The sequence below is a fragment of the Zonotrichia leucophrys genome, chromosome 5 (genome assembly GCF_028769735.1).
Source record: "Zonotrichia leucophrys gambelii isolate GWCS_2022_RI chromosome 5, RI_Zleu_2.0, whole genome shotgun sequence".
Classification (NCBI taxonomy): domain Eukaryota; kingdom Metazoa; phylum Chordata; class Aves; order Passeriformes; family Passerellidae; genus Zonotrichia; species Zonotrichia leucophrys.
The window spans coordinates 58,360,742-58,432,041 of record NC_088175.1 but is presented as its reverse complement, the minus strand read 5'-3'; the positions used below and the strand labels follow the sequence as shown (position 1 = coordinate 58,432,041).

General features: G+C 45.1%; 1 protein-coding gene across 1 annotated transcript; it reads left to right on the top strand.

The window, feature by feature from the left end:
• Positions 1-19,594: 19,594 nt before the first annotated feature.
• Positions 19,595-53,227, top strand: TMEM260 (transmembrane protein 260). Its single transcript, XM_064715867.1, has 16 exons — positions 19,595-19,779; positions 24,950-24,981; positions 25,761-25,909; positions 38,211-38,388; positions 40,302-40,415; positions 42,186-42,365; positions 44,684-44,724; positions 45,087-45,173; positions 45,544-45,661; positions 45,904-46,064; positions 47,570-47,741; positions 49,070-49,218; positions 50,069-50,245; positions 50,950-51,003; positions 51,390-51,480; positions 52,578-53,227. Exons 1-16 carry the CDS (start codon positions 19,623-19,625, stop codon positions 52,848-52,850), a joined length of 2,133 nt encoding a protein of 710 aa, XP_064571937.1. The 5' UTR covers positions 19,595-19,622; the 3' UTR covers positions 52,851-53,227.
• Positions 53,228-71,300: the final 18,073 nt, after the last annotated feature.

The following is a 71,300-nucleotide window of genomic DNA, read 5'->3' as shown; positions in this document are numbered from 1 at the left end:
GCTTGTGGAGTATTTCTTCCAAAGCAGGGCAGGAGCAAGTGCTGTGTAATTAGATATGCAGAGAGCGTAGCGTGTGTGGGTGATCCATTCATTTGGAGTCATTCACACACTTGCACTTCCATCGTTATTTAGAGATTAAAGCAGTTCAGCTCCTTAGTGCTCACATCTGCCCAACACCCCCGTGGACTGCAGGCACTGGGGTACCTCCTGAAGCCACAAAATATTAAACCCCATCCCAAAATGCTGCTCTGACACGAGTGTTCACAGTAACTCTGGGTTTCAGCTGCTCTGTGTCAGGAGAGGTTGGGTGGTGCCCAACACCCCTCCCCGGTGATTCACATGCCATCCCTCCCAGCTGCATGGGAAACAGGGCCAGGTTCTAAATAGGGGCTTAATCTGAGTTAAAATTAAATGGGCTTAATCTGGTCTTAATCTGAAATAATACCTCCGGTGTTCTGGATGTGTCGGCAGAGGGCTGGCAGGAGCAGGCACCGTCCTTCAGGAGCCCTGGGCACTGCTGCCAGCCTGGCACCCTGCTGCCTCCCAAAATGACCTCTGGGTTTCTGTGGCCACCAGCAGCAGTGGTCATCACACCCTCAACCTGATACCCTCTGTAGAACGGAGACTCCTGAGCACAAGACAGAAATCTGTTGGGTTTGTAGGATTGTGAACGCCCTCACAGGCCTGCCCTGGAGTCTGTGGAAGTCCTGAAGCAGTGCAGGTGCTGCTGATGTCTTTAATCTCATTTTTGAAGGAATAAATGTACTAGTTTTGATGAATTAATGGTATTTAGGTGTGCAAAGTTAGCATGAATTAGTGTCCACCTATTTCTGTTGTGGCACAGAGCTGTGGGCCCAGCTGTGTGGGTTTGCTGTCAGGGTCCCCTCAAGGCAGTGGTCACAGGGAAATGGAGCCCTGAGATAAAGGCTGTGGCTGAGCTGCTCATCCTGCTGGATGCAGGTGAAAGCATCTACCTGGGCCTGGGAGGAAAGGAAACTGCAAACAGGGCACAACAGGGAGGATGGGAAGGCCTCAGGGACGGGGTCACACTGACAGCCCAAGCAGAGCAGGACCTTGGTGAGGCCCAGCCCATCCCTGGATCAGACACCTGCACTTCAAACATGAGCAAAAATAGCAAAAGGTTGTTTCAGGAGCAGATGGGAGGCTCTCCCAGCACCAAAATCCATACATTCATAGGAGATCCTGAGCTGGAAGGGGACCACAGGGATCACTGAGAGCAGCTCCTGGCCCTGCACAGACACCCCAACAATCCCACCCTGTGCCTGGGAGCAGTGTCCAAACACTCCTGGAGCTCTGGCAGCCTTGGGGCTGTGCCCATTCCCTGGGCAGCCTGGGCAGTGCCCAGCACCCTCTGAGTGAAGAACCTTTCCTGAAATCCAACCTAAACCTCCCCTGACTCAGCTTGATGCTATTCCCATGGCCAAAACCCAGTGAAAGCAAAAGGGGAGCTTTTAATTTCCTTATTGGAGCCCTTATCCACCCCAAAGCCATCTCAGCACCCATCAGAGGCACCAGCAGCTCCTGCTAAAAACCTTTCCCAGCTCTTCCAGCATCCCCCAGCGTGGGTAGAGTATGTACCCAAAGCCTTGCAGGCCTTGCCAGAGGATTTGGGCACCTCCAGCTCAGAGGTTTCTGCTCCCTGGGTTTGCAAACTTAAAGCAAAATTGTTTTTCAGGATGTGTGCCCTGAATCCTGCTCCAGCCTGATGGATTTAGGTGAGCATTGGTCCGAGTGGCATCATCTGACATCAACTGGCACCTCTGGCAACAGCTCCTGGGCTGGGGGAGAAGTTTCTCAGCTTTGCTTTGCTTTTTGCCTGGCAATTGGCATGCAAACACCCTCTCCCCAGAAAATAATGTACATTGTCCTGAGGATTTATGTGTTGCCAGCTGCAATTTATGAGATTCTGCAAGCTCTGCTGGTAGCTTTGTATACTGGAGGTTTCATTTGAGAGTCATCAGCCACAGATTATGACTGCAAGGGGTGCCTGTCTTTAATCTCATTTTTGAAGGAATAAATGTTATTAGTTTTGATGAATTAATGGTATTTAGGTGTGCAAGGTTAGCATGAATTAATGTCCACCTATTTCTGTTGTGTGCCTGACTATTGTAAAAGGACTCTGGTAAGCAATCTTTACACAGTCTCTTTTTTTCCTTCCCCTTCATTCTTTTCTAATGCTCTTTTAGGAGCTTAAAAATAATGTTTGAGAATTCTTTTTTTTCCTCTTTCTTTTTAAGTAAAAAGAAATATTGAAGATTTTCCCCTGGGTAGAGCTGACATTAACTTAGCCACTGCTGAGTCACGGAAGGCTAACAAGCATTTGGGAGCCCAACCAAAAGGCTCTGATTTATGGATGCTGCAGGTGGAGGAATAATTCATGGCACAGCTCAGCTTTCTGGGGAGGGCTGGCATTGCTGAGGGTTGTGGATTTACTGGCTGATGGAAGAGCTCCAAGAGAGGCGTTGCAGGGAACCTGCCACCTCCACAGTGGGTCACAGGAGTGCAGGGCACTGGGATCTGCTGCCCCATGGAGCCAGGGGCCACAGTCCCCTTTATGAGCTGCTCACCTTCTGCTAAAACCAATTTGTTTTAATTTTACCTTAGAATTGTTGAGTCACAGAATGGTTTGGGATGGAAGGAACCCTAGAGACCATCCCAAACCCCTGCCATGGATAGGGATGCCTCCCACTATCCCAGGCTGATCCAAGCCCTGTCCAGCCTGGCCTTGGATGCTTCCAGGGATCCAGGGGCAGCCACAGCTTCTGTGGGCACCCTGTGCCAGGGCCTCACCACCTTCACCCTCAGGCAAGAATTTTTTCTGTATATCTAATCTAAATTTCCCCTTTTTCAGTTTAAACCCATTACATTCTTCTTAAACTCCCATATTTTCTTCTGATCAGAATGAACCAGTTCTTATAATTACAAAACCTCATTTTCTTCATTTCCCCTGGCTGATTCATGATCATTGTAACCTGGATTGTTTGTGCTCCATGCTGTCCATCATACCAAGGCAAGCGTGCTGCTTCTGCTTGTTTGAGATGATTCTCTAGAATAACATCACTTTTATGGTGGGGAACAAAAAAAATCAGTACAAAAATTGGATATTTCATGTTCCAAATGGTTTTGACAGGTCATGTTTTGAATTTCTCTGCATGGGCTGAGAAGGTTTAACTCTGAAATGGGTAGACAGTGTGTTGAAGGTCTTCACATCCTTCAAAAGTAAGGACAGAGGGATGTATCTGGCTCTTTCGTTGCCCACCCTGCAGAGAGCTTGGCATGGGCATTGCACAAGGTTATGGGGAAAGAACAGACTGGTCTAATAAGTTTGGCCTCTTAGAAGGAGGCTCAGCACAGAGGGTTTTGGTGGCAGCTTTGTACCTGTGAGTGCAAACAGCCCTTCTGAAAACAGGCAGCAATATTCACTTCCAAACCCTGAGGAATAATTCTACCAGAAAAAACAATTTTCTGGCATAAAATCAGCATAAAGTTGGGTTCCAAATCGATGTGCCATGAACACCCAGACCAGATATTTATTTATAGATCCCTGGCAATGCTCAAGGAAGGTTGGAGAGGCTTGGAGCAACCTGGTCTAGTGGAAGATGTCCCTGCCCATGGCAGGGGGTTGGAATGAGATGGGCTTTAAGGTCCCTTCCAACCCAAATAATTCTATAATTCAATGGTTGTCAACAACCGGGGCACTGAGAACACTGATCATTAAAAACCCAGAGATTTCTCTGCCTTCCCCTGGTCCCATCAAGTGGGGACTTGCTCTGTTAAAAGATAATAAGATCTAAGATCTGGCAGTGTTATCTGGATGGAAGGAACCTTTAATTGAGGATTTTTTTTCTTTTTTAATGAGGAGTCTCCAGGAGCAGGTGGGGAATGCCTGTACTGCTGGAAGGATCCAGGTTTTATCATGCTTGCCTTTATGAAATTCTGTGTTATCTGGTAACAGCTACAGAGCCTTCCCCAAAATTGGGTTTGTTACAGTGCATTTGCTGAAAAAAATTGCACACAAAAGATCTGAACCCCTTTACAAGGGAAGCACCTGTAGTATGTGATAGGCTTCTTTCTCCCATATAGGTATATTTAGGAATAACAAAAAGTCTGTGTAAAAATGCCTTGAGCTGTTCTTTAAGTTAATTATCACTTCTTTGGGTACTATGAATGGCTGTTCAATGACACTGTCAGCAAGTGGAATGAACCAAATTACTTTAATTATGGAGTAATTGCACAGAGTGATGGTAATTAAATCTTGATCAGTTTAAGTGAGTGAATTAATTGCTCCAGCTTGGAATGCACACGGCAGCAAGAGGAGTTGTTTTGTAGTTTAATTAACACCAACCACTAAATTCTTATCATATCTAAAATGCAGACAATTAATGAGTTTGATTCTGCTCTCACCTTAATAGGAACTAGGACAGAACACATGCTGAGAAAGGTAGCTGTGGTAGCAAAATGACAGAAAACTTAATATTCCTGTCAGTGGTGGAGATACATTAGCCATACTCTGCTTTGCCTTGCAGTGAAATGTGCAAATAGAAATATTTCCATATAATTAGCTCCTGGCCCCATTTTGCTTCAATACTTGCTGATCAGGAGACATTGCCAAATTTGTTCATGTTTTCAGCTTCAGCTGCCTGTGTTTCCAGGTGATTTTTGGCCTTTTCTCTTGGGTGCTGCTCCCAACCTGGATAAATTATCTGCTCTTCCCTTGTGCCACGTGCAAAGGTGCTGCCATGGTTTTGGGTGTGTGATGGTCACACAGACCCCTCCTTAATGCAATGCCCACCTTCTGCCTCACCTGACAGCCTCCCAAAAGTGACTCCTCTCATGGGAAAGTCACTGCTTCTCTTCTTTTCACTCCTGCCATAATAACATCTTCCTGACGGGTCAGGGGACATAGAGGTTGTGGTGTTGACAGGTTGACAAAAGGGAGGAAAGCTGCAAATGCAGCCCACGAGTGCTTGCCATGCATGGTGACACTGCCTAAGGGACACTTAGATGTAAAGAAGAAGGGAGTTCCCAGCAGATGATGTGTCTGTGGGTTCAGAGTATTAATTTTTAGCTTAATCATGCAGATCAGAGGAGAGGGGAAACTCCCTGGATTGATACCAAATGAGGAACTTGATAAAAGCACTTAAAGGTGCTTTTAAATAATAAAATATCTGTCCTGAACACCTTCCTGGGGCACTTTCATGCACACAGACAGACAGACAGACAGACAGCTCCATCTTTCACTAACAAGGAGTGATAATTTACTCTGCAGGGAAGCTGGTGGAGGTGTGACCCTGAGCTGGAGCTGCCATTCATGAGGTGACAGCCACCACCATCCCACCAGGATCCCACCATCCCATTGTGGAGGGCAGTGGCCACAGTGGGAATGCCACAGCTTCGAGGTTCTACAGGTGACAAGTGTTTAATTGGAATTTGCACCCCTGAAGCCTCTGAATTTGAGCAAACCCAGTAAATTTTCCAGCACAGAGAAGCACTCATTGGTGTGGCCAGGGACACTGCCCAGCTGGCAGTGCCAGAGCAGCTGCCTCTTCGTTAGCTCTGATTTCTGCCTCCTCTTTAATTGGTGCTCAGAGCCAGCCCTGCCATGGATCTGCAGTGCTGCTCTGCCCAAGGCCAGCTCTTGATCAAATTTTCCACATCTCGTCCCGACCTTGGTCACATTCCCTCACTCCTTCCACACCCCCACTCAGCTCCATGTCATGGACACAGGCACAGCTCCAGGAGATAATTCCCTGCTGAGTGATCTCTCCTCTGATTTGAATTGCTGTCAGTGGCAGAACACCATCTTTTGGAAGCAAAAGAAAGAACCTGCTGAATTAGAGGTATTTCTCCATCCATTTGCTAGATCTCATGGAGTTAATTTGAATGCATGGCTCCTGTGGCTGCCATGACAAAATCAGAGCCTTAGAGATGGCCAAGGAATTCCCATTTTCAGGGATTTTTGATCCCCTGAGGCATGCTCAGCTTCTGCTAAGGACTCAAGCCACGTAAAGGGTTTAGATAGAAGCTCCCTCCTCTTCTAACACCATCAGACTCACAAAATATTTATTCATTATTCATTCAAATATTTAAATTCATTTATTTCAAAGCATCTTCCAACTCTTTTCCCAAAATAACATGGTAACACAATATCTGGGCTCACTACCCAGCATGCCAGAATTTGTTTTTAATTTTTTTCTCTTCCTTCTTTGGTGACTTTGCTCATGGACTGGTGCACGATATTTGCCTGGGTTATTTCCTGAAGATATTTGAAGGCAAAAGGGTTTTTTCATTCTGAAATCTGAGCCTCTTGAGTGAAAGGCCCTGTTGTTTGATTTTTGTGGCGCTGGAGGCCTTCATCCCCTTTGGGACCTTTGTTCCACTTTGCCTTTCCCCACAAAGCACTACCTCCATTTTGGCACTGGAGAAGAGGCCACACTGTGATAATTTATTTGTGGGGAGTTTTGAATAAGTTAGAGATGGGATTTTGGAGTTGTTTTTAATCATGTGGTTTAATTTTTTTATTTTTTCACAGGTAGGAAGGGTGAGTTTGGTTTACATTGTTACAGTATGGTTCAGAAAGTTATCAGACTTTTAGTTATTAGATGTTTAAGGAGTTATTAACTAATAAAATATTGTTAACGAAGATATTTATGTTTTTAACTTAATCTTTAAATATTTAGTCTTATAGACTCATACTACAGTGTAAGTTTTCTTAATCATGTAATGACACACAAACCTACAGTACTACATTCTAATTTCCTTATTTACCTCTGTAACTACTTTTATTTTTCCCATATCTTAAACTCAAAAACTCTAAACTTTGATTAACTTAACTCTAAACTTTCCTTAACTCAATGTGTCTCTACTTTAAGCTATAAATCCACATTCTCATTTCTAACACTGAAGTTTAGAAGCTTTTCCCAAAGTCTCAAATCAAATCTTGTATTTAATTCGAAGCTTTAACTTACAACCGTAAAATTCTAAAAATTCCTTACATTTCAAATTCCAGCACCACAAAACCACTCCACACAGAGTCCTGTGCCTTTGGGCACCTGCCTGAAAGATCCATCCCAATGTTTGCCTAAAGAAAGACAGGGAAGGAGGAAATCGCTTGTTTTTGCTCTTGAGAGGGTCTGGACCCACTTGGACCTGGATTTCTTCCAGCTGCCCATCCCTATGGATTGTCTGCTACTCTCCCTATACCTCCTGCCTGGGTCTTGCATGGTGCCAACCGTCTCCAGTGCTACTGAGATAAGGATGACCAGGAGTGACTTGCAGTGATGGTGGACTCTTGGGAAGGATGAAAGTTTGACAAGAAAGTCTCACAGATATGTGTGCTTAGCAGAAAGATTTTTGAATGTGGAGTCTGATGAAGGAATCGAGATGGAAGCAAGTTTTGATATGGAGGAAAAGAATTGCTGAGCCAGTCTTACTGGATAACCAAGGAGGCAAAGGGTGTGTTAGTTAGAAGGGGTTTTTATGACTTAGAGCAAAGTATAAACCCACCCCAAACAAGATGCTTTTACCAAGCAGAAAGATAGCACAGGCAAAAAAGTCAGCAAATGCTGCAAGTAGAAAAAAGGTCTCAGAATTTTCCATTTTCACTGCAAGAAAATGGAAAAACAACTTCTAGCTTAAACTGTAATGTACTAACTTGTAGCGATTGGAGAATAGTAACATGAATATGGTAACTACAGTAGTTCTGATAGGCTATAGATAAAAGTTAAGGTATAGATTGGTTCTTAAGATGCTCAGCAAAGAAAAGTAAATAATGCATTGTAACCAAAACCAAAGAGTCTCCAAGCCAGCCTGCAGCTGGAGCTGACAGCTGTAGGCACAGCTCTGTTCACCCACAACCCTGGACTGCTGTAACTCTTGGATGGAATAAACTCCATTTTGAAGAGCCACCTGGAGTCCTCCAGCCCTCATTCAGGCTCTCAGTGGACAGGTTTGAGCAGCCCCCACTCGCTGTGCCCTCAGCAATCCATCCCTCCTGCAGGACCCTGGCTGTCAGGAAATTCTGCTAATCCCATGCAGCCATGGAGAGCTTTTCTCCCATTTGCTGGATGTACGAAATCCATATGTCATCAATCTCTTTCTGGTGGCTGGAGCCTGCTCATGAAGCTTAAATCTCTGGCATGTGGCTGGGAGCACGAGGGCCAAGTCCTGGTGCCTGCCAGCACAAGCTTCCCCCTCCCACTTCTCCTGCTGCCCTCTGCTCTCCCTCCCCTGGCAGCCAGCACCCCCTGCAGCCACTCTTGGATCCATTTTAGGGGAACCAAATGGTTCCTGCATAAAGCTGGTGGTGGAGCAGCCCAGATGTGCTGTTGGAGCAAGGAGGAGGCAGAGCTGGGCAGCTGGCTGCGTGCTTTCCCCCGGGAGGGCATCACCAGTGCTCCAAAATCTTCTTCCCAAACCACCTGCCAACCCTCAAGCTGCCAAAAAAGCAACAAATGAAGTGCAGCAGGGTCAGCTGCCTGGCCTCCACCAGCACTGGGGAGCTGAGGCTGCTTAAAAATGATGGCATTGCCAAATTTGGGGGGCAAAAATCAGCCTTTTGTCGATTCTGTCTTTGCTTCAGTGCCCGGCTCAGGCTTTCCAAATTCCTCTCCAGAGGCTGGGCAAAGGAAATGGGCAAATCTGGGGAACAACCCAGCCCTGCACAGTGGCTGGAGGGGGTCCTGCAGTTGGCAGGGAGGAGCTGGCAGAGGCTGGGCACTGTGGAGAGGTGGCAGACCCACTGGGGGGGACAGGGTGCCAGGAGCGCTGCCCCAGCACTGCCAAGCTGCCCCTGAGCCCCAGGCACAGAGCAGATGTGGGAGGATGGGGAATGCTGCCACAGAGAGGTGCACAAGAACAGGGAATGAGGCCCAGGAGCAGCTCAGGGTTGGGATGAGGGGAGAATTCACATGGGGTCAGAGCCCTTCTCCTTTTATCTTTGGGAGATTTGGGTAGCTTACTTTATTTTAGTCCCTTGCAATACATTTATATAAAGCTGCTTTGGGCTGAGTGCTTCTTAGTGCTGGTCTCTGCTCTATTTAAACATAAATGTTTTAAAGTGCACAGATAGGTTTTTAACAGGGGGAAAAATTGCATGTGAATTACATTTATTTCTTGTTTACCCATACGGCTCCAGCCGACACTTATCGACAGATTAACTTTCACTAAACTTTCCATGTAATATGTTTTAAAAACCCACTTCAAGTACAGATTCTATTAGTTCCTGACCTTATGTTTTAAGAGGAAGAAAGTGGCTTTACACCACATGAAATGTGTTAATGCATGGATAGAAGTCCTCTTATCCTCCTGCTTACATTAGGTCCAATCAGGAGAATGGATTATGTTTTTAATAATCTGACATTAGTATTAAAAGTAATATTTAAGGCATTAGGATCCATAACTGCTGTGGTGTGTTCAGAGCTTTCTCTTTGTGTGTGTGCACACAGGGCTGGGCTAAAACATATGTTTATGAAACAATGCATTAGCCCAAAACCTCCCCAAATATATGGGGAGAAATTGGGGCAGCAGATTACTGTTGACATCACTTTTTCAATTAGAGGCAGAGGGAAGATTTGATGGCCATTTTAAAACTGATTATGGACGGCAGGGATTAGAGGCTGTTAGGAACAGGAGGTCTTGCTCTCCCCTCAGCCTTGGCCTTCTGTGGACTTCAGGAGTGGGTGCTGCTTTATGGGGTGGAATAAGGCCAGAGGCACTGGTGGCATTGGTTTTATGTACAGGTTATCTGTACATGGGGCTGGGCCTCTCAGCCTGTCTTAGTCCCTTGGAAACATTTCATGGGACAGGGGAAGAAATTTGGAGTCTTTATCCCTAAACTGGATGTTTAAGGGGAAAGCCAATTCTTCCCAGCTGGTTTGGGTGGGTAAACATTGAGCCCTGCTAGGCTGGATCTCTCTGTCTTCACTTATGGTTGGAGGGACATTTAAGTCATCTCAAGCCCTGATGTCCCCTGCATCCTCTGGAAAAGACAAAAGGGAGCTGGAAAAGAAACAGGGAACACCAAGAGGAGAAAATGGCGTGGAGGAAGAGGAGATGTGGCCATCGCCATGCAGAGGAGTGGACTAGGATCTGCCATCCCAGCCAGATTTCTGCAGTGTTTAATTCCCTCCACCCAGAACCTCACCTCTAGGTGTAGTTTATCTAATTGCAGCTTTTAGCACTTCAGGCTCACTTCAGCTTTGTCTGCTCAATTAATCATCCTTCCAGAATCAGAAATCTTCTCCTCATGGGGCACTCACAGCCCACGGCCACACTACTGCCCACTCTCCTCTCTGCTAAGCTGTAGATTGCTCAATGGAATTACAGAGGGTTTTTCTGCACCCCTGCTGGTGCTCACAGTGAATTTTAGACCTGTCCTCTGTTTTAAGAATCCTCCTTGGGAAGTCTAACCTGAGCCTAATGCTCCCATCAGGGCTGGATGCAGATATAACTCTACGACTGCTGTTGGTAAGAATTGGAGATCAAAATGCTTCAGCTTTCACTCCTCAGCTGCTGGGAGAGCATCCTCCCTTATTTTCACACACACCTTTCTCTCCCACATCTCCTGGACAGCAGGAATTGCAGGGAGCCTCTGCCTTTTCCCCCCTTCTGATGGCAAACAAGGCTTTATCTTCCCAACATATGTGCAGTAACTGCTGTTTGGTGGCAGAAGGGAAATCCACAAGCTATCCAGCCACTGCACCTGCCTGCTTGGACCGAATTCCCTTACTTGTGTTTGTTGACTGGAGTTAAGCAGGTCCTGGGCTGGGAGACCAGCTGGGAAATGCAGTGATTACAGGCACAAACAAACGAGCGAGGGGCGGGCACGGGCAGCCGCTCCTGTGTGACCACCACCCAGGGAATTTGGCAACACACCATCCTGACTCTTTATTTTAATTCCAGTCGGGGGAAATTGGAGCCAGCCAAAGGAGGTGGGAGACAGGATGTCCCCCACCCTCCAATCTGGACTGGTGGCACGTTTTGTCTGGGGGAACGCAGCGGTTCGAGGCGGCCACCCTGGGCTCTGCAGACTGTCCTGCCTTCCTCCTGCTCTGCCACGGCCTTTTCTAACACTGAGGGGGTGTCTGAGCAGAGCCTCTTTGTCTCCAGCTTCCAGACACAGCAGCTGTTCCAGGGGGCCCTCCTGGCAGCCTCTCACAGGTGTGGTTTTGGCCAGCACAGGGGCATGAAGTGCCAGGTGAAAGGATGGGTTGTGCAGAGCTCGTGGTGTTCAGCTGGAAACTTCCTTCCCCAAAAGAGCTGCAGAGCTGGGGCATTTCTGGAGCTGACTTTGGAGCTGCATCAGTTTCCAACTGGAATAAACTGGTCATTTCTGGATAGGTAAGAGATGAGACCCCACAGATATCTCCATGCTTGGAGTGACTCCTTGAACTCAGCACCCAATGGATTTCATCCATTTGTAGAGAAATCAAATGAAATTTAAAGAAAATGAAATTTAAGGTTTTTCTTAGTTTTCCTGGTGTCTTTTCCAGTTGGTCAGCTACAGGGGACAAAAACCCAGCTCAGATAAACTGATATTCATGAATACCAGTGGATATAATTCTGCAAAAGCTTTGTTTGGGAAGGTCAAGTCGTACAGCATTATCTCATATTTACCAGTGGAAAAAATCCACAAGGTTCCTAGAAAACAGGAAAAAAGGCTTCAATTGCCTCCTGTATTGCAGAAGAATTATCTGTGCTGATTAAGCTGTTGCTCATTAGCTCACCAGGCTTATCAAGGCCCCAGCCCACAAGGCCTTTGACTCCAGCAGAAATGATAGCACAGAACATTTGGACCACCTTGGGTCATTTTACACCCATTTTGCCTTTTTTTCCTGCTAATATCATGTGTAAATATATGCACAGCTGACCCTGCTGGAGAGTCCCCTGTCCCCTGCAAGAGGCTTCAGTTCCCCTGTGCTTCCTTTAGCAGTGTAAGTTCAGGCAGATTTGTGGAAAGCAGGAGATTTTGTTTGCGCCTAAATCTTTTTGTAGGATTTTCCTTAAACGCCTTAATGCCATGGAAAAACATCAAGAGGCAAATTCTGCTTTGGGTTACACCAAAAGGGGAGTAAGGCAGCTGAAGGCAGCGAGGGAAGCTGGATTTATCCCAGTGGAGGCAGAAGCAGAGCTCAGCCCCTTGCACTTTGCTATTTTCTGCACCAGCAGTTCTGGCCTTTGAAAAATGAGATGCATTTTTGTCCTTGTGCCTTGAGAGGAGCCTGCAAATGCCAGATGACAGAAAGCAGAGGAAGAGAAGTCTGAGGCTGCTAAATTAGAAGCTGTGGCAACTTCAGGCACTGTCCTATAGAAACTGCCCTTGGCTTTATGTTAAATGTTGTTTTCTTGTGATTGTCAGCATTTGGTGTTAAAGAGATGCTCAGGGAAGGCTGATTTTACCTCAAATCCATGATTGGGCAGTACCAGATTGGAAGATTTGTCTCTTTATGGGATGGGATTTGGAACAATTTGGCTTAGTGGGAAATGATGTGTGGAATAAGATGGGCTTTAAGGTCTCTTCCAACCCAAACCATTCCATGAAGATTTTGGGGTCCTTCCCACAACATCTCCCACAAGGCAGCTGGTTTGGGCATGGATTTCCCATGGAGTGCTCTGGCCACATGGGTGCTGAGCAACTGGTGATGTGAAGGGGCAAAGCCAGGTCTGGGAATACGCCAGGATTTAATCTGGATTTAATGTAATCCATTTAATCTGTTTCCTAGCCTGGCCTTCCACAGGAAATGGGAGATGGAGCCAAAGTATCCTGATTCTGTTTTTGTGCTTCCTGACCTCTAAGGAGAACAGCTGCAGGACCTGTGCAGACCTTGAAACCAGGGCATGGAGCCCTTTCAGGAGATTTGATGGATGATTCAGGACTCAGGAGATCCTTGATGCATGGAGGGTAAAATTCCACATGAGCTCTGGGAATGCTGCTGAGCTGGGACATGCTCCTGCCAGCCACCAGCATGCTGAAGGAAACATGCCTGAGGTTTGGGTTGTTTTTTGAGGCTATGGAGAATCCCACTGTCCCAGCCTGAATTTTTGGTGAGGTTTATGCTTAAATGGTTCAGCCAATTATTGTAAGGGTAAAAGAAGGATATTGTGTTATGTTCCTTTGTAATAAAAACAGCAGCTTTGGGACTGTCACCCCCTGGGACAGGAACTAGGACTGACCCAGGGATCAGCCAGGGAAAAACAAACCAGCCCACTCAGCCTAACTCAAAATCCTATCCAGGGGTTGACCTCCCAAATCTCTTCCCTCCAAAAATTGGATTTATTGCATTGGAGCTCTCCAGGCAATGTGAGCTTTCCACAAAATGGCACGTCCTGCATGATGGCACAGCTCCATCAGCAGGGCTGCTTGGATACAGGGAAATGGGAATTACAGAATCCCACAATGGTTTGGGTTGGAAGGGACCTTAAATCCCATCTCATTCCACCCCTGCCATGGCAGGGACACCTTCCACTATCCCAGGTTGCTCCAAGCCCTGTCCAGCCTGGCCTGGAACAATTCAAGGGATGGGGCAAGCCCACCACCTCTCCTCCATTCCAATACTACCTGCTGCTCAGCATCTCCACAAGTTCATTTTGGCCACATATCAACACACCACAGCCGTTGTCTGTGACCTCATCCATGCAGAACAGGGGGAGGAGAAAAGGTTCCTATCACAATCTTACCAAAATTATTATTACCAGAATATTACCACAGTCTTACCAGAGATTAATACAAAAACCCTGTAGGAGAACACAGGTTTTGGAGCTGACTCTGGAGCTGCATCAATTTCCAGCTGGAATAAAGAAGCAGCACCAAGGATTTGTTTAATGGAGGAACACAACAAAGATATGGAGGGGCCAGGCAGGAAAATACAGGTTAAACCAGGTACAGAGAGAAATTTTGGAGGGTACAATTCCTGTCCTATTTGACATCCTTTGTGCAAATTCCCTGAGCATGATCCTCAGCTGACACAATTCTGACTTAAAGAAATGGGAACAAAACAGAGAGGATTGATGGAATGTGAAAAATTCTTACCTAAATGAGTTCCTTGATGAGTTTCACTGGAGCTATGAGCACAGATGAAGAAATGAGAGTTTTAAACCCTGAACTGCTGGTACAGATTTTCAACCATGTGCTGTGTGTGGGCATTTCATGGGCCAGGCTGTGAATTTGGCCGCCAGGGTATGGGCTAGAAATTGATGTTCTACACCTGTAATTAAAATATGGATGAAAATGTGTAAATGAGTAAAAAATGTTCCCTTTTTCCAAACACTTACTGAGAGTAATAGGGATGAAGGGAGCAAGGCCCTCAAGTGATGCAGCAGACAGAGAAGATGATCTGGGAGGTGGTGGTGGAGATCAGGCATTTCCAATAAGGCATGGGGATAAATAAATAATATTAGTTCAAGGAAATCAGGTGTGAAAACACAGAGATGACTGTCAGAATTCTGGGGAAACCAGCTGAGACAGTGGGATCTGTGACTGCTCAGTGTGACAGAAAATCAGCTGGGAGACCACTGAAACTGGTGCAGGAAGAGATTGGAGTCTTCTACAAGTCAATAAAGCCTTTCTGACAAGGTGCAAAACTGTGGGAAATAAGAAATGGGGAAATTAAAATTAAAAATTGAAATAAAAACATGAGGAAATTTGTTTAGTCCACTTTCCTATTTGGGGAATAAAATGAAGATGAGCTTTGAAACAAAGAACAAGCTGTCCTGGCAGCAGTGGAACTAAGTCTGTTTTTCTGTAGAACTGAGTCCCTGTTCTTCTCTGACCCCTTCTCACCTGGTATATCTTCACCTTTCTTTTGAATTTTGAGGGGTTCACAAGGCACTGAGTGTTTCCTGGTGGATGTACATGAATCTGGGTCCTTGGATGGCCAGGGAGAACACAAGGAACCAGCACAGAGCTTCCCCAGTGCTCTGGGTGACCAGCCACATGCAGGCATGTCCTTGATGGCTGGATCTACCTTGAAAATGTGATTTTGCAGGATGGGGCAGAGAGAACCCCATGTCTGATGGTTTTTGGCTTCTTTTTTTCTACCTGTCAAGGTCAGGACTGAAGCTCTCGAGATGATATTTTGTGTTCAGGCTCAGACATTTATTATTTCTTATCTGTATTACAAGTTGTGAGTTCTACAGCATTCTACTAACAAGCTACAAAATGGCTCACTATCTTTCTCTACAAGGTCTTTTAAGACTAAACTATCCAAGTAAGAAATGACACCTAAATTATTTTCACTTTTAACCCAATAACTAATCACTCCAAGTCCGTAATGCAGACTTTTCTGTCCAATTAAAAAATACCACCCAAACCCATGAAGAAAAAGGAAGAAGAAGGTGAAGAAGAACAACCAGCCACTGCCCTAAAATCTCCATGTTGCCCCATATATATTGCCATATTCTAAAACCTTAAACTCTAAGTTTTCCACCCAGTGATATTACACACTTCTAATCAAAATACACACCCATAATCCCGGTGCTATCAATCAATTTTGGAAACCTTCTTCATGGCCTCAGGTCAAATATAGTATTTTCTTGCGGGTCTGTGCCCTTCAGCACAGGAAGTCTAAAATTCCCAGCATCCGGGATTCCAACACATGTCCAGGGACAACAAGATGCTCCCAGGACCGGGTGTGCTTTTATTCCACTTTATTCCCCTTGGAAACTCCTTCTGCACAACATCCACTGCAGCCACGTTGCTGTAACTGGGATTTGGGAGCCTGGTCTTTCCCCCCTCAACAAACAAGTCATAAAAAGCAGCTTATTCATCAACTTAAGAACAAATAAAAGCAGCATAACCTCCTTTCTCATGCTTTGCAGGCGGCCATACATCGCCAGTGGAAATTCTGCCAAAATTCTTGTTTAAATATAGGAGCTGTGCTTCTTTGTATTGTTGGTGGTCCCCACGAGGACCTGCTCTCCTTGCATGGGGATATTGTTCAGAATGAAGCCTGGGCTGGCTACTTTGCCATTAAAATTCCGTGCCAGCCCAGTGCTGACAATATTGAGGCTTTGCTAAATGTGTGTACGTGTAAGTTCATTAAATGGGTGCTGACTGTTGTTACATGAGTACAGCAGTTGAGTGCTTTCTGTATTAACCTTATCACCTGATGGGCAAAAGAAAAGGTTTAACTAAAGCTTAGGACTAATTGAACAGTATTTCAGTATTTTCTTATGTAAAACTGGTTCTGGTCTATTGTTTTTATTTATTTGCAATAACTGTGCTCATTCAAGTTTGTAATGACACTGCCATGGGTGAATAGAATTTGCTTTAAGTATTATTCTCCCTTTTCCTATCTGCTGCCTCCTCTAAACTGTGTCTCTCAGGAGAAAATCTGCAACAGAGCCTGGTTAAAAAGACAACTCTCTAAGTACACAGTAATTTTTGGGAGATACATTCCCAAGCTGTGTTTTTAAAATTACTTCTAGCAGTTCCTGTTTATTTTCTCTGCCTGCCTTGGGTATTTCCTGTCGGGTTGAGCACTGAGCGTGGAGCTGGAGGAGATAGGAGAGGAAAAGCCTCTCGAAGAAAGGTGGGAGGTGTCTTATCATCAAGACACTGCACAAACCAGAGCACTTTCTTTGCTCGGTTGCCACTAGAGTATGCTCTCGTGCTACAAGTTCCAAGGATTTTTTAGAAATAAATCACTCTGTGTAGCACGAGGCCGTCTTTCAAAGGCTTTCCACTTGCCCCAGTGGTTTGGGTGTTTTTTTCTAAGTAATTTTTTTTTTAATTGCTGTTGAGCACATACTCAAAGATTTGAGAAAGCCTGGAGGGCAGCTCTGTGGTGAGGTGAATCTAACTTGGGTTTGGACAACTCCCTGTTTCCAGAGCGTGGGTGAAAACGCCCCAAAATATCTTACCTGTCTCTAAAAAACAACAAAAAAAGGAGGCTTGCATGTCCTTCCTGTCTTGGTCAAACCCCTGGGTCATGGCTGATGAAGAAAGGGGAGGCAAATCTCACGAATTAATAGATTTCTGCTTACAGAAGAAACATGTAAATTCCCCTTTTCAACATAAAGTGTGCCTGTAATCCCAGCCTTTGAAATGGTGGTAGTTATTCAGTAAGATAAAGGCTGCTGTGAGCCTGCCCTACCACATTACAGCAAAGTACTTTGTCACTGGCACCCTAAAACTTCCAGCTTCTGCATGACAAAGATATGAAACAACTTGCAGGACAATTAAAGAACAGTTTGCCCTCACCCTATTATTACCAGCCATTCTTCCACGTTTCGATATTTGCCCGTAAATTGCTACCTCCCCCATCAATATAATTGTAATCAGCCACGGCTCACATTTGTCTTTGGATGCCTTTTCCAAGGGAAACACAAAGAAGGAAAAATACGGCAAAGAAAAAAGCCACGCTCCGGATAAAGAGCCTCGCCACCAGCCTGCTTTCACAAACAGGCTGCGCACTTTGCTGCTAAAATTACATTTTAGGAGCCCCAACGGGCACGGGAACAATGACCCCGCTCATTTCCATAGTGACAATGGCTGGAGGAGGATTGGAACGTGTCTTTTTCCTCTCCCTGATGGTGCTCAGCCAACGAGGGCAGAATCCTGCCAAGGAGTTGGGTCCTGGAAGCTCTGGGTCACCATGGAGCTGGGAGGTTCCCTTTGGGATGGGAGGCAGCTGCTGGGCCCAGGTGGTGCTCATACCCTCCACCAGTGACTTCTGAGTGGGTCAAAACTTCAGCTTTTCTCTACAGCCCAGTTGAGTGCACAGAACTTGTCTAAATTAATAAAATCATCGATGGCTTGGGTTGGAAGGGACCTCAAAACCCATCACATTCCACCCCTGCCATAGCAGGGACACCTTTAACTATCCCAGACTGCTCCAACCTGGCCTGGAACATTTCTAGGATCTTGGGGCAGCCACAGCTTCTCTGGGCACCCTGTGCCAGGGCCTCACCACCCTCACAGCCAGGAATTCCTTCCAATATCCCACCTAACCCTGCCCTCTGGCAGTGGGAAGCCATTCCCCCTTGTCCTATCACTCCAGGCCCTTGTCCAAATCTCTCCTCATCTCTCTTGGAGAACTATTAGGTTTTGGAAGAGTCTCTAAGGTCTCCCTGGAATCTTCTCCAGGCTGAACAACTTTCCTAGGAATCTCTTGGGAAAGCCAGGCTGCTGAGCCCACTCTGTGACAGCCCATTTCATGCATGGAGCACTAAGCACCTCTAAAGTACAACAGATGTCAAAAAACTAAATGGGAACATTTCTTCAAGAATGTGTTGCGTTCTTGAAGAACATTCAAGGGATCAATACTTCCAGGGATCCAGAGGTAGCCACAGCTTCTGTGGGCACCCTGCGCCAGGGCCTCACCGCCCTCACAGGGAAGAATTCCTTCCCAATATCCCATCTAAACCTACTCTCTTCTAGTTTGAAGCCATTCCCTGTTGTCCTATCACTCCATGCTCCTGTAAAAAGTCCCTCTCTAGCTCCTTGGAGCCCCTTCAGGTACTGGAGGGCCCCAATGAGGACACCCCAAAGCCTCCTTTAAACATCCCCAGCTCTCCCAGCCTTGCCCCACAGTAGAGGGGCTCCATCCCTCAAATCATCTTGGTGGCCTCCTCAGGATTCCCTCCAGCAGGTTGATGTCCCTGCTGTGCTGGGAACCTCGGAATTCCCTGAATGCCTCCCTTGGTTTCACCTTCCAGGGGTTTTTTTGCTGCTGTTTCAGCAGGACCCTTCTCCATCCCCAGAACACCACACACATTCCCTCCGTTGTGTCAGCCCTTAATCCTTAATAAATGCAAACCTAATTTTCTAACGTCTCCACTTAGATCTAATCCATAAGGCTGTTTATTATCCTCGTTACCCTCTCCTATACCTTTTTTCATTTGTATTCAAAAGCCTCTCTTTAATCTGTCTCAATTCTGCAGGTACGGCCTCGCCGCTCTTTGGTACAATCCCATAATGATTTCCACGGATGTGTTTTAGTCCTCTATCGATAGGTCTCGGGATGCTATTTGCCTTCCTTAACTGCTTCCCACAGCGGGAATCACCGCTTTTAATAATCTGTGTGCTGACACCTTCAATCTTTCCCTTCCCCAGCATCTTGTGCCACCCCAACCAGGGGTTAAATCTTTATTATTTGTGTATGGGCACACTGGGGCTGTGGTGGAGGGGGTGCAGCCAGCACTGTCCGAGGAGGGTTTTGATGTGTGTGAGAGAGGCCAGAAGGAGCTGATCCTTAAAAAACTGATCCTTAAAAAACCTCGTCCTGAAGGGACGATCCCAGGAGCAAGGTAAAGGCAGGACGCGCACCGGTCCCCTCCTCCCCCCGCATCTCCGCGGTGGTTTCGGCCCGTCCCCCCCAGAGCGCCTTGGTCCCGCCCGTTCGCCCGGCCGTACTCACCCTCCGCCACGCCCTCTCCAGCTGTACCAACTCTTCTCCGCGGGGGAGGATGGAAGAGAGCGGGAGGCGGCGCTGAATAGCCTCACTGGGTTTTCGGCTTTCTCTCTTCTCTATCTGAGATCTGTACTGAGAGAAGTCCCTGAAGGGGCTTTGGGGAGAGAGGGAAGGCGAGCGGGACAGGGATGCTCCCCCGCGGGGCGGTGGATGGTACAGCCCGCCCGAACCCGGAAGGTGGCGGCGCACATGGGCGCGGGGCCCGGGGTCGGCACCGGCACCGGCACCGGGATCGGAAACGGGATCGGGAATGGGGCGGGAGGAGCCGCTGCCGGGGCCCTGGGCGCTGCCGTGGCTGCTCTCTACACGGCCACGCTGCCGCCCGCCCTGCCCGGCGGGGATGCGGGTAATGTACCGGGTGGGGACCCTCGGCCCGGAGCGGCCGGTGCATGCCGGTGGGTGGCGGGGACCGAGCCCTCAGGGACCGGGACATCCCTGTCACCCCACCGGGCTGCTGTCACCCCACGGGAGGTCGTGCGTCAGTGTCACCCGTGTAGGGTTGGTCTGTCCGAAGGAGCCGGTGCGTTGGTGTCATCCCTGGAGGATCGGTGTCGCCTCACTGGGTTGTCACCACAGAGAGCTGCTCACTCCAGAGCGACTGGTGCCTTGGTGTCACCCCATCGGCTTGCTGCCATCCCACAGGGATGCTCATCCTATAGGCGCTGGTTCTTCACTGCCACCCTATAAAAATGCTCATCCTATAGGGATGGGTGCATTGCTGTCACTCTGTAGGGTGACTGGCTCTCACCCCTGTAGGGCTGTTCACCCCAGAGGGGCTGGTGCATTGCTGTCACCCCATTAGGTTGGCTGTCATCCCATAGGAATGCTCATCCTATAGGGGCTGGTATTTCATTGTCACCCCATATGGTTGCTGTTATCCTATAGGGGCTGGGGCATTAGTGTCACTGCAGGGGGTTGCTGTCACCCCATAAGGATGCTCATCCTATAAGGGCTGGTACTTCACTGTCACCCCATAAGGATGTTTATCCTATAGGGGCTGGTACTTCACCCCATAGGGTGACTGGTGCATGGCTCTCACCCCTGTAGGGCTGTTCACCCCAGAGGGGCTGGTGCATTGCTGTCACCCCATTAGATTGGCTGTCATCCCATAGGAATGTTCATCCTATAGGGGCTGGTACTTCATTGTCACCCTATATGGTTGCTGTTATCCTGTAGGGACTGGAGCATTGCTGTCACCCCATTAGATTGGCTGTCATCCCATAAGAATGCTCATCCTATAGAATATTTCTGATATTCGTTGTCCCCCATATGGTTGCTGTTATCCTACAGGGACTGGGGCATTAGTGTCACTGCAGGGGTTGCTGTCACCCAAACCATTAAGGTGATTGCCTGTCATCCTATAGGGACAGGTGCATTGCTGTCACCCCATGGGGTTGCTGGTCCCATTGGTATATTTTGGGTCCCCATTAGGTCCCTGTAGCCCCTCATGCAGTGCAGCCACTATTGGGGTGCTCACCCCATTGGGGTTGGTGCATTTAAAGCTCCCCACAGGTGGGTGCAGCAGGGACTCCCTGCTTTGGGGTGTGCAATGGCCCAGTGGGGTCAGCACAGCAAGGACCCCCCTGGGCTGGTGCCCTTGAGCCCCCCATAATGGTTTGCCCATATTTGAGCCTTTCAGAGAAGGATTTAGACAGGGGACAGCTGGTGGCTTTAGGGGACAGCTGTGCCATGCTGCCAGCTGTGCTGTGTCGGGATTTTGCAGCAGGGAAATCTTTGGAGCTGCCTCTCTGCAGGTGCAGCTTCCTGGCAGTGCCAGCCTGTCTGAATTTTGGTGTTTGGCCCTGCTGATCCCACAGGGGGACAGAGTTCTCCTGTTTGCTCCTGCTCTGCTTTTACTGATTTAACCTGTTCTTGTTTTAAAAATACTCTGGTTTTGCCTGTGTGGGTTGGAGATGGGAGGGCTTGGTTTCTCTTGGGAATATGTTGATGATTTTTATTTCATGGAACAAGTGCCCAGGATTCTTTCTTTCTGTGTCATCCCAGAACAGTTCAGTGGTTCTGTTTAATGCTGTGCCTCCTGGTCACCAGTGCTTTCAAATCCAAGCTGTGCATGAAAATCCTTCTAAATAAATGACATTTTAATGGTTTCATGTATTTTACAGGCTCAGGATGTGTGGAGAGAGGCACTGGCCAGGCTGGCCATATGCACCCTGATGCATTTTGCTTCTGCTCCCAAGTTTCTAAAAGGGCTGGGTTTGCTCCTTCTGGGTGTATTAATTAATGTGTGATGATTGATATATTTATAATTGTTACCATTTTGCTTTTTATTATAATTTTTGCCTTTTTTTTGGTCTGTGGAAAGCATCCTGTGCTCTGAACTGTTCATGCTGCACGAAGCCTCAGGAACCTGGCTCTTAATTGTGTTTGAGCCTGGATTCTCCCTCTGGGATGCAAATAGGCATGAGCAGCCTTTGCAGAGAGGGATGCAGGTTCTCCTGGTGATGCCCTGGCTGGATCTGGGATTTGGTTTTTTGTTTGATATGAATTATCCCAGTAGACAGAGCAAGCAGCCCAACAGCACATGGGTTCACCCCACTTTCCCCAGGTTATTGTGGAAAGGAAATCCCTCAGGACGGAGTCCCCTGACCAGCCCTGTGACCTCACTCCTTGTCTTTCCTTATTTCTTTATTTTTTTGAGTTTTTTTTTTAATTTGCTGCCTGCCTTCCATGTGTTCACTGGGGCTGGGCAGACACAGGCTCATCCCTGCTGTCCCCTTGTGCCTGTTCCAGCCAGCATCGTGTCCCATCACCGTGTCAGGACTTTTTTGGGCATTATTCCCCTGGTTTCTCATGGATTGAGCCTGGAATTCCTCAGCTGGAGTATCTGTGCATGGCCCTGCTGATTTGCCTGTGCCTGAAACTTGTGCCACCAAAAGCACTGAGGCTACTTGTGAAGAACTGCTAAAGGATTTGCTCTATCTGCTTCCAGGCAGGGAGCCTAGTATTTTTTAATTTAATTTTATATATTTTATTTTATTTTATTTTATTTTATTTTATTTTATTTTATTTTATTTTATTTTTATAATTTTATTTTAATTTTTATTATTTTATTTTATTTTATAAATTCTTTTATTATCTTTCATTATTTTATTTTTATTTTATTTTATTTTTGAACTATCTGTATCTTTTTAATTGTTCCCAAAGTTTGCAGTAATCCAAAAATATCTAAGGCAGTTGGTATTTCTCTCTCTGGCAGCTTGCTCGTGTTACTTAGTGTTAGAATGAAGAAATGAATGATAGAATAATAGAGGGAGATGGAATTATAATTCAGAAACATCCACAGATGTTAAAACAGCTTAAAAAGGGATCAAATAAAGTTAAAAAAAAAAAGAAACCAGCCAAATGTTCACTGTGATGTTTCAAACATCAGCTCCCAAACTTGCTGGGTATAAATCAGAGTTCAGGCAGCATTGGGCTGTTGCCTGAACACCTTTATGGGGGAGTCAGAAACTTGTTTACATCAGGAATCACTGAATATTCTGAATTAAAAGGGACCTACAATGATCATCAAGTCCAGCTCCTGTTCCTGTGGAGTTGGAGGGAATAAACATTTCAGTTTGAGCCGGTGCTTGAAGATGCCAGAGGTCATTCTGTCTCACAGCACATTGAAAAGTTTGGGGGTGCTGCAGTTCTTCCTCTGTGTTTTGTTATTTAATATCAGTGCTCCTCACTCCTCCAGCCCATGGAGGATGCTCAGGTGTGTGGGTGGGAGGTGGAGAATTAACCTTATCCAAAGTAGTGCCTGTTATGTACTTATTTTGATTTTCCCACTGAAATTCAACAAGCCTGCAGCCTGTGAGCTGATCTTTTGCAGCTCTTTTTGTTTTTTCTTAATTCTTACAAGGCAACGTTTCGCTGTTGTATTTCAAAGCTTGGTGGTGGCTTCCACCAGTGGGTTATTTATATTATTTTTGCTGCTTCCTGGTTGATTTGTGGCTGTGTTTTTTTGGGGTTATTCTTCCCCTTGATATAAACGTCACAGCAATGTGAACGAAGTTAAATTTTTGCTTTTTTAGATGCATGTACTGCTGCATCCCAGGAGGATTTTAGTGGAGCAGCATGCCTGGGATGTGGTGGATGATGGGCATCACCAGCTGCTGCACACTGGGGAACCCCCCCAGTGCCAAATTTAGGGTTTCCTTTATTGTCACCATCCTTTGCTGTGTGCAGGAGGATTTATCCCTTCCCAGCCCTGGAAATGTTGGAGCTGCTGAACTCTGAAGGGCTCAGAATTGGGATGGATGGTTTTCCCATTGCATCCACTTTTTGGGGGCTGTTTTGCAGTAGGATGAAATTTTCCTAAAATAAGAATAGCAGGAAACTCCATGTCTGAGAGGTTTTGGTGCAGTAAATTGCAGGTTTGGCTCCAGTCATTGCCAGCCAACAGCTCTAATTCTGCAGAAGTTGCCACCAGCAGTAATGGGTTGAATCTTCATTTTAAAATGCAGCATTTACTGCATTTTACTTTAAATCCTGGTGTCAGGATTTAAAGGTGCCATTTGTACAATCCCCCCTGCCCCCCTTTGCATGGCATGGTGAGGACGTGACTGTACAGAAATTTAAAATATTGTTAATTTAGCATTTAAAGCCACCAGCGCCCTTCATTTGTGTCTTTCCCATCTAACAATGCTGCCATGACCTTGGTGCTTGCAAAATTATTAGGACCAGTAAAATTGGATTATGAAATTTGAAGGAAAGAAGGAAAACCAGCTGTAAATTTTTAATTTTGTGTCTCCCTGAATGCGTTGTTCTCATTGAATATATTTGGTGTAGGTTGTTCAGTTTGCTGCAAAATGCTCCAGTGTCAAATGCTCTAAAAATGCCAACTATTCTGCTAACGTGGGTCTTTTTGTGGCAGTTATTTGTCCTGGCATAAAATACAAACAAAATGCAAAATCTTAATGTTGTTTCTATTGGAAGCTGGGTGCAGCATCCACTGACAGGTAGAAGAATTACTTGTGAAGCAGAATTGCTTTAGCATCAAGGGAGAGCAACCTTCCCAGATAAATGGATGCAGATTTGCACAATCAGTGATTATGTTTTTCCTCTTTAAAAGCTGTAAAGCTCTGGTTTTGTGTTGGTTTCTATAATTTTTTTTATGACAAACAACTGGGTTGTTGAACAGACAATGCAGCTTAAGCGTTGCAAAGTGTAGTGCTTGAAAGTTATTGAGTCAGATGGTTTTAAATTAAAAATACACACACACAAATGTCTGCATTTTGAGTGTCTCAGGCCATTCTTTCCCCGATCCTACCTATATTTTCACTTATCTGTTCATAAAAGTCTCACGAAAAACATACAAAAGATATTTTGTGCAATGACATCAGAGGGAGAAAATATTCTTAGAAAATTTCATGCTGTTAAATCTCCACAGATTTACAGTTTTATCCAGTCAAATTAATGCAAAACCCCAATGCAAGCATTTGGATTTTGAAAACTTTGGAGGAGTGTCATTTCCTAATAGTAATTATTGGTTTTACATTATTTTTTCACAGGGGAGCTGATCACAGCCGCATATGAGCTTGGAGTAAGTATTAGTTTTATTGTTTAATCAATGCTCTCATTAACAGTTTTAGGAATTAAGGAAGTTTAATTAAGCATGGAGTAAAGTAGATTAATTTATTTTCAAACCACAGTTTTTACTAACTTATAAGTACAGCACGCGACAATTTACTTCAAGTTTTAAATCCAATTAAACTAAATTATAAAGCAAAGGCTTTACTGTATATACAGTAGCTGGCTTATTATCAACCCAAATTTTGTATAAGCTGGGGAGAATAAAATAAATCGGGTTAACAATTTTAATAAGTTTTATTATTTAATAAACTTTATTATGGTGCATGATCCCTTTAGGCAAGACCTTAGGACTGTCAGCGCGGTGGTAATCCGATAGCAGTGTGGTCTTTCAACTTGCTAACCAATAAAATAGTTGAGAAGCTGCTTTAAAAAAAAAAAAAAACAAAAAAAAAGGGGGAAAGAAAAAAAAAACAACAGCCTTTTGAATGACCCTAATATACTGTGAACCCAAACAAGGAGCCCTTTAAGGCACGCTAATGAAACGTGGCACCTCCTTTTCCTCACCGCCTCATTATTATGGGCGAGGCGTGGAGCCAGATCCACTGAGGAAAAAACCTTGGTGGGGTTGGGATGGGTACCAGGGTTTGGGATGGGTATCAGGGTTTGGGATGGTTATGGGGATTTGGGATGAGCTCTGAGGGTGGCTCAGGGAGCGGAGCTGCTCAGGGCTGCCCTGCTCCCCTTCCCAGCCTCTCCCCCATTTCCAACCCCATGTCCCTCTGTCCCTAGGTCGCCCACCCTCCTGGCTACCCCCTGTTCACGCTGCTGGCCAAAGTGGCCACGGAGCTGCCCGGCGGCTCCCCTGCCTTCCGAGTCAATCTCCTCTGCGGCTTGGTGGGAGCAGCTGCTGCCTCTTTGCTTTTTTGCACGGTTTTCAGGTAAAGTCCTCGGGGTTGCTTTTTCCTTGGCTTTGTGGTGCTTCCCTGGCGGCTCGGGACATTCCCGAAGGCTCCCTCTGCTCCCTGCTGGCCTTCGGACCAGCATTCCCCCCCCTTCCCTAATTAGTTCCTCTGATTAACCTAACAGCAACTTAATCTGAATTTGACCTTCTTTCCCGCACAAAAGCCTCCCCCCTCTTTTTATTTTTCCCCCCACCCTTTTCTTTTCTGTTAAATAATAATAATAGCAATAATAAAAAGTGCGCCCTTTCCCTTGCCCAGCCGTGACAGGTTGTTCAGGCTCATTATCACAAATCACCGCTCGGTTTAACTAACCAGAACTAATGAAGTTTGTCGTTCTCGAAAGATGCAGATGGTCTGTTTAAATTAACAGGATGAGCTTCACCTATCGGGAAACCGTGAACTTGGTTTAATTGCAGCTCCCGGCGGAGGTGGATGGGCAGTTGCCTGCCCGTGGTACCCAAGGAGCAGGGAGAGCATCCCTGCTTTTCCCTGGAGCAGCTCCGGGCTCGGGGGGGAGGGATGTCCGGAGCCTCCTCTCCGCACCTCTAACCTTGGGAGGACAATCGGGATGCTCACGTGGTTGTGGGGTTTTTGTTAACCCTGCTCGTCTTTGATGTGCAAGTTCTGGCTGCTCTTAACCTCAGCCTGACCCATATTTGAGAGGATTATGGCAACCCGTATAAACAATTTCTGATGTTCTTTTTGCAGGGAAAATAGGGCACGTTTTGAGGCTGCGAGTGGTATCGGGGCGCTCCGGGATGAGACGGGGCGATTCCCGACCGGGATTATTTTGACAAAAGCCCTTTTCTCCCACCCGTTTCCAGAGCCACCCTTCAGGGAAACCTTCCCAGCAACCTAGAAATAAAAGCAGGAATAAATGGGGAGGTGGTGGGGGGCAGATTCTGAGATTAAGCAAGCCTTGAGCTCGCTTAAACTTTGTTCCACAGGGTCCATATTTCTCTGCTGAAGAGGAGTTGCTTTTTTGCACATCGCCTCACACGTAGCATCAGCTCCAAAGCACACCTACTGGAATTGCTTGAGTAGTTCCTAAATATTTCTGTAGGCATTTAAAGTGATTGCTTTCACTGGTGGGTAATACATGTAATTAAGTCAACATTATTTAATTTAATATCCTGTATTTCACAGCCTATTTGGGGAGCTGGAAGTGGCGCTGCCCTCCCGTGCACAGCGCTCAGTGCAGCATCAGAGCACAACTATTCTGTTAAAAACTCCTGCAAGGAGCTGCTAAAGGTTTTCTGTATTTAGTTCTGATTTCTTTTTTAATGATGATTATTCCCATTATTGCAGTTGTTTGGAAGATCTTCCCCAGTTTTTAGTTTGTGTGTGACAGTTCCTTGGGCGCCCGCTTTCTGCTCTGGAAATGGTGCAATCGTTTCCTTTGAGAAATAAGGATACAGGAGAGAAATGACAGGCTAAATTTGAGAATTATTTTGGGAATTATTTCAGCACTTCTGAAGGTTTAGGTGTTTTGTTGGTGTTTAATTGGATTTGGAAGACGGTGCTTCTGTCAAATTCAGAATTTGCATGAAGGAACGGAAAACGTGCAAGTGAGAGATGATAAAAACTATTAAGACTTACAGAAATTATTTCGCAGATGCTGACAGGATCAATTATTCAGCCTAACAGTGATTGTTTTGGTTTTTTTTTAAATAATTGTAAGGTCAGTTCTATTTCCAAATTACAGTGTTACATTTTTCATTTCAAGCACCTTAAAACTGGTTTATTTTTTGGAACACTGATCTGGCAAAAAAAAAAAAAAGAAAAATTACTGCGTTTTAAAAATTATTTTTTAAAAGAAAAATATTAGAAAGTATTCACTGGCACTGTCTGCTTGAAGCTGTTGCTGTCTGGGGTTGATGTGGTGTGTTTTAAACCGGGCTTGTCCGTCCTCACAAAGGGACTAAACGGGTCTATCAAATCCCCTCTTATTTTTGTGTTTAAATAAAATTATCTGGCGGGGTGACCCCTACGAGGTACCAGTGGCAGAATCAGCACCTGCTCCTCCTGCCGTGTGAAACGTGGATGTTAATATGAAAATATGTAGATGTTAGGAGTACAAATAATTGATGAAGTACACATCCTTCGGGAGCAACACGGTTCAAGTGGCAAATCTGCCTGCTCAAACAATAGCCACCCTCCAGCGGGGAGGAAGCCATCTCTATGGAAATGGGGCTGACGCTGCCCTATTGATCCAGTGAAGAAGACATTATACAATGTCAGTTGGGTTGTTACGATTTCATTTGTCGTCTGACCTGAACTTAACCTCTAAAACCTTTCTTTTCTCCCCGCCAGCCGGGCAGCGCTGCTGTTTACCCTCACACCCCGTGCCTCCCTCCCTCCCTCCCTCCCAGCATCCCCATACAGTAAATTTCTCCCTTTTTAAATTCTTTTCTTTTAAATTAATTTCCCCGTTGATTCTTTTTGTTTGAGTCATTTCCCGGAGTTTATTCCTCAGCAGGTCGGGATGATTTTATTGCTTAAGGAGAAGAGTCGTGGTTCCTTCCCTCTGTGGTGTTTGGGATGTTGTGGCACGTGTGGGATTAGGGTGGAATTTATTCCTTGAGCAGATTTCTCCTTTGCCAGGTGATGGCTGGCGGGATGCTCCGCGCTGGGGTCAAGAGGAAGCGGCCGCCACATCACGTCTGTTTGTTAATTTTATTGTGTTATAATATATGATATTACTCCTTTAATTACATTATTTTTTTTAAGCCTGGATTGTTGTTCTCAAAGTGAAATTATGTGGCAGCACATTGATGCAGAAAGGCTTTTTGTCAGTAATCCAGACTATCGCTGAACGAGCCGTTTCTCCTTTGAGTTACTTCTCAAGTGTGGATTTTTTCACCCCCCCTCTGCACAGTCTTAATAAATTGCTTGTAATTATCGTAAAATGCCATTTACAAAGAGTTTTCTCGGACTGCTTGTAACTGAGGCAAATAATTCATCTTTGCTTTGAAGGAGGGGGGAGATGCTTTATGTTTTTAGGACTCAGCGAGCGCGGCTGTAGGATTGTTTCTTTAAACAACTATTTATTTGTTTTACTGTGGGAGGCAAAGCATAGCAAGTTTACAAAGTAAACCAATTATCTTCTTATAATATGATTGCCAAAGTGTCATTTTCTGCACAGGGGATGCATTCTTTGCGTTCTCTGCTGCAAAGAGAAATAGGAAGCTTTCCCCTGCTCTGAGTGCATTTTTTTTTTCGGTCTGTACCTTTCATAGTTTGGCTGTTTTGGAGTTTCTGAGCACATAAAGCTGTTTTATTGCAGAGGCAGTAGTAGAGTAAATGGTGTCATTGCCCAGGTATTTGTAGGAAGTTTTTGCCAGCTTTATTTTGGCTGAGTTGGATGCAGGGTTTTCAAAAGGGGGAAGATGTTGCATTAAATTAAGCAATTCACATGCATTTGGTTTGCTGTTCTGGGTATTATATTAACTTTGGTACTAATACATTATACAAACATATATTTATATGTATGTGTATTCCCTGCCCACTAAACCTTCCAGGCAACAAACTGTGAGTGTATATAAAACCCAGAGCCAGCTCTTCTCCCACTGCCAGCAAAAAGGAGAACTAGGTGTGTTGGATAATGAAATCATCGAAATGATTCCATCCTTTTGAAATCATAGGGATGTTTTGGAAGTGCCACTTGACCCTCTTGATGGCACTGAGCTTTCTGGCTCCCAGGGTGTGTGTCCTGGAGCTCCTGTGGGAAGGTCCCTAAGGAGGACCAGGAGGATCAGTGACCTTCAGGCCATCCCAGAGGGACCCCATGGCTGATGCTCCCTTAAAACTGCCCAGTGCTGGGAAAAGTTGTGTGCTCCCTGGTGAGTGAGGAAATGCTCTGTGTCCCTGGGTACATGGGTTTGCCAGAGCAGAATTCATCCCTGAGAACAGTTTGACCCCTTTTTTTGTGGACATGACTTGGGGAAGCTGGAGGGATGAGAGAGGAGTCAGTGCCTGCTCAGCCAGAGTGGGAAATGCAGAAATTGGGCTTTGGGGAAGGAGGAATCTCCTTAGAGGGCGTGTTTGGATTTTTCCAGATTACAGATTATCGTAGATTATCTCTGTTGTAGCACAGCAGGAACGTCTCGGGCATTTGGGAAGCAGCTGTGCTTAGTGAGGAGTAGTTACAAAGTTTTAGGTGGGAGAGAAGAAAGGAATGCACTTAGGAACTAATTTGCTTTTAGAAAATCTGCTGTGACCTCTGGCTAATTGATCACATATCTATTTTTATTTTTTTCCCTCTTGTCCCCAGAATAAACCGGCGCTGAGTTCAGTCTGTTTGAAGACGCTGCCAAATCTGTTCATTTGCATTTGGCTCTAAAGTAGGCACACGAGGCTGCAGTAACTCTGCTTCATTTTGAAAAGGGTGGGGGGGAGGGGGGGGGGAAGAAAAAGCAGGGCAAAAAAACTCTTTTTTTTTTTTTTTTTTTAAAGACTGAAGAGTCTTTTCTGACAGCTAGTCAGAGTTAGAATTAGTTCAAGGAAATGTTAATAATGCACTGCCTGGCTTAATCCCTTTGATATCACCAGGTATCCTCCTGTTCATGGGTTAATTGCTTTAAAAGCGGAGGCAATATTCTGAGCGGTGGGCCGCTTCACCTTTTCACAGCTGTTACCATTGAGTGACAACTAAATCCCATGTGTAAGATGAGGAAGAGCTCAATCTCCAATTGGGAGAAAATTTATGTAAACCGCAATCCCTTCAGAATGTGCGGAAGTCACAGACTTTCTTGATTTACTCTGCTTTTCCCAGAAAGCTCCATTGTTCCCTTCCCTAAGTCCCATCAACCCTTTGTAGCAGAATATCACAGCGGCGGCAGATAGCTTGAAATATATAAATGCTATCATAGCTCTGATTAATAGCGGCGCTTATGAGTCAAGTCTGATAACGGAGCAGCTCTCCACTCAATTTCAGATACCGCTAATGGAATCTGTCTCCTGCAATTGTAATGTGAGAAGGGCTAATTTGCCATGGAGCTTGGAGCTGTCACCAGCCGGGGATTGGGGGGTCAGATGGGAGCTGCCAGGTTTTTGCCCTGCAGCTTGTATCTCTCGCTTTGAATAGCGCAGCCCCCTGCCTGCCAGGGAGCTGATAGGCCGCCGGGGGGTTTATGCCACTCGTACAATAGCGAAGGGCTGCATGGGCTGACTTGGTAATTGTGAAGCCAGCTCATTTTTATTTTATTTTATATTTTATTCTATTTTTTTTCCCCCCCTCAACTCCTTCCTTTTCACCCCCCCCCCCCCCCGCTCCTTTTTTTTTCTTTCTTTTTTATTTTTTTTTTTCTGCGGCTGCATAATTTCTAATAAGGGGTTTTAACAAATGTCAGATTAGGAAAAGTTTCTGCAATTATCCAAAAAAAAAAAAAAGCCAACTTATAAAACATTTAAATAGCTCAAGTCGGCTCCTACTGCGGGTTGGGGTTTTTTGGCTGCTGGAAGCAGGCGCTGGTTATTACAGGAGCCTGGGATAAAGGTGTATCTATTTTCCAAGGATTGTGAATCAAATAATGGGTTGAACTAATACACCCTTTGCACTTGCAAAGACACCAGGAGAGAATTTCTCATTTGTAATGGCTGGAAGCACAGTTTGTACAACTCAAATGTGAGTATGGGGTGATATTTCTTAAAGCAGTGCAGCCCTGTGTGCATTTTATAGATCTGTCATGAGCTGTTCCACTCATTGAGCTGGTCTTGAATAGCTTGGCATGGAAGTGTTGAATTTAAATACCAAACTTCCTTGGCAAGGGACTGCTGCAGGCAGGCTCTGCTCCAGTGGTGGTGGACATCCTGGAGCATGCAAGGGGTGAGGTTGGGATGTCTCATTCCTCACTCCCCTGACGAGTTGTCACAGGGGGCTCTTCCCATCCCTGGTGTCCAATGGACCCATGGAGGTCCTTGCTGCCATCCCAGAGCAGTTTGATCCTCCCAGCAAGAGGATCCAAGGTGACTTGGCCCCAGGACACAAGGGATGGGATGCAAGATGCCTCTTGCATGTGCTGGTGACCTTCACAGGTCCACATTTCCAAAGGAATGGGCAGAGACAATATCCTTCAGAGGTGGTGTCCCAACTGTCCAGTCCAGGAGGACATGTGTGAGAGGGTGCAAGGACCAGCTCCCCTTTGCCAAAATCCTCACTGCCACCCTGGACCATCCCCTGTCCAAACTGTGGTGTTTCAATAAAATAACTACAAGAAAGAAGAGTCAGGAAGTGATGGCGGTCCCTGGCTGGGTGTGAGGCATTCCATGCTTGTGGTGGGAGGTGAGGGTGCTGCCTGCTATCCCAGAAATCATGGATCTGTGGGAATGCTGAAGCTGTGGGATGCTGAAGTCCTGTTTGACACCAAGGACAGCAGCTGGTTGTGACCAGACTGGTTTGGTTTTATTTCATGGTGGCTCTGCCTCTTTGCTCGGTCTCTTTTCCCTTCACTCCTTGTGACCGTGGGACTCAACCCGGAGAGATGAGCCAAGCCCTGCTCTCCTTCCTCCTCCTCCTGCTGCGGGCAGGGCTTAAGTGGCTATTGAGCTCCAGGTCCTTGAGGAAGAATAAAATCTGGTTTGCTATTCCCTGTAGTACCTGAGCTGGCTCTTCAGCGCTGAGAGCAAGGGAAACCGCCTTTTGTCGTGGAGTGTTTGTGGCTGAGAGGCAGGCAAACCCAGAGGGATTGGGGTTTTGGGGGATAATTATTGTTACTTAAGCCCTAAACTCCTGTTTGGATTTTAATTTTTAAATAATTCTTCTATTTCAGCGCCGATGCTCGTGCACACTTAAAATTTATCAGTGGGAAGCTTGGTTGTTGAGTCTTCTGTGTCTCTTTCTGTTTAGCCTCATCAAAAAAATAGTTGTTTTTTTTTTAATTGATTGATTAACAAGAAAAACCTCTTAAATTCAAAATGTTAACTCTTTAGTGCACTGCCTTGAAATAAAAATACATTGAAGGAATGTATCTTTGCTACTGCAAAGAGACAGAGGTTGCTGGTGATGTAGTTGGAGTCCGTGAAAGTGAACAGGGAGCCAGCAACATCAGGGTCATCATCTGCAGGTGCAGGGACAGACAATTTTATTTTTTTTTAAATTCCATTATTTAGTTAATTAGTGGAGATTTTAAAAATCAAGAGAGTTTCTTATTCTACTGCCTAAAAAAAAATAAATGAAAGATGCAAGGCTAAGATCTCCTGCCTGTAAAGTTTTGGAGAGAAAAGAAGGCAGAAATAATCAGCTTATTTCACTAGGTACAGATAGGTGTTGCCAGTGTTAAATACATCAGCTTCAAATATAAACCATTCCAATTATCTTACTTTTCTTAATGAATCCAGTGCACTGAAGATTGCATTTAACGAAAACATTTTAATTAAATTCCAGTTCCCATCCATATGTAGCTTTATGCTGATCATTTAATACATTTTGGGGAATTATTAAATATAGAACGTCTGCTGTTGTTTTATAAATAAAAAGTAAAAATGCTGGTGGAGTTTTTTTGTTAAAGGCATATGACTTGTAACTTTGGCTAAAGGGAAATTTTACCAAACTTAAAGGAATGGCTAAATTTTAAATTAATGTTTTAGTGATTGCCAACAAATGACAAGCTAAAAACTATGATTTAAAAAAAAAACAACAACAACAGGTTAATATATTTAATTTCAGATTTTCCAAATGTTCCTGCAAACTCTTAATAAAAACTTGTAGCTAAAATAGTCCTGATTAAAGCAAATTCCTATTGGCTGCGTCCTTTTAGCTGAGGCCCAAGTACATTCTTTCACTTGCATGCTTGAAAAGGAAAACACAATCATAATTTATTTTTTTTTAGTCTTTTCCTTTTATGTTTAGGGATGCCATGGGAAAATATTTCTCAGAAAGGACTGTGTGACCTCTCCTTTGCTGACTCTTTCTGTCCCTTCTGAGTGAGTTTTTGGATGATGGTCATGAAGACTTTTCCAATTTTGCCATGGCTTCAATTATTTTCTTCTTCCATGAGCTGGCTCTGGTGCTGGTGCTGTTCTTTCTCATACTGGTCCCAAAAAGGGGGGAAACAAGCTGGATTTGGGGAGCAGCCATCTACCCTCCCTGCTCCCCAAAATATTGGAATAAACTCTCCTAAGATGTTGCTTTTCCATGAGGCCAGTTGAGGATTGAGCTGCTGGGTGTCTTTCCCATGTTTTGTAGCACCTCAACTCTATTTGAAAAATAAAGACAGTGTTTCAAGTGTTTAAAGACAGAAGCACAAGTAGAAGTTGAGTGGGGATAATTCTCTGCTGCTCTCTGCTCTGCAGTCCTGATGTGCTGTTGACAGGAAAGACAATGTGGAATTTATTTCCAGGAAAAAACCCAAATGTTTTTTTCTTTCTCCCAACCATGGCCCACATGGGAAGCCTGCAGCCAGTGCAGATTGCAGAGTGTGGGGCTCCAGGCAGGGTGGCAGAGCCCAAAGGCTCTGTGGTTCCTTCTTGTCCAGCAGGGCTTCACTGCAGGAAATGCTTGCATTGTCAATGCCAGGCCTGGTGTTTATTTTGGTGAGACAAATGATTATGTGCCACGAAAAACTTCTTAACTTCCACACAAGAAGTGACCTCTTCATGTTGTTCCCTCTGTCTCCACATTGGTCACTGGGTTGCTGAGTTCTTGCTGGACTTATGGGAGGTTTCCTTTAGCTCTTGAATTAACCATCTTCCACAAAATACTCTGTCTTAACCACAAGAATTCTCTCTGTGCCTGTAATTAAGGCAGCTATTATCTTATGGCCCCCTAATGTCCTGCTTATGTGTGTAACATGTCACCAACATCTCCAGTTGTGGATTGCACTGTGCTCCTTTGCAATTTTTTCATGCTTTTTAGAGAATCACAGAATCCCAAGATGGTTTGAGTTGGAAAGTATCTTAAAGCTCATCCCTTTCCATCCTTTTACTAGACCAGGCTGCTCCAACCCCCATCCAACCTGCCATGGAACCTTCCCAGGGATGGGGAAAAAAATAATTCTTGGCTTTAGGCTTCTTGACCTCAGTTTCAAAGCTCTGTCCCATCCCTTTGCTTTTTCAGTTTTTCCTATTGCTGTTTTGCTCTCATTTTTGTGCATTTTCTGGAGAGTTCTTTCATCTCACTCTGCTTTGCACCACTGAACACCCATCAGTGTCTTTTCCACCTTGAGGTTGGTCTTTGGTCCAGAGAGGTGTAGGTGGCTGAGCTGTCCATGCCTGAGGGTTTTTGTCACCTCCTTGGACAGTGTGTCATTTGAGGTCATCTTGATTCTGAGACAGGAGAGATGTGGGCACATTGTCACTCTGTGCTGGAGAATTCCAAGAGGCTGCAGAGGCAGAGGAGCATGGAGACCCTCATGTTGTCAAAATGTATAACCACATTACCCCAGCTGCAGGGCAGAATTGATTTAATATTGTCCCAAAATCATGCTGACAATCGCCTAGGATTAATTTCTACTTGTCCTGCTGGTGCTGCTTTGCACGGTGGATTGTTGCATTTCTTCTGCCAGGTGCTCTTCATCCTTCTCTGGAGATACCTGCTTTAATTGCTTCCACTTCTGAGAGTTTCCCTCTGAATCTGCAAACTCACAAATCCATCACTTCCATTGCTGATAGCAGAACCTGCAGAAAAACTCTTGGTCTCCAGCTTGCACTTCCCAAAGCTGTTTTCTTGATGTTCTTCAAGAATGCAACACGTTCCCATTTGGTTTTTTGACATCTGTTGTACTTTAGAGGAGCTTAGTGGGCCCCTGGATCCCTGGAAGTGCCCAAGGCCAGGTTGGATGGGGCTTGGAGCAGCCTGGGATAGGGGAAGTTGTCCCTGCCCATGGCTTAGCTGGAACAGGATGATCTTTGAGTTCCCTTCCAACCTGAGCCATTTTATGATTGTTTTTATGACTCTGTGGACAGACAGGTCTGTGGTCTCCAGCTTGCACTTCCCAAAGCTGTTTTCTTGATGTTCTTCAAGAGTGCAGCACATTCCTGTTTGGTTTTTTGACGTCTGTGGTACTTGGAGGAGCTCAGTGCTCCAAGCATGAAATGGGCTGTCCCAGAGTGGGCTCAGCAGCCTGGCTTTCCCATGAGCTTCCTGGGAAAGTTGTTCAGCCTGGAGAAGATTCCAGGGAGACCTTAGAGACTCTTCCAAAACCTGAAAGAGCTCCAAGAGAGATGAGGAGAGACTTGGACAAGGGCCTGGAGTGATAGGACAAGGGGGAATGGCTTCCCACTGCCAGAGGGCAGGGTTAGGTGGGATATTGGAAGGAATTCCTGGCTGTGAGGGTGGTGAGGCCCTGGCACAGGGTGCCCAGAGAAGCTGTGGCTGCCCCTGGATTCCTGGAAGCGTCCAAGGCCTGGTTGGACACTAAGCCAAGGCGTCCCTGCCCATGGCTTATGTTGGAACAGGATGATCTTTAAGTTCCCTTCCCACCTAAGCCATTTTATGATATTTTTTGTGATTCTGTGGACAGACAGGTCTGTGGGCTGTGCTTAGTTTGTGCTCCTGACCCTGCTCTGCTCGGTGAGCAGAGGTATCCTGTGTCCCACATAGCTGGGATAACTCTTTAAGCTTTGAGTTGAGTGGCTTTTGCTTAAGCTTTGCTTCATAAAACTCAACTCGCAGGTTTGAGACCTTTTGTCAAGAGGATGGGATTTCTTTCATCTCACTTGAACCATCATGATATGTGTGAGTCTTTCCTGAGAAAGACAAGGAGAATTGGTGAATGAATGAGACATTTGCCTAAAGTGCTGGTTTTCTGAAGGTTTTTGGAAAAGTTGTTTCACTTTTTTTTTTTACCTTATTTCCCTGCAAGAATTTCAAATGAGTTTATGGAGTTGTTTCTTCATAACTAAAAGTTTGAACTGTTTAAATGGTTTAGTCAAAACAGGAACGTCATGAAGTGGATTTGTGTATTGGGGATCTGTTGGTTTTTCATTACACATGGTCCTGCTACCCTTTCCTGGTATTTTCTTCATTTTTACTCCAATTCTGTTGATTTTTTTGAGACTTCTTCCCACAGTCTTGATGTTGAACTCGCTGTCACCTTGAGCTTGGCCTGGAGTACCTCAGAGTTGTTTCCTTTTTTCCCAATGTTAACTCCATACTTCTCACCCTTAGGCTACATTCTGCAGGTGCAGATCTCAAAATACTTCACAAAGGAGATAAAAATCATTAGTCCTATTTTCTAGATACCTTCAGATCTCTGGCAAACCAAGCAGAGGAGCCCTTGTAGAGAGGGCTCTATCAGGAGCTTCCCCATGTGGAAATCACATGTGTAGCTCGATGAAGAGGTTGGGTAGTTTATAATTTTTTTTGGTTTAAACCTGCTAGAATTGTTAGGATTAAATGGAACTGTATGTGTCTGGATGGAATCAGAAAAATACCCAATTTTTGGTGGAGACTAGCTGAGTCTTACAGTGGAATGGTGAATTTCTGGAGTGTAGCTTTGACTACAGCCATAGCTATTTGAGGATGTTGTGGTGCCCTACACTTCTCCTTTTCAGAGTGACTTCCTAAAGGAGAGAGCTTCCAGACAGGCAGAGCCAGAGCAGTGAAGGGAAGAGCCACTGTGGTGGAATGGGTTTCTTAAATTCCACCTCGTGGGCTGCCTGTGCTGGCTGCAGCATCCAGCTGAGCTGGGCAGGCAGCTCCATGGGGAATGTGCCATAATCCCATCTGGGAGTCCCAGAGATGGCCAGCTTTGGGCTCACAGCCATCCCAACAGTGGCTGCTTCACCCTCTCCCTCCCTCTTGCTGGAGCTGGCACCCATTTCCCACACTCCTGACCTCTCCCTGATGGGACTGTGGGTGCTGCAATCCCCAGGACACCAAACCCTCCCCAGGAAAGCCCTGCCAATGCTGTCCATCCTGAATAGCTCTAATCCACTCTTAATTCAGCTCCTGGATGAATTGAAGGCTGCACCCTTGCTGGCATCTCCTCCAGAGTATCCCATTAAAGCCATGACTCCCTGCACCCTCTGGGCCTTCCCTCATCAGGATTTCTGAAGCAAATTCAATCCTGGAAGTTTGCATGGCGAGAAGAAGCAGATTCTTTGGTGTTGGGTGGCTGGCAAAGAGGCTCTGCTCTTCCCAATGGCAATCCTTAGCAGAGAAATTATTAGGGAGATCTTAACCATATAATGTTTTGGCAGGGTGCTGGGTGGCACTCATTGCTGCTGCTGCAGTAGGTTTTGTTTTTAAAAAAAAAAAAAATTAAAAAAAGAAGGACAATAAAGTAGGCTCTTTTTTTTGTTGGAAAAGAAGATTTCATGTTATCTGTGTTTGCAGGCTTTCTGGCTCATATGCTGGAGGAATCCTTGCTGCGGGGGTGTTTTCATTTTCGCGTCTAACATGGCAGTGGTCCATCACGGCGGAGGTTTTCAGCTTAAACAATCTGTTTGTGGGGCTGCTGATGGCTCTCACTGCTCATTTTGAGGAGGCATCCACTGCAAAAGAGAGATCAAAGGTAAAACATCTCAAGCAAAGTGAATGGTTCTTTATTTTTTTCGTAATTGGCTAGCCCCTGTTTGTTTAATTTCTTGTTCGTTTACTGCTGATTTAGTTTTAAGTAAATAGGCCAAATTTTAGGTCTTACCTCAGCACCTTGCTGGGTGGGGTCCATCCCTGACCTACCTGGATGTTCAAAAGTGACAAACATTGAAAAAACCCTGCCCACTTTGCTTAAGGATTGAGTTGGGACCTGTTGGATGGGTTTGGGATTGATTTATTTAATACTCCCAGAATGGAAGCAAGGAAAACCAAAATAATTTCAATCTAAACATTTTAGTTCATCCTGCATCAAAGACACAAACTAGGCTGTGAGTGTTCAAGGTTTTGTTTTAAGAATTGGTAATTTTCTTGGGGGTAAATGGATGTATTGTATAGAAACCTCCATCTAATCAAAAACCAGGTTCCAGCTCAAAAACGGGAACAAGCAAATTTTCAATCAGTTTTTCTTTTGAAATTAAATGTGCCCCTAAAATAATGGCATTGTTAAATACAGAGACTTTAAATTTCATGCCGTATTTTCTACTTTTTAAACAGACTAGTCAGCCAAATGATATTTTTGCTCAGCAGTCTTGTTCTTTCTTTTTGTTTGCCCGAACATCTGATCTCTTTTCCTCCGACAGACTTGCCTGCTGTGACTCCTGTAAATTGTGTGAATAAAGGGATTTTTGTCAGGCTAGGCTAGAATTTCAGGAGTCTGCAGTGGTAGTTTACTCAGCTTCATGAGCTCTCAAATAATATGTTTTATCAATGGCTACAGAGACCTTGTTTTATCATTGGATTTTTTAAAAAACCATTATTATTATTTTCTAATGAGCAGCAGTCCCAAGATCCCCACAACCTGAACTCCACAGACATGGAGCTGGGCATTTTCCAACCTTCTCCTATGTTTCACATGCCTGGTTTCCAATGGGATTTTCAAAATTAGATTTTCAGAAGCAGTTAAGGAGCTTGTTCCAATGGTTTTTTGAGTGTCTGGCATCCCACGCCTGGAAGAAGCCAGGCTGCCAACAGCAAGCTTGCAGTGCTTTTTATAAATCAGATGGTCCTACAGACATCATATTGGAGCTCATCCATGTACTTAAAAAATGACTGAGGTGGTTCTGAGCCCTGCCAGGCAGCTCTGAGACCCACAAAGGTTTTTCTGAACTTATGGCAAGGTGCTTCCATGGCAGGGCAGTGTCCAGCATGGAATGCTGAGCAGTTAATTGAAAATTACAGGGTGATCCCAGCACTACACCAAGGCAATGTTTGCATCTCACACACCACCCTCACCAAGGGCTGGAACAAGCAGGGGAGGTTTAGGTTGGATATCAGGAAAAGGTTCTTTCCCCAGAGGCTGGTTGGGCACTGGAACAGGTCTGAGGTTTTAGAATAATGAGGGTATCACCTTTAATTCCCATGGCTTAGGAAGTTTGTGCAGCCCTGACTTTAGCCCTCTGTGCCTAACAAAGAGGAAAAAATAATTTCTGTTAAAAAAATATAGATTTCTGTAGATAATGGCTTTATTTTAGGACATTTCTAAAAAATCACACAGAGTGAACTGTTGGGCAGCCTCCCCTGTGCAGCTGGGTTCAGGAATTGGACTCATCCCATCATTATGATGTGATGATGCTGCACAGGATCTCTGTATGCATGGGGGCATGGCTGTTCAGCTGGACACTTCTTAAAGAATGTTTTCTTTAAACAGTTGGAATCTCCCTGTAACAAACAAAAATATCTCCTGAGTTCTGTGTTACAACTGCCCACTGCTCACTGGTGTATTTGCCTTTCTCCTCTCAGGATGCTGTGCTGAATCGTTTTGATCTCTAGATGTTTCTGCAAACTTGTAAATAGTAATTGTGAATTTTTATTTTATTTTTCCTTTCTCAGATCTCTAAATGGGGTGCCTTTTGCTGTGGGCTCAGTCTGTGCAATCAGCACACCATAGTGCTTTATGTCGCTTGTATTGTGCCCTGGGTTCTCTCACAGCTTTTCAGAAAGAGGGTATGTATATACAGACACTTACACACTCACACCTCTGTTTTTCTAAGGCTGGGATTGATTCTTCTCCCCCAGAATTTGTGTCACTTCTAAGTTAATGTGATTAATCATGACCCACTGAAGTTACAGTCTAATGCCACAGCCACTGATCTCAAGGGGATCTGATTTAAAGAGGGTCTGCAAGAAGGGTATGGAGTGATAGGACAAGAGGCTTTAACTGATAGAGGGCAGGGTTAGATTTAGATATTAGGAAATTCTTCCCTGTGAGGGTGGGCAGCCCTGGCACAGGATGCCCAGAGCAGCTGTGGCTGCCCCTGGATCCCTGGCAGTGCCCAAGGCCAGGCTGGACAGGGCTTGGAGCAGCCTGGGATGGTGGAAGGAGTCCCTGCCATGGCAGGGGGTTAAACAAGATGATATCTATGTTCCCTTCCAACCCAAACCATTCTGGGGTTCTGTGATCACAGTTTAGGTCTTTGCTCATGCTGGTGATCTGTGACCCCCTTGTGTCTCCTGGCACAGGAATGCTCTGCCCCAGCTGCTTGCAATTACCCTGTGAGCTAAAATAATACTTGGAACTAAAAACTCAGACTTCTCCATGCCATCAGCCCCCCTGGAGATGAGTTTCTGTGTGTTGGCTCCCTGGTGGAAGCCAGCAGAAGCCACATCCACTCAAGGCATAACTAAGCCTGGGTGAAGCACATGAGCTGCAAGAAATGTGATGCAACTCAGACAAGCTTGATCCAAAATCTCTTCAGCATCCCCAGCAACCCCCTTTTCTGGCCATATATTTCCATTAACACAATCAATAATCACTTCTGCAATATATTTGTAGTTTATTTTGGGTTTTTTTTGAGCAGGGAGGTCCAGAGAGATCCCTGTGGTTTCCAGCAAAGGCAATGCTGTGCCAATATGATAATCCTGAGAAATTCTTTGGACAGCCCAGTAGTGCCTGCTGGAGGAAACCACTGAATAAGATGGAAATGGATGGAAAACTGCCTTTTAAAAGTACAAATGAGCCACCTTTCTTCTGGAGGAGCTCTGACCACCATCATTATCAAGCTCCTTTCTCTGCTCCAGAGATCATCACTCCCAGTAACCCCAAATGCTGAGGAAGTGCTTTGATTGACAGGGCAGTGGCTAACGACAAAGCAAGCGTGCAATATTCTAGGGTGGGATTTTCCAAAGCACTTAAAGGAGTTAGGCACACAAGTCCCTTTGAAAGTCTTGTCTCCCTGACCCCTTAGGCAGTGTCGAAAATCCCACCCCAAAAGTTGGCCTATCCAATTTAGCCAGCCTAATCACGATCAAGTAAATGGCAAAACTGACTCCTGATGATGGTGATGATGTGTGCAGTTGTACTAGAGCAGCATTTATGTGGGTTTTTTTTTTTTTTTTGCCAGATGGAAAACCAGCCAACTCTTAATCGCTGCAAAGTGGGTTATCTCAGCCTTGCAGTGCTTCAGCCATCTATGCATGTCATGCCATGATTTAAATGTGAAAGATGCAATGAGTATGATACTCATGAGTCCTAGCTAATATTATTTGCTTCACTTAAATTTCACCCTGCCATGCAAAGGAGATCAGTTTGATGCAGTTTCCTAGTAATCCACAAAATCGTAAGGTTTAACATAGCATTTTGTAGGGACTTACTATAAATTGAGAGATCAGCTCTGTGTAAATATATTTGATGTTTTTTCTTTATCTGTTCTTGAAGTTCCAGCGTGATTAAACTAAAATAAACATTGTTATGCAATATGACATATTTTGGTGCAGGAATTGTCCCTAGGCCATTTGCTGAAGTTGGGTTTATGCTTCTTGGCTGGTTTGCTGCCTTATCTCTATCTGCCGGCTTCGTCCTACCTCAATCGAGCCCGCTGGACATGGGGAGACCAGACGACTTTTCAAGGATTTCTGACCCACTTTCTGAGGGAAGAATATGGGACATTCAATCTGGTAAACAAGGGTCACTGCCTAAATTGCTTCCTCTTCACTTATGCAACAGCAGAGATGTTCTGTTTGTGACGATTAAGGGCTCGCGGGGAAGGAAATTGAAAATGTTTCATTTTTTAAGCATTCATTTTGGATTTCGACCTCCTGACCTGTCAGGTTTTCTGGGAATGGGTCACATGGCTGGGAAAGCAAAGAGATAATTCTCATTGCCTTATGGGGTGAGCCAAATTATTTCCTGGGAGCTGTATGGGTGTCTTATGTGTGTAGGAGCCCAAAGAACAAACTGTGCCAGAGGGAGTTGGTGACATCAATTTTGATGTTTTTAAGATTAATATTGTCTTATTTTTCTATTTTTAACTCAGACATTTAAAGAGGTCACAAGCAGTTTTCATTTAAAAGCTATTCCTCTTTAATTTACTGATGTTGAATTTAAGTGAGTGGTTGTTTTGAGGGCTCTAAATTATTCCTCTTAACTAAATAATGTTGAATTTAAGTGAATGGTTGGTTTGAGGGTTCTCAGGAACCTCTGATCTGAATTATTGAGGTCTCTGCTCTTGCCAAGAGAGGGAAGAATCCATGGTTGCTTTCAGAGTGTAGGGTTTGCATTTTCCTCCTCCAGCCCTTGGGCTCTGGCCACCCAAGGAAATCACCAGCCCACCACCCCAGGGTCTGTCCTGCTTCCAAGTTTTCAAAGCAGAGGGCTGGGAAATCACACCACTGGGAGGAAAACAATAAAAAGGTGTGGTCTGCATGTTCTGTCCCTCCCTGGAGTCCTGGAGCTCCACATCCTCAGAAATCACCCTTCACTTGCAACCAGCGTGACACAGCATCACTGCCACTGTGCCATTCCACCCTTCTCAGAGGGCTCTGAGGCTGTAGGATGTGTGTCAAAAGACATGATAATTCCTGCTGCTGCCACTAAATCTGCCCAAAAACTCCTGCAGAGATCAGGCCCAGCCTCTGAAGGACCTGTGAGACTTCCCCTGTTGTCCTGTTCCCTGCTGTCTCCTGAGAATCAGCCTCCACTGGGCAGAGCAATACCGAGGCATGCAAATCCCTTAACTCCTCTCTCCATCAAATGTGATGAATTCAAGTTGATGTTCAGGAGGCTTAGGGATGGACTGTGTGTAATCCTACACCACAAATCACATTTAGGATGAACTTGTCTGAAGCAGGAGCAATAAATACAGCAAAATCCAAGCGTTTGGTCCCGGTGCCAGTTGGGATAATGCCAGAGCACTGCTGGGTGGACAGACAGCTTTTACATCCCATAGCTCTGTTTTAAGGGCAGACAGGGTCATAAAAAAAAGCCCAGAAAATATTTTGGAGAAGGTTCCACCTGTAAGCCATAGGTCAGAAATGTCATTTCTGTGGTGGATGTGTCCAGGGCCATCAGCTGCCAGCCAGGTGGGGCTGCAGGAGCTGTGAGCTGGCTCTCCATCCTCTAACACTTATTTTTTAATCAAATCCTGGATGCAATTAGCTATTCCATTTTTACTGAGATTAATTTTTTGAGATTAATATTCCTTCCAAACCTCCTGAATCTGTTCACCTTATCTTTAATGTGGTAGCCACCACTTTTCCAACAAGCAGCAATGAAGGTAATTCCTCCCCTCCACACAGCATGTCTTTTCCCCAGACATGTGGCATGGATTGCAGGTCTCTGAAATAAAAATTCTCATTATCTCATAAAGATTTTGTACAGCTCTGCATTTGTCAGGGCAGAGGAGACTGGGGCAAGTCTGGTAAGCAAGGAGGAATTGAGATTGTCTCAGGCTGTGGGGGGATGTAGCAGAAAATAATTGCACCATGAAGATACAGAGCATGGCCTCAGGTTGGGGCAGGAGAGGTTTAGGTTGGATATTGGGAAAAAAAATTCACAGAAAGAATGGTCAGGAATTGGAATAGGCTGATTAGGCAGTGGTGGAATCCCCATCCCTGGAGGGATTTAGAAGATGTGTGGATGTGGCACTTGGGGACATGGGTTAGTGATGGCCTGGGCAGTGCTGGGGGAATGGTTGGACTCAATGATCTCAGAGGGCTTTTCCAACCCAAATGATTCCATGATACAGCAAAGATCATGGTTGAACCATATGCCATGCTCTAATCACAGGATAATGAGTTGCCAGCACCTTGAAGAAATGCTTATCCAGGGGGTGAATCCTTCAGTGGCATCACATAAAACAGGCAGGTGGGAGAACACCTTGCAGTGAAGGTTTGAGCAGAGCTTTCTGCCTTTCTTGCAAACAGAAAATGAGGAGACTTTCCTTCCCCCAATCACTGTGTGGGTTCCTCATGGGTTTCCTTTGTTTTTATTTCAGGCCAAGTCTGAGACAGGATCCAGTATGGGAGAGATGCTGCTGTGAGTGACACCTTGGCTGTGCCTTTCACCTGCTGCTGCTGCTGTCCTTTGGGCCACAGTGGCTCCTGTCCTTCCTTTCCTCACCCTGTCCAGAGCTGGGGCTGTGTGTGTCCAGCACAGGGACAGCATTCCTGCCCTCTGGCTCCCCCACTGAAGGAAAAACACTGAATCCCCCATCCCAGTGATTTTCCCTTCAAGATTCTACCATACAACTCACCCTTGTCCCATTTCTGGTATACTTAATCCCAGCAGAATGGGAATATATTCTGTTGTGCTTATTCCCTGTTTCTCCTGACACTTTAATTGAGTGCAGGGATGATTTGGGGATGATTTGACACATCCACAATTTAATTTCTCCACAGTTTCCAGCTGGCACAGATGAAGTCAGAGCTCTCCCTTCCTGTCCTTGTCCTGGCACTGGTGGCCTGTGTGAGCACAGCACTGCCACTGTAAGTTGAACAATATTTGCTTCAATGTGCATTTTTTTTTCTCATTTTTCTTTCTACCTGCATGGGCAGCTTGTTTTGCCTTCTGCTTGCTGCTGCAGAAATTGCAGCAATTGGCTGTGGTCATCAATTATTAAGAGCAAAATATCCCTTACTCCTGGTTAACCCTGTGCCTTGGTAGGTGGCAAGTTTAAAACTCCTGAAATGCTGATGGCTTTGTGCTTTGAAAACAGAAGTGTCATAAATGGAAAAGTTAAAGAAAAACTCATCAGCTCCCTGTGTTAAATGCATTTAGGTATGCAAGTTCAAGCACAAATGATTTTTGCTTTGTTTTTTCATCATGTCTCAGGAGTGATACTTTTTTTTGTAATAGGAAAAAGCAGCAGAAATCACCTGTGATCTGGCTCTTCACTGGAATGCTCTGCCTTTATTCCCTTTTCTTTGCTTGGAGAGCAAATTTGGATGTTACAAAGCCTCTGTTTCTAGGCGTGGTAAGTTGCACTCCCAAAGTTGCTCCAGCACGTTTAATTTTTGAGAGAAACATTCAAAACCTTAAAACCACCTGACCAGCAGCAGGCAGTTGTCGTGAAACTGCAGAAAGTACCAAAATACAGCTCCAAGGCCAGGCTGGACAGGGCTTGGAGCAACCTGCTCTAATGGGAGGTGTGGGATGGGGTGGGAATCTTTATGGTCCCTTGCAGCCCAACCCCAGTTCTGGGATTCTCTCTCGTAGGTGGAGCGGTTCTGGCTGCAGAGCAGTGCTGTGGTGGCTGTGCTGGCAGGGCTGGGCTTGGCCACACTGGCCAGCCTGGGGAGGGACACTGTGCTGCTGCCATGCCTGGAGTGGCTTCCTGCTCTTGCCCTCGTGGCTTCTCAACTTTGGGCAAATTACAGGTGAGAAGTTCCCTTGGTGCCACCTCACTGGGTGACCTGGAATTTCTGGCCTTGGCTTGGGAAAGGTTCTTTTCACACCCCACCTAAGCTTGCATGGTCACAGTCCTGGTTTGATCTCTCTCAGAGTCGCCAACTCCAACAGGTTATGAATGGGGATGTCGTGGAGGTTGAGGGAAAAAAACCCTTATAAATCTCTGCTTTGTCTCCTAAGGAGGTTTGCAGAATTCATGTGGCCCAAAGTTCTCTTGCTTTTCCTTCACTCTACTGTGACAGTGTTTACAGGGGTTTTCAGGATGAGGGAAGAGATGTAGATCTGACTCCATGTTTCAGAAGGCTTGATTTATTATTTTATGATATATATATATATATATTACATTATAACTCCTCTCAGAAGGCCAGCTAAGAATAGAATAGAAAAGAATGAAAACAAAAGCAGCTGGCTCAGACAGAGAGAGAGAGCCAGCTCTGCCATGACTGGTTACTAAATCTAAACATCTACATGAGACCAATCACAGATCCACCTGTTGCATTCCACAGCAGCAAATAACCATTCTTTACATTTTGTTCCTGAGACCTCAGCTTCTCAACAGGAAAAATCCTAAAGAAAAGAATTTTCACAAAAGATGTCTGCAACACTCTACCTTATGTCCTGAATTTTTTCTGATTTTTCCCCATTTTTGAAGATTTAAATCTGTAGTTTGGGGCTTCCCTGTCCCATAACCCATGGATAGGAATTGGTGTCCTGGTAGGGATGCTCAGGTACAGGCTGACCAAGGAAGTGTAGACTTCTTCCTCAGGAATCCTTTCTTTTGGCACACCTTTTCCAAAGGCTTGTCCATAGGTAAGCCAATCATAGCTCCTGTCCTCAAGTGTCACCTGAATCCATACCTGGAGTATGTGCACACAACTTTGATGAAAATTATCTAATCTCAGATCATGTAAACCAACTTCTGCCTGATACTACAAAAACCTGGGGTTTTCAATCTTAATGGAAACATTAAAGGATGAGGAGGATTTCAAATGCTCTGCAGAACCAATGTTGGACTGGCACTTCCAGCACCAACTAATAAGTTTTTTGATTTAGCCCAAGAAGAAATCAGAATTAAGGTGAAGGTGTGTATTTTGGCAAAACTGTAGTGGGTGGTGTTTTCTGAGTGCCTGTGCTTTAAATGCTTTGTTTCTGCATCTCATTTTCTCTGGAAATGGAGATATTAAGTTGTTGTAGTGATTAATTTGTTGCCACTCTCCATCCCTGGAAGTTTAAGGCCAGGTTGGATGGGCTTGGAGCAACCTGGGACAGTGGAAGGTGTCCCTGTCCATGGCAGGGACATGGAGTGAGATGTTCTTTAAAGTCTCAACTCAAACCATTCTGTGACTGTGATGTTTCCATCCTGACCAGGGTGGATTTCCACTGTGGATGCCCATTGTCTAAAATTGTTCAGAATTTCTGCAAAGCCATGCAAATACTTGGTTTAAACATTCTGTTTTCCATCTGTTCTCTTCAGCACTTGTGATCAGAGCAACAACTACGTTGTTGATAAGTTTGCAAGGAACGTGCTGTCCTCCATGCCCAGGGGGGCAGTGATCCTGCTCAGAGGAGACTTGCCAGGGAATGCTCTTCGTTACCTTCATTATTGTGAGGGGATGAGGCCAGATATCACCTTAGTGGACCAGGAGGTACGTTCAGAAAGTGCTGTTTAGAGAGGCAGATTTAAACATCAGCTGCAGAAGTTCAGTTGTTCCTTTGTCTCCTTGAAACTCATGATGTGGAAATAAATAAAATAGATTTTTTTTTTAAGAGTCATGGGTAACCCTGGGATGGAGCGTGGTGTGCACATTCCTTTTTCACTGAGAAATGGGAAAAGGAAAAACAAAGAGTTACAGGATGGGTCACCCACACTTCCACTGCCACATCATCCTCACACCTGGCTTTGCAAGTGGTTGGCAAACGTCAAACCCAGTTCATGGTGTTTAACTAAACCAAATCCCTGTTGTGTGTCTTACCAGCAGTGGCTGTTTTGTGGTGGAGTGAGGACAATGTGCCTCTGATCAGAAGGCATTGGTGAGCCAGTCTGGCCATGGTGACCCTGTCTGGCCATGGTGACCCTGTTTGGCCATGGTGACCCAGTCTGGCCATGGTGACCCAGTCTGGCCATGGTGACCCTGTTTGGCCATGGTGACCCAATCTGGCCATGGTGACCCTGTTTGGCCATGGTGACCCAGTCTGTGCTGTGATCTGATCATGGTGACCCAGTCTGGTGCTGTGATCTGACCATGGTGACCCAGTCTGACCATGGTGACCCAGTCTGGTGCTGTGTGGGACCATGGTGCCCCAGTCTGGACATGGTGACCCATTCTGGCCTTGGTGACCCAGTCTGGCCTTGGTGACCCAGTCTGGTGCTGTGGTGTGACCATGGTGGCCCAGCCTGGCCATGGTGACCCAGTCTGACCATGGTGCCCCATTCTGGCCTTGGTGACCCAGCCTGGCCCTTTGGTGACCCAGTCTGGTGCTGTGATCTGGCCATGGTTAGCCAGTCTGGCCTTGGTGACCCAGTCTGGTGCTGTGGTGTGACCATGGTGACCCAGTCTGGCCATGGTGACCCATTCTGACCATGGTGCCCCATTCTGGCCTTGGTGACCCAGTCTGGCCATGGTGACCCAGTCTGGTGCTGTGGTGTGACCATGGTCCCCCAGTCTAACCTTGGTGACCCAGTCTGGTGCTGTGGTGTGACCATGGTCCCCCAGTCTAACCTTGGTGACCCAGTCTGGTGCTGTGATTTAACCATGGTGGCCCAGCCTGGTTAAGGTGACCCAGCCTGGCCATGGTGACCCAGCCTGGTTAGGGTGACCCAGCCTGGCCATGGTGCCCCAGCCTGTTCTCGTGTCCCTGCTGACGTGGTTGGTGACATCCCTGAGCAAAAGGCCATTCCTCCTGCAGAAACCATTTCTCCTGGCTGTAAATCTCCTGATTGCTGTTCAGATGGTGCTAACAACTTTCATTGCAGATGATGACTTACGGATGGTATTTACCCAAGCTGGCAAAGCACTTACCTGGCGTTCATTTTCCCGGGAACCGGTGGAATCCTGTGGAAGGAGCATTACCCGACGGGACGCTCGCCTTTAATCTCCATCGTTTCCTCCAAGTAAATAAACAGTAAGCATTCCTTTCATATGTAACAGCTTTCCTAAAATCTCTGACCTTTTTTTCTTTTTTTTCCCTCTTGAAATTGTTTATGGAACAGCTTGGTACTGCATCCAAAAGACCAATTTTCTCCACTGACTTCCTCCCCGGTGGCGAGATTATTTTTGCAATTAAAGCAAAATATCTCTGCAGAAGTAACTCCATCCGGATATAATATTGCCTGTTGTTTTGAGGTTGGTTTGGTTTTTAGGAAGGAAGGGAAAAAAGGTGATCTGCAGAGTGTTTACTGATGATTTTTTTGTTATTGTTGTCAATACAATTCATCACAGAGAATAGGAGCGTTCCTGTGTACTCAGAACGACGATGGTTGGAGAGCAAATTGCTGCTGCTTCTCCTTTGTGAACATTGTGGCCAACTGATTAGCATAGAATGAATGTATTCCAGGAATAATCATCATATAAAAATAGCTTAGTAAGAGTGGAGAAAGGATTAGATACTCACACGAATAAGAATAGCATCTGCATTTAGACTAGCTGGGGTGAGCCCTGCGAGGGTGGGGAGGCACAGGAGCACAGCCAGGTGCCAGTGGGCAGAAATGGGCTTCTGCTACAGCTTCTGGCCTGTTTGGGAGGTCCAGGAGAGGGAACAGAATGTGGCTGCTCAGGATGGGCAGTGCCAGATGGGGAATTAATTTGTTTTCCACACTGCCCCAAATCATGCCCATGCTGATGGGAGATGTGCTGGGTGGGTGTGTTTGCTGCACAGTGTGCTGTGGTTTGGTTTGGTTTGCTCAGGGACATGGGGTAGCCCATGGTCCCTGAGGTGGCTTCACCATTGCTCTCTCTGTTGGTTTTTTTGGCAGTAAGGAAGTGTTTGTCTGCATAGGTCTTCATGAGGGGGACTCAACCTGGAAAAGGAGCCACTCACTGTGGCCCTGGGGGACGTGTGAGAAGTTGGTTCCTTCTGGAGCTGTGTTTGACCCAGGAGAGTGGATTCGTCTCACAAGGAATCTCTATAACTGGACTGAAGACTATGGCAGGTACAAGGCAGAGGAGCCTCTGCTCCTTCCTGCTCATCATTTTCTGCCAGCAGCATTGCCACACCTGCTGCAGTGTTAGAGGAATCAAACAAGGGCCATAATCTCAATGTTTTGTGTTCTGGAGAGATAGCAGGGAGAAATTCTTCCCTGTCAGGGTGGTGAGATGCTGGCACAGCCCAGAGAGCTGGGCTGCCCCATCCCTGGCAGTGTCCTAGGCCAGGTTGGATGGGCTTGGAGCAACCTGGGATAGTGGAAGGTGTCCCTGCTCATGGCAGGGAGCTGGAATGAAATGCTCTTTAAGGTCCCTTCCAACCCAAACCATTCCATGATCTGTGATTTTTAATAGTGTGAAAAACAGCAAGGACATCTCTAGTCAAGTATGAGGTCCAATTCTGATCTTAAAACTTAATCAGGATCTAAAATTATTGAGACCTCCAGAGGTTTAAATATCATAGGCTGACCTGTGGTAGTAAAAAACATCTCTGGCTCTGAGATCTGGGATGCTGTGAAACACCTGAGGCCCCTTCTGTGGAGAGAGAGGCACAAAGTTTTTTGAAATGACAGGGAATCAGCTGAATTCCCTGCTGTCAGAGCCACAGGTTTGCTTCTGCCTGGGAGCTCTGTAGCTGGGCTGGAAGGTTTGTGGTGGGTGAAACCCAGCGACGTGGATCTGATGGCTGAATTTTATTTCCATTCCCATTTAGTTTCAGCCCCTCTTCCTGGGAAGCTGTTGCCAACGAGGAGATGTGGCAAGCCAGGTAATTTTCCTTTGCTCTCTTCCAACAGCCAGTGGGCACTGCCAGCTCACTGGTGTGGAAACACACACCAAAGCAGGCAGCTTGATGGGCCGTGGCCTTATTGGGTCTGCACGTGCCAGGCTTTAGAAGGAAAAGGCTGGCAGGATGAGATGAAGCTGCCAGCAAAGCCTTCAGCAAAGTGACTGTTTTGTTCACCAAAAGGTTCTGCTCAAAGTCTCTCAAAGGTAGTTGGGGTGTAGGGTGAGGAAATAGGTTATGGAGAGAAATTTGTCTCACTGATGGCTTTGCTGTCCCACATGTGGACGTGTTGAAGCTGTGTGTAACCCTGTGATGGGGGCTCGTTGCACAAAGCAGTTACCACATGGAAGTTTTCCTCCTTTTCCTAGGATGAAAACAGCTTTCTTCATCTTTGACCTCGCAGAAAGAGCCAGTGTGACTGCAGAAATGAAAGCACAACTTTACACATTCGCATACACTGTAAGTCCTGGATTTGGGTTAGGAGTGCTCCCTGCATCCTAATTTTTTAGCCTCCATCACAATTTTTTTACCCCCTTTTCTTTTAAATATCTAGAGTCCATAGAAACACAGTGTTTCCTGCAATCTGCATTCCCCCTGTTTATCCAAACTGGGAGCGCAGCCGATCCAAAGAGATTTGTTCAGGGATTTTATCCATTGCCCCCTCGGTCACGGAGGATGCCAGCAGCAAACCAGTCAACACCCTGCTTTTGCTATAATTATGTTGTCTGTGCTGGGCTCCAAACCCATGCCAAGAGATTGCTTGTCCTGAAGTCCCCTCTCTGCACTTGTCCCCTCTGTCATTACACAGTCGTGCAGTCTGAGCCAGCGAGTGTAAAATCCGACAGTCTCCTCTTCTCGCTGCAAATTAATTCTGCTGCATTTCACACCAAAGAATAACACCCATAAGCTGGTGTAGGTATCTCTGGAAATGCTGGACTGCCTGAGATGCCAACAGATGCACGAAGTGATCAGTGTGTGTCAGCAGAGAGGAGCAGTATTTCATACTCCAGCACAGAATCAACAAATGGTTTCCTTAATTCTTGCCCGTTTTGCTGTGATTTTTGCTGTTCTGCAAAGTTCCCAGGCACATGCCTGCTGTTGAGCTTATGAATATTCCCACTCAAGTCAACAGACTGCTTAAGTCCCGTGGAAGACATCCTGATCTCCTGAAATATTGAGTAAATGTCTTGCAGGCGCGGCAGTTAAATCTCTTTTTTCCCCCAGCTTGGTGTAACACCTCTCTGGGGGAAGCACATAATGTGCTCTGGGGTTATCACCATCATCTGTAATGTTTCTAAACAAACAGCTGCTGTTGGAAGGGAAACGTTTCAGCCCCCCTTGGATTTCTGATTCATGCTGCTGAATGGCAAACACAGAGCAAATTACAGAAATACTCCAGCTCTGGACTTGGACATCTAAATAGCATCTGTTTCTTTCCAGGCAGTTTTGAAGCACTGTTAAAAGCTGTTGCTCCCACTTTGTTCAATTAATTTGCTGCCTCTACCTTCTCTTTTTTTTTTTTTCTTTTTTTTTTTTTCTTTTTGTTCCTTTAACAGTCATACAAAGAAATTGTCAGCTCCCATCCCCATCACCCGGTGAACTGGCACAAAAACTTCGCCATCGCCTGCGAGAGGATGCTGCGCCTCGGCCGGGGGGACGTGGACCCTGAGCTGCTGCTCTCCCAAACCGTGAAACATTTCCTGCTCTACACCCAGAAGGCAGAGGATGATCCCCAGCGCCAGGACATCCTGCAGGCCGTGCAGCACCTCAGGGAGGAGCTGCAGGGGCTGAGGAGGAGGAAAGCGGAGCTGAGGCGCGGAGCTGGGTAGCTCCTGGTCCTGCTGAAATGTTAAAGTTGGGGCTTAAAATCTGAATTAGTCCTTGGCCGTGTGAGAGTGGTTTGAAAAGGGGACAGAAATGGCAGCAGAGAGGAAATCCAGTGTGATCCCCTCTGCAGGAACATAGTGGTGTTTGATTTCTGTTGCCAAGTGAACTTTTTTGGGGGAAGGGGAGAAGCTCACCACTAAATACAATATCAGGTTTTGAAAAAGAGAGTTTTCTTTTACAAGAACACTATGAGCTTGTACTGTGAATATCTATGTATTTTTATGAATGCAGCATCCATTCTAGATGTAAAAATGTATTTAGCATTTTATTGTTTCCTCTGTTGCTGAGCCAAGAGGTTTCCTAAAGGCGTTTTTCATTAGCTGTGCTGTGTCCGTGTGTTTTTGTGGTGGGTTTCCAGCAGGACAAGCTGTGGGATGGTGCCCTCCCAGGAGCCTGGTCATTCACTGGTTTGGATGTGCTCTGAGCCCAAGGGCACTGCAGAATCATAATCACAGAATCCCAGAATGATTTGGGTTGGAAATTACCTTAAAGATCATCTCATTCCACCCCCTGCCATGGGCAGGGACACCTCCCACTATCCCAGGGTGCTCCAAGCTCTGTCCAACCTGGCCTTGGACATTTTCAGGGATGGGGCAGCCACAGCTGCTCTGGGCACCTGTGCCAGGGCCTCAGCACCCTCACAGGCAAGAATTCCTTCCCAATATCCCATCTAACCCTGCCTTCCTTCACTTTGAAGCCTTCCCCCGTTGTCCTGTCACTTCATGCCCATGTAAGTATTCCCTTTCCAGCTCTCCCTTTAGGTACTGGAAGGACAGGATGTCCTGCTGGAATGGAGTGGATAGAGACCAAGCCATTTTTTTCTGCCTCCCTTACTTTTCAGGGGCGCCTGCTTTAATTCCTTAGGATTTTATGATGGAATGGTCTTTATTTCTTTGAGTTCTTTATTGCTTTGAGTTTGGGATGCTGCTCCCCTGGGACGCTGCTCTCTCCATGGGTCATGGCATCCGTGCTGTGGCCTCTGTCTGGGCTCTCCTGGGGATGCCAGAACTGCAATTTTGGAGATATCAGGGCTTTAACCAAAAGAACTGGGTGTGAACCCACCCTGCTTTTCAATCTGCCCCAGCAGCCAAGGGACTTCTGGGGTTAACAAGAGCTCAGCTTCTTCTTTACAATAAAAAAGACATAAAATGTGTTTTTCAATATTTTGTCAGTTAACGGTACTTTGATGCTTAAAACAGACCCAAAACTCTGGGGGTGTTCCTCTAAAGCTCTGTTATCTAAAACTTCATACATTATTCTGTGGTTTTGTGATATCTCAGCCCAGTGTTTTGCAGAAGACAAATTGCTGCCAGGTCAGGATTTCTTTTAGACTGGTAAAATTGTCAGAGAAGAAAGAAGCCCTTCTGTAAAGATCACATTATGAAACAGCATCTCTGGAGCAGATTGGGATGGGGCAGGAGAGAGGGGTGTTGCAGGTGGATGCTCTGCTGGTCTGGAGTTTGAGGTGTGTGTAGGGACACGTGGCTGCTATTCCTAATAGATCCTTAGATAGCGGACTAATTTTATCTTTCTCTCCAAGTGCTGATTTTTCCAACTTTCACTGACTGCTTCCCATATAAAAATCAAACTGCTGTCTGAGAATCTCTAACTCCAGTTGCAAAATAACAACCTTTATTTTTCACTCTCTCACTCTTGATTTATTTTTGTAATATATGATTTCCACAGCAATTCCCTGTTCCATTCCTATACAAACAGCAGATGGGAAATGAGCAATAAAAAGATGGAAAACTCTGGCTTCTGGGTTGCAGAGCCACAAAGCAGAGGGGTGAGAGGGAGCAGGAGCAGTTCAGGGGTGTCATTTTAACTCTTTGTGTTGTAATTGACTACATTTCAGGTCGGCTGTGCCTCACTTAAATCTCTTCCCTCCTCTCAATCCCTGCAGAAGTGTTTGTACAGAGAGAGGGAATATCACACATTCCTCCGTGCAGCTTTCTCCTTCCCTTCTCCAAACCAGTCCTCCAGCCCTGGCAGAAAAGCATTAGGAATCCAATTTTTGAATGCTTTTGTTACCTGCATTATTGCAAATCCATTCAAGCAAATTCACTGAGCTGAGGGTTTTCTTTATCTTGATTAGGTGCCCCTCCTTAGCCGCATAGTCTTGAGATAATTGGAAGCTCTTGTGGATGCCACTATCTGCTCTGGGAGGAAAGAGGGGCTGTGAATAAAGTATCATCCTGTATTGTAATAAACAGTGGTGCTGGCTGCAAAAAGGACTTTACCACTGGCAAAAGGTGTGAAGAGCAGTGGGATGGTGATGCTTTTTTTAGGGAGAAAATCAGAACCGTGCCGTTGACGTGCTCCGCGTCCTTGCAAATCCTGAGCACGTGAGATTCAGGGATCTGTGCTGGGTGTTCAGCACAAGATATGCCAGGGAGGGGGGAATATCTCCAGCACTGATGGAACTTGCAGAATTCCTCCCCCTGAACCTGTTCAAATGAGATTTGCTGGTGCTCGCAGACGGAGCCGCTGCGTGGATGTTGCTGAGCCTGTTGGCTAAAAGGCGGTGCGGAGGGATGCTGGCAGAGTTTAATTTTTATCAGCTCCTCTTAGGTGGCACCCTGAAGTTTATCAAACAAGCAAAGCTGATTTGCTCTTCGTTAGTCTCAGTTGCATGAATCGGTTGCCAAGTAAACAGGATTTTGCATTTTCCTAATTACTTTCATATTTGTGTTTTACCTCTATTTGTTCTCTTGCAAAACGGGTCCTAATAATTAGTCAGGCTCCTGCTGCCTAGACCTGAAAAAAAAAAAAAAAAAAAAAAAAGGGGGTGGGGGCAGAGGGGAAAAAAGACTTCTGAGGGTTTTTTCTCCCTTATAAATTCATTTTTGTTACAAGCATCTTTTATACATATTACTAAAGGGAGCGCACTAAGAAATGCAAATAATAGTTCTTTATTTTATTATGACAGTTAATTAATAGCAACCTGTTTTAATGAATAAAGTCACTCAGAGTCCTTCAGCACTTCCTAAGTAGAGGCCAGAATCTGTAGGGATTCTTTTTTCCCCCCCATTGTATAGCTCCAAGACTCGGGAGCACTATATAGGGGCTGTATAGAAATGCTCGCTAATGAAGAGGGAGGGTGAGGAACTTGTCTGCATTCAAAGATCACTGGTGAGTCATTCAGCGAGAAAAGGCCCCTTGCTAGGAATAGTCACAGTTCCGCGGCATTGTGCTAGCAAAAGGGTTTGATCAAAGGTCTCCTGCCGAGCTTGCATGGTTTCCTTTCATACGACGACCATAATTAAAACCACTAATTCTCTTTTAAAATGCTGCAGGATGCCATGTAGGCATCTGTCTGGAGTGTCCTTTGTGCTGTCGGGAGCTGTTAAGGACCAGCGCCGAGGGCTTTTCAGCGACATGCCAGTCAGGAAGGTGATTCGACATAAGGGTGCCTCTGAAGGCTTGACAGGGCCTTGACTACACAATTCCAGCTGAATTTGCCCCTTGTCAGCTGCCAGTAAATAAATCTCAAAGAAGAAGGAGGAGGGGGGGGAAAGCTGAAGTTTCATTACCTGATCCCCGGGGCTTTGTTGGTTTTGGCATCGCCCAGGGGGAAGCCCTCGGGAGCTGGAGTTGGCCATTGGAGACCCCGGCGCCCGGCGTTTGAAGACCGTCAATACTTGCAACAGTTCAGCTGTTAGGAAGACAAATAAATGGAAGAGCCCATTAATCCCCTTTGGGTACTCGGTGCCTTTTGCCCTTTTATCACAGCCTTATTAGGTTCCTACTCATCTTGAACCAGGAGGGATGAATTGAAGTTGTTGAGCGCTAATTGGCAAAGACTTTTCATTGCGGGCCAAGAACTTTCACTGACTTGAAAGTAACTTCGCCACGGGGAGGATCAGCAAATTTTTGCCTCGCCATTAAAACAAAACCCTCAAAAATCCCGTTGGGATTTGATGTGGTGTTTGGAAAAAAATTAGAAAAATATATTAAAAAAAGAGAGAACTGCTAAATTGTTGGGCTTATCCTTCATGAGGATGCTGGCAGCTTTGCATTTTAAAAGAGGGTGATGGAAGCAGATGTGGCTCACCTTGAAATGCAGTTGGAATTCATGCATCCTACAGGTGTGCATTAGCCAAACCTACTCATGGGACAGGAGTCCCAAAAGCAGTGGGAGATGGTCTCTGGGGGGCACCACTGTTCTGGGCAGTTTGGAGCCACTGCAGGGTCAAGCAGAGCAGTGCTGAGGGTCCCACATGCCAGGAGACAATTCTGACTGGCCTAGAGTCATCCCTGGGTTTAATGATGGGATTTACAGCTGGGAAATATTTCAGTGTGGAGGCACTTGGGTGTTCTCATGTAAATTGGTTTTTAATGTTGGTTTTGGTAAGGGCTGCATGAATTTGAAGATACTTATTGACCTCTGTACCCCTGTTCCCCACACTATGCATTTTAAACAAAGACAGAAACTTTTGCAAAGTTGTGAAAGCATCTTGTGCATGAGAAGTGAGAATGTCCTGGGCAGTCTCCACCTGGAAGACATTGAGTTGGGGGTTTTAGAGCACAAAATCCCACTGATGTGTCCCCCAAACTCTGCATTTGAGGGACTCATGAACCAAGGTGTTCACACATCTCCCACTGGGTTACCAGTGCTTGTACCCTGCAAAACCCACGCTGTTGTTCCAGGGACTTCCAGGACAGGGAGCCTGGCATGGTGCTACCTGAGCAAACAGGGAGCTGAAGCTCTCCCATCCCACCGTGGGGAATGAAGACATCACTGTCAGCACCCTTGGAAAGGCTGTTTGGATCTGCCTGGTGGGTTTGGAGCATTGCTCCAGCCAGGTGGCTGTGGGACACTGCCCAGCTCCACGGCCACCAAGGGCCACACAGTACTGGAGGTGCTGGTGGCACCACGTTGTCCCTTCTAAGGAGCACTTGAGTGTTCTTGGTTGTTCTGGATCTGTAGAACGTTTGGTACACATAGAGCAGAGGCTTGCTGAAATTTGGGGAAAAAACATGTAAGAAGAGCATGGGTTTGGGTGGTTTTGGGGGTCTTTTTCTCTCATGTCCTTTGATTTAAGTAGTAAAACCACTTAAAAAAGAAAAAGACATCTGAAGAACTCCTCTGCTTATGAAGGCCAAGGAGGATGTGCTGCCTGCTTCAAGCCTGAAGGATTTGCCTGCCCAATTTTTTTCCCAAAATATATTATTTCTCCCTTGCTGCCTCTTGAAGCTCCTGTTACATTCGAAGTTGACTTTTCAATAGAGACTTTTTTTGAAACAGAGTGAAAACAAAGAATCAATATGGAATCACTTTATTCAGATGAGTGGAAGGAATTTGTGCTGGTGGAGGGCTGGTTGGAGAGAGTTCTGTGAATGACAGCATCCGTCCATCCATCCATCCATCCATCCATCCATCCATCCATCCATCCATCCATCCATCCCAGCCTGCTTCTAACAAACTGGAGATTTTGCCTTTTGTTGGGCTGAACAAACCCAAGGCAAATGCATTTGTTTCCAGTGAATTTTACCAGTAAATCCTTGATGGTCCCATTCAAAACTGGGCTTTGCTGGTGAGTGAGGAACAGACAGGATGGCCTTGAGGAAGATGAAGGTCAGCCCTGATACTTGGTGTACACGAGGGTTGCCATTGTTGGAGAAAGAGAAGTTCTTTGGAAGTGATTATTTCCAGCATTTGGGAAACAAGTCAGAATTTACTACTCAGTTACAAGCTGTAAGTATTGGCATCGAGAAAGCGTGATTTTTTTTTAGAAATTCACAATCATAATTTTGATCTTTAAACTTAATTGAACTAATTCAATTAGACCATGCCAGTCTTGCATTTGATTGAAGACAGCAGCTTGGTTTTGCTAGAAGGTAAGAATGAACCATGGATAATTCTGACTAGATATGAAAGAGGATTTTTCTATCTTGTGGGGGCCCAGGAGGGAGGTCGGAGCCTTCTTTGGCTCAGTGTATCAGCTTATGCTGATATTTGATCAATACACCCTGCTCACCCATCAATTGACTCTCCTCCAAACCTACCAAGACCTATTCACATAAAAATTTGAATTGTGTCGTGACATGAAGAGGATTCAGCTTCTTCACTTGCTGTTTTATTTAGAACCATTTTGGGCAACAATCACCTTAAAATAAACTTATTTACAGAAAACATGAGAAAGGTGGGCAATATGGGCTACGTGTTTTATCCTCAAATCCTGAAGGCAGTGTCCTATCAAGGTCCCCAGCACATGGGTGACCTCAAATATCATTGAAAATATTGGGGCTCATTGTGCTTTTAAATTCAGTGACATCACTCACGACACTTTTAATTCTTCCAGTTGTCCCTGGTGCTAAAAACAACCAGTTTGAAGAAACCCTGGGGACCCCTAAATACCCCTTTTTTTTCCCCCCTCTCCCAACCAGGATCTAGCTTTTTACCATTTCCTTAATGTTTGCAGCTAGAAATACAGCTTAAGTGGCATTATGCTAAGTAATTATTCTTACAGGATGTGAAATGAAACAAATTTTGCACAGCATGAAATTATTCCTGCCATGGATGGCGTTCGGCGGCAGATTTCTCCGTTTGGACCACAAACAAGGCTCAGTGGCAGCCACACAACGCAAAGCCAGAGGAGGGGGGTGAGCAGGGAGGAAAACACCACCAAAGGTAAGTCCTTGTAGCAAAATAAACATTTTTATTTTTTCCTTTTTTTTTTTCCTTTTTTTTTTTTTTTTTTTGGCTGGATCAAATATTAAACCTGCTACTACAAATTTTACGCTTTGCATTCCTAACGCAGATGCCAAGGGATGATGCCAAAAATTAATTGGGAATAATATTCCTTGCCTTTGTGTGCTGCATCCAGCAGAGGGCACAACGGATAAGTGATGGGCCAGACGCCGCTGATAAGGCTGCTCGGAATTATTCCCTGCAAAAATATGTAGCAACATGCTTGGGTGCTTATTTCCACTTGGGGATGTGGTCTGGAATAGAGGGTTTAGATTTATAACCCTTCCTCCTCCACCAGCCCCATAAGAGACTTTAGTATTTGGCCCACTTTTTATTTTGTTAAATTTCTGGGGTTGGTTTGGTAAAGTGTGGGGAGCTGGTTTGGTCTTTGAGTGGTGTCTTCAGTTAAAAATTCAGATTTTGGCTGCTGGCAGGGAGAGGATGTGTCTTGTGGTAGTGTGTTGTTCCAGCAGTGTTTTTATGTGGGTTTCTGTGGGTAAATAAAAATGCTACAGAGTGAAAAAAATCCCTAAGGCAAAACAGGTTGAAGATAATTATAAGGAGGGGAATATTGTCACTTTTATTTATGGAAAAGTGTGAATCATTGGTTTATATACAACAAAACACTGACTGGGAAGAGAAAGTTTCCCATTAGTTTCACACACTATAGAATAAACCTGTGATGGCACTAGGCAGGGGATAGGTAGGGAGAACATGTAAGAGAAGCCTAAAACAACAGATTTTTTTTGAAATTTGCTATTATTTGCATTCAGTGAATTATGCAATTAGAAAAATGGACCATTGGAGCACAGCAGTGCTTTCACTAGTGCAGAGAGGGCAGATATTCCTAAGTACAGTCAGTATTCAGAAGCACAAGCCCAGGAACAAGCACAACCCTTAAATCAGCCTCTCTGATTAGGGGAAAATTGTTTTCATAAATAATACAGATAGAAAAAAAAACACTTTAACATGTTCTTCCCACCCATCCTCCTTTGGAAAGTCTGATATTTCAAATTATTCCCACTGCTTCCAGTCCCCTTTGCACAAGTGGGAAGGAAGAAAGAGAGGGAAAAGTGTGTGAGGAGAAATACAACAGCAGAGTCTTTCTCAAACAACTGAAAAATGTATTTCACACTGGTTCCTTCCAGATTCACAACACCTAAATAGATGCTGCCCTGGAACAAGTCAACGTTTGATGCAAACAACCTCAGAGCTCAATCTGTGCAAGGAAAAAAAAAGAGTCTGTTTTCATGTTCTAGTCTCTCCATATCTTGTTTTGGGGTTTTTGTTTAAATCAACACTTTCCAACTGTGTAGATTTTAGCTGGAGGTTTTTTTTTGCTTGCTTGTTTGTTTTGGAGAGGAGGGGGGTTGTAATTTCCCAACGTATGGGAGATAAATGAGATGTTTAAAGCGCCTCAGTGGAGTGGCATAAAAGCTGGGAAATCAGAGAGATTGTAAAGCCATGTTTGTTTTAGAAATAAAATAAAATAAATCAAGCAAGAGCAGGTTAGAGCTGCTAATACTGAGCTGATTAAGAGCAGCAGTTACATAAAAAGCAGCTAGAGTCCATATTGTAAGTAAGTATTATTGCAGCCATGAGAAATGCAGCTCCAAAGCTTTTAAGGGCTGGTGTGACTTTTATATTTTTTTTTTAGATGTGAATTAAGTGCTGATGAAAGTTCTGGGATCGACAGCTTTGCAAACTCAGTGTTGCTGTTTAATGGCATAACCCAGGGTAGTGACTACAAGACCTGCAGGAGCATGTTGTCCCAGACTTCTGTTGTCTCTGATTTTAGGGACAGAGATCACTGAGTCCCCCAGTTCATTCAGGCTAGGAGGATCCAGGATCTATTTGTAGATCTCTAAAAAAAAAAAAAAAAAGAAACAAAACAGAAAACAAAAAACAACAAAAACCCTCCAAACAAACAAACAAACAAACCACCCCCCCCAAAAAACCCCAAAAAAACCCCAAAAAAATTCCCCAAAAAAACCAAACCCAAAAAACAGCCAACCCAAAACAAAACAAACAAACAAAAAAAAAAAACCTAACAAAACAAAACAAAAACCCCGCAAATTTGTGACATTTGGAAGTGGTGGAGTCCCCATTCCCATAGGGATTTAAAAGCTGTGTGGATGTGACACTTGGGGACATGGGTTGATGCTGGCCTTGGCAGTGCTGGGGAATGGTTGGACTCAGTGATCTGATCTGAGAGGGCTTTTCCAGCCTGAATGATCTGTGATTCCAACTCTCATAATCCCAAGCCATTGTGCAACCACTGAGTTGTCCCTCAGGCCCCAAATTCCTCCCACCCCAAGCTTAAGGCTGTTCAGATGTGAAAACCTCCAGCTCCAACAAGGCAGGAGAGCAAAGGATGCTGCTGCTCTGGTGGGACTGAACCAAAAACACCTCCTGGAGCTGGATGTGCAGGATCTGAGCAGGAGGGAAAGCTGCTCTTGCCCTGGGTTTCACCCAATATGTTGGAAATGTGCAGCAGGTAATTCCTTTTCCCTTTAGAGGGAGTAAAAGCCAAGGGGATTGTCTGAGTGCATTGAGGGGGGTTTTGTGTCTTTGCTAAGAACAGGGTGGTTGCTCCCCACAAGCTCATGGCAGGTTGATGGTAGTGGATATTCCTACAACTCACAAGGCACTGGTAAGCAGGAATTCCCACTGGGAATTATGGAAATTATTTGAAGCCAGTTTAAATTAGTCTAGGTCACTTTTTTCTGCTGTTGAAATGTTTTGTGATGCTCCACTCAACAGCAGTGGAATAATTTGCCCTGTTTGGAGCATTATTTGAACATTTTGGTTTGAAAGACTTCTTCCTTACATGACCATTTTAGAATGGAAACTGTTGAAAATGAGAAGTCATACATTTTGTTTAAAAAAAAAAACCAAAAAACCAAAACCCCAAAAAAATCCAAAAAAACCCCTAACTAACCAAAAAAAAAAAAAAAAAACAAAAAAACAAAAAAACCCACATCACCCCTGAATTTTCAAACCTAAATTCTGAAAATATAAAATCATGATAAATATATACTTGGTAGGGGGGAAAAAAATCACATCTCTCCAGGTTCCCTGGAATTTCCTGCAGTTCCCTCTGTTGCCTCAGCTTCACTGATGTCTCATGGCTCATATCCTGACCTGGCTGCTGAGTGGTTTTCCAGGCTGGGGCAGCACGGGATGAAGAGACCTCTCCAATTCCCCCTTTGCATCCCAGCCTTTCCCAGGGAAGGCTCCCCTGGAAGGGCTGCACAGTGCCAGGGGATCTATCCCATCCCAGGGCAGCAATCCTGGAGGATGGAGATGTTGGGGATCCCCTTCTCTCAGTCCATGCCCAGGTCAGCAGCTCAGGTGTTGGCATCTCAGTGTGGGAAAGCCCACACAGGGTGGCAAAACCTTCTGCAGCTGGAATTTGAATTTTCTGAACACAGCAAACAAGGAAATAACCCCATTTAGCTCTCTTCCTGCACGAGGTTTTGAAAAAAACAGGATTTATACAGATGTGTATGAGCTAAATATTGATATATGACTGAAACAACATTTTAGAGCTCAGGCCCATTGGTATATTACACTCCAAGCAAATGTGCAGCATCAGTTGGCAGCTGCCTGGAAGAAAAGATATGAATAGAGACAGCAGGAATAAGTTGCAATGGGCCAATCGAGCTGTTTTTAAGAGAAGAAAATAAGGGCAATTGCTGATTTATTTGGCCTTGTTCTCAAGTGCTCTGTGCCATAGCAAAGACTTGTGATGAATTTGCACAGGCTTAGCTGCTATGTAAGAAAAAGAAAAGGATCTTCCACTCCTTTTATTTTGTTTTATTGGCAGGGAAAACCCATCTCTCCTGTGCAAGATGGTGCTAAGGAAGAGAAGAAAGAGGAGAGTGATGTCCCTGAGCACTGCAATGAGCAGCAGGAGCAGGGAGTGAGGGGGATTGGAGAGACACAGAGTCCAGGCAGGTAAAGCCTTGTCTAATGCATGGAAAAAATTATGTGTGGTTAGTGGAATTGTATTTGCAGGGAGCTTTGTGGCAGGGAGGAATGATGAATCTGACTCCATGGTTTCAGAAGGTTAATTTATTATTTTATGATACTATATTGTATTAAAGAATATTATACTGTACTATGCTATACTATACTATACTATACTATACTATACTGTACTAATGAATACAGAAAGGATACTTACACAATGCTAAAAAAGATAATAATGAAAATTTGTGACCCTTTCCAGAGTCCTGACACAGCTTGGCCCTGATTGGCCAAAGAGTGAAAACAACTCACACCAGAATCCAATGAAACAAACGCCTGTGGGTAAACAATCTCCAAACACATTCCACGTGAGGAAAACACAGGAGAAGCAAATGAGATAATATTGTTTTCCTTTTTCTCTGAGGCTTCTCAATTTCCCAAGAGAAAAATCCTGGGCAAAGGGACTTTTCCAGAGAATGTGGACAGAAGGTGTGTGAGGATAAGCCACACCAAAAGCCACTCTGGAAGGTCTGTCCAAGCCTTTGTCCATCCTTGCCCATGCATTCCTCACTCAGCTGCCTGTTTGTTCCTGTGGCTGCATGGGGACAGTCCCCCTGGGCTCCCCAGGGTCTGGGTGTCTCTGAGGTGATATCCCCACAGACATCAGAAATGTCACAGAGCCAAAACGTAAAGGGGATGGTCCCAAATGCAGCATTCTGGATGAAGGCATCCCTAAACCCCTTGTTGCTGCATGCTGAGGGATGTGCTGGGGGAAGGCTGCTCTGTGCTTTTTCCCTCATTTCCAGAGTGTGGCTGGTGCTGGAGGTGGAAGAACACACCTGCTGGTCACAAAACTGGCCCAGCATGGATGTGACCCTGTCCTCACAGCCAAAATCATCTTATTTTGCTCCAGGCTCCAGGCTCAGGCTTCCCTATGGGTCTGCTTGTCCCTCGTGGTGTGACCTGGGGCAGGGGACAGCTCCCACCTTTCCCCAAGCTAACCTGTGCCTCCCATGAGGGCCAACACCTCCAGTTCCAAACAGGACCAGACTGGAAGAGCCATAAGCACATCCACCTGTCTCAAACCTTTCTGGCCAAGTCCTGGCCAGTGTGGCCACATGCACTGGAATCCCTTGAGGAAAGGGATGCCCCTTACCCTTCGATGCTGGAGTCCTAGATGCTGAGAGTTTTAGACTTTTTATGTTGACAAACTCTAACTCCGAGGAGAGCACTGTGTTTGACCTGAGGCTGTAGAAAAGTTCTTCCCAAACTGACTAATAACACTAAGATTACAAGTGTGTAGTTGATTAGATGTGTGTAATATCACAAAGTAGAAAACTTGGAGTTTGTGCTTTTAGAATATAGTAATATATATATATATATATATATATATATATATATATAACAAGAAAGAGGTTTTAAGGCAGAAGCCAGTATTTTGGAGGAGAAGGCCAACACCTCCAATTCCAAATGAGATATCAGATTGGAAGAGCCATAAGCACATCCACGCATCCCAAACCTCTTTGGCCAAGTCCTGGACAATGTGGCCACGTGCCATGGAACCCCTTGAGGGAGGGGATGCTCCTCATCCTTCTATACTGGAGTAATAAAAATCAAAAAATTACAAAGTTAAAATCAGCATCAGGCCCATTTCAGGCTGATATTTGTACCCACCCAGGAGTCATAGATGCTGAGTATTTTAGACTTTTTATGTTGACAAACTAATTCTGAAGAGAGCACGGCATTTGACCCGAGGCTGTAGAAAAGGCTTCCAAAATTGATTAATAACACTAGGATCACAAGTGTGTAGTTGATTAGAAGAATGTAATATCACAAAGTAGAAAACTTAGAGTTTGGAATTTTAGAATAAACAGTAATATAGCAAGATAGAGGTTTTTAGGGTAGAAGCCAGTATTTTGGAGGAGGAGGCCAACACCTCCAGTTCCAAATGGGACCAGACTGGAGGAGCCATAAGCATATCCACGTGTCTCAAACCTTTTTGGCCAAGTCCTGGCCAGTGTGGCCACATGCACTGGAACCCCTTGAAGGAGGGGATGTTCCTCACCCTTCGATGCTGGAGTCCTAGATGCTGAGAATTTTAGACTTTTTATGTTGACAAACTAATTCTGAAGAGAGCACGGCATTTGACCCGAGGCTGTAGAAACAACTTCCAAAATTGATGAATAACACTAAGATCACAAGTGTGTAGTTGATTAGAAGTGTGTAATATCACAAAGTAGAAAACTTAGAGTTTGGAGTTTTAGAATAAACAGTAATATAGCAAGATAGAGGTTTTTAGGGTAGAAGCCAGTATTTTGGAGGAGGAGGCCAACACCTCCAGTTCCAAATGGGACCAGACTGGAGGAGCCATAAGCACATCCACGTGTCTCAAACCTTTTTGGCCAAGTCCTGGCCATGTACACTGGAACCCCTTGAAGGAGGGGATGTTCCTCACCCTTTGATGCTGGAGTCCTAGATGCTGAGAATTTTAGACTTTTTATGTTGACAAACTAATTCTGAAGAGAGCACGGCATTTGACCCGAGGCTGTAGAAACGACTTCCAAAATTGATGAATAACACTAAGATCACAAGTGTGTAGTTGATTAGAAGTGTGTAATATCACAAAGTAGAAAACCTAGAGTTTGTGGTTTTAGGATATAGTAATATATAGACAGAGACAGTAAGATAGAGGTTTTAGGGTGGAAGTCAGTATTTTGGAGGAGGAGGAGGCCAACACCTCCAACTCCAAACGGGACCAAAGCACATCCACCTGTCCCAAACCTTTCTGGCCAAGTCCTGGCAATGTGTCCACGTGCACTGGAGCCCCCTGAGTGAGGGGATGCCCCTGACCCTTCCCTGTCCAGGCCAGCACTCCCTGAGTGGGAGCAGGGCTGGAGCCGGGCAGGCCGCACGCCCTGGCACCGCACGCAGCCCTCCCGCTGCCGTCCCTAAGTCCCTGCCACATAATCTTGGTCCTGATTTGGTCTCCACCTCATCTGGCTTGTGTAAGCTGCTTCCCGTGACCTTTCCTCGGCGAAGGGAAGGAGGGGGAGGCATGGGGGGCATGCGAGCCGAGCCAGACCCTCCTGCCAGCGGGCAGAGGGTGCTCTTGCCTTGCATATCCCGCTCCCTCCGGATGGCCGAGGCTGCTCCCCTATAAACCAGCCCTTCCCAGAGGCTCGGTCCAGGGATGCCCGAGCATCCCCAGCACGCCGGAGAGACGGATCTGCTTCATTAATATTCCTGCTCGGGTGGGCGGGTGGAGGGAGCGCTGTGTCTAACCTACTTTATTCAAATAGAAAAATGCGTGTGGTGGAGTGAGAGGGGAGATACAGGCTCTGCCATAATTCCAGATTTAATTGGAAATTTAGTAAATCTGCTAAAATATTTAGCGGTTTCAATTTTTTCCCCCTCTTCTGTAAGAAACAAAGGATCCCGGTTTATCGTGTGTCTTTCAACAACTTTAATTTCATTTGTAGATTAAGGATGGAAGTAGCATTTCCACTCGATTGCATACTGGGCATTAAGGAGACAAAAACGTTCATTGTTTGCCCGAAGTCGGAGGGGTTTGTGCAGACATTAAGCTGTAGGTGGCATTCTTTATACCTGACATCAGGAGCTTTTGTCAGCCCTTCAGCTGACAGGATTCTCTGCTGACCCCTCTGAGGTGTGTGGAGCAGTGAAAACAACCAAAACCTTTCTGCCAGGTGAGGAGGAGAGGTGGGACAGTCTTATCCCGACCCACTGGGCACAGGCTGCTCACAAAAATCGGTAATTACATTTTATTTTAGAGAGTATCTGAGAGAATTAAAGAGCCAAGGGTTGGTGGCCTTTCCTATAACATAGTCAATAGGAACCTGGCCCAAGAAGTGAGCATGAAATGATTGGGAATATAAAAACTCATATTCATGTGTTTGGAGCAAAATGTGTCCTATCAAGCAATTCTTGGGGCCAGAGCTGAGGTTAGAGGGTGATGCTGGGCTCAGAGCCTGGAGAGCCCCTGGTTTGTGGTTAAAACCAGCACCAGGCCCATCTCAGAGTGAGATTTGTACCCATCCAGGACAGGGCTGACTGCAGATGACAGAAGGTGTATTTCCATATGTGACAGGTGAGCTCCTGTTTTGGCCTTAATTGTCCAGCTTGGTTTTAAATGTCCACCATGCAAGAAAGCAACCTCCCAGACAGAGATGTTTTTGGGGCTGTTTTGCAAGTTTTGTGTTGTTTGTTTCCCAACAATGACCATTGCTCCCATGAAAATTAGTGGGAGTTTGTCCCTCAGCTCATATCATAGCAGAGTGCCTGTGCAAATCCAGTCTCTTCAGTTTCACTAATTTTTTTTAATAATCCTTTGCTTGTATTTTCTCTCAAAAACTCACCCCAGCCCCTTCTGAAGCCATCTTTCTGTAATTCTCTTAACTACTGTAATGCAAACTCACCACAAAAGCTCCTCGAGAAATCAAGGCTGTTTGAACACCAGGCATGAGGAAGAAAATTGTCACCTAACCTTTCAGCCATCCTCATTTTCAGGGGAGCAAAGGACAATCTCTGGAGACACAGTTGGGTTTGTTTTTTTATCTGTGGCACTTAAATCATATTTATTAACATGCCACGTTATGAAGGTGGGAAGTAACATTTGTTTTCCTGGGTCTTAAGGGAATTTATCCTGTCATCATTAAACTGGATTTTAAACCACCATTTAATGTTTTGTTATTTTTCTCGGGTGGTTGGGTTGTTTTTTGGTTGGGTTTTTTTTTTTTTTTAGCATCCAGTGTTAATCCTGCAATTGGAAACCACAGTGGATAGAAGTACTGTGTAACTTGCTTCCAGAACAAATAAGGTACAGCAGCTAATTTTAGTTTTAGGTTTCAAGGAGGGGGAGAGGAAGGGGGTAAGGCAGCACCTTCCCTTTATGCTGTGAGACAGCCTTCAAGTGCGAAAGAAGAAATTCCCAAGCTGGGATCTGGTGAATGTAGAAAAGGTTCATTTTCAAAATTGCAACAGCCTGTACTTAGGTGATATTAGAAGACACCATGACAGTAAAGTAGTTTTATGCATAGCGGCTTAGCTAACATTTTGAGAACTAGTTTAGTGAAGCTATCAGGTTTAAAAATACCAAGCCACAAAGTTTTAATGAAACTATGCTTGGATCAAAGTACCATAAAGAGCATCCAAGAACTGCTTAAAAGATCCTTGAGTGGAAATTAGAATGGATCTTCAGGATTTATTCTGTAAAGCCTGTCTATTTTGACCTTTTTTCAGTCTCATATTAAGGCAGCTGAAAGTGTGTTTTGTTTGGCTAATGCTGGGGACTCGCTGGAGCTATTAGGTCTGTTAAACTGAGGCTGCCACTAAAGTTTTAGTATGCATTAATTGACTGATAAGGACTTGGGAATCAAATGGCTGAAGGAAAGGGCTATCATAGATTTCTTTTTTTTTTCCCCCCTCTTTCCTTTGCTTTATTTCTCTTTGCACTTCATTTACATCCTGAGCCCTATTGGTGATCCAGATTTGAATAAAGCCACAGCTTAAGCAGCGATTAGATCTCAATAGCTTGGATTTTCAATGAAATTGTGGCATCGTGGGGTTTTTTTTGCCACGCGTATTTAGCGGGAGGTGTGAAAATTGACACCTGGTGCAACTTTATCTTTGCAAACACTGCCTCGTTTTATGCACAGACGTCCCCACGTGCACAAAACATTTGCAGATGCGCATAGATAGACCGCGTGTATAAAATCCTCCTGAAATTAGGGTATTAGTTGATAGGCCTTTGACTCTGTCAATGTCAGGGGTTAGTGGGAAACAAAGACTGGGCTAAGCAAAGCTTTGCAAGAATGGAGGGAGATAAGAAGACCTCCCCCTTCTCCAGGTTAATTTTTTAAGCATGTCATCCAAACGTTCAAAGCAGCGATCCTGCAAACGTTATTAGAAGAAGAAAGCCATCAGGAATATATAATGCAGTAAGGGGGTTTTAGTTTTTACATTCTGATGTTATTATCATTACTGTTATTATTATTATTATTATTTGGAAGCAATATGTTTAAAGTTCACCTGCTAATCCTTAAGCTGTTGATACGACGATGTCAAAAATGATGGGATTTGGTGATTCTCATTATTGTTATGTATTGTTCTTCTCTAGCATTCCAAATTAATATTTATAAATGCCAGGAAAAGTAGTCTTTTTATAGACATGAGAGCTCCCCAACTCCATTTTTATTTTCTTTTTAACAAATAAACATTGTATCCAATATAGATGATTGCATTTAGGAACGAAAATTATTTCCTAAGCAATCCATTTGATGCTGATTGGAGGTTTTTTAACTTATTTTCCTGCCAGCAAGATGACAACCTGTAGATGTGATCTCCCCTGTCCACCATTCTCAACAATCTTTGTCCAAATTCAAATAAATGCTGATTGCACTGAGCGTGATCAAACTGACACAAATACTGGAATGGGTCTGAAATTCTACCAAAAAGGCTCTTCAAACACCAGGAAAATAAAACCAATGGCTGGGAAGGAATTTTGATTCTTGGTCACCTTGTTAATCTGAAGCCCTGCATTTCTAGGGCAGTCCTGTTTTTCTCCTGTGTGATTTGTCCCAAGGACACAGCCCTGGGGACCAGCTCCTCCTGATGGGTACAATCATGGAATATCCCAAATTGGAAAGGACCCACAAGGATCATCAAAGTCCAACTCCTGGCCCTGCACAGGACACCCCAACAATCCCACCACATGCCTGAGAGCCTTGTCTTCCAGGAGAGACTAATAATTCTTTGCTTTTAGCCAAAGGAGGGATTGTTATGCTGTTACTCCAAAGTGAGGAATGGGATTTCTGGGTGGGAGAGACATGGGCACACACAGCCTTGGTGAACAATTTTGGACTTGCCTGGAAGTGCTGAGGGAAGGACATTCACTCCCTGCAGTGGGTTTACATATTACATAGCTATTTTTAACCAGCGCCTCCAATTCAACAAGAAATGAAGAGGAAAAGAAGAAAAGAAAAAAAAAAAAGGAAGAAACTCAAATTCCTGCTGACCTGCACAGCTGGCTTATCTGGGGCTTTGTATCCAGTGGGGGAAAAAAAAGTGTGCCCCAATTACCAGACAAGCAACCCAGATCCAGACTTTTCATGAAACTCATTTCCAAAACATTTGAATGAGAACAGCGATCACCTGGCCCAGCTTAAGAGCGATTCCCAAAATTACCAGCACTGCATACAGAGAGGATATTCTGCAGAGGATGATGATGTTAAAGGTTGCATTGGGCTGGTGTAACTGTCCCAGCATCTGGAAGCTTGTGGGTCCTCTCCAATTTGGGATATTCCATGATCCTATGACTGCACCCATCAGGAGGAGCTGGTCCCCAGGGCTGTGTCCTTGGGACAAATCACACAGGAGAAAAACAGGACTGCCCTAGAAATGCAGGGCTTCAGATTAACAAGGTGACCAAGAATCAAAATTCCTTCCCAGCCATTGGTTTTATTTTCTTGGTGTTTGAAGAACGTTTTTGGTAGAATTTCAGACCCATTCCAGTATTTGTGTCAGTTTGATCACACTCAGTGCAATCAGCATTTATTTGAATTTGGACAAAGATTGTTGAGAATGGTGGAAAGGGGAGATCACATCTACAGGTTGTCATCTTGCTGTCAGGAAAATAAATTTTAAAAAAATCATCTCTCTAGTGAAGGACATGATCTCACTCTTGCATCACTCTCTGCTTTTGGGGATA

What these genes read in the sequence shown, in the direction of transcription:
- TMEM260 (XM_064715867.1), top strand. Translation starts at nt 19,623, where the DNA reads ATGGGCGCGGGGCCCGGGGTCGGCACCGGCACCGGCACCGGGATCGGA. An exon ending in CCTGCCCGGCGGGGATGCGG is followed by an intron (nt 19,780 to 24,949) that starts GTAATGTACCGG and finishes ATTTTTTCACAG; the next exon opens with GGGAGCTGATCACAGCCGCA. An exon ending in TTCCTCCAAGTAAATAAACA is followed by an intron (nt 49,219 to 50,068) that starts GTAAGCATTCCT and finishes TTTTTTTGGCAG; the next exon opens with TAAGGAAGTGTTTGTCTGCA.